The sequence below is a fragment of the Buteo buteo genome, chromosome 3 (genome assembly GCF_964188355.1).
Source record: "Buteo buteo chromosome 3, bButBut1.hap1.1, whole genome shotgun sequence".
Lineage (NCBI taxonomy): Eukaryota > Metazoa > Chordata > Aves > Accipitriformes > Accipitridae > Buteo > Buteo buteo.
Window position 1 is genome coordinate 675,936 of NC_134173.1, and position 63,801 is coordinate 739,736.

The window sequence follows — 63,801 nt, forward strand, 5'->3', positions numbered from 1 at the left end:
TTCGCGGCTGGGCCCCGCGGGGCCGTGCGCCCGTGCCCGCCCGGCACCCCCGCTCCTCCCCACGGGAGACAGCCCCGGCGGCGGGAACGCGTCTTACGCGGCGGGGAGACCGCCGCACCGGGCCGCGGGCTTTCCGCGGGCGGAGCACGACGCCGGCGTCCCGGGCGCGGGCGCCCTTCAAGTTTCTCGCCGGCGGTGTGCGCGGAGCCGACCCCCAACGCGCCCGCGCCGCCCCGCTTCTCGCCCTGCCGCGCCGTGCGGCTCCCCCGCCGGGCCAGCGGGGGACCAGCGGCTTTGCCCACGCCGCTCCGCCGGCGGGGAGGGGGCGGGCAGGCGGCCGGCAGGCAGGGGCTGCTGCGCGGCCGCACCGGGGGCTGCCGCCCCCCCGGCGAGCGAGCGGCGAGTCCCCTCCCCGCGCGGCGGCCGGCACCGGCGGCGGAGGGACGGACGGAGCGGGCGGGGGGACGCCCCGCCGCCGCCGCCGCCCCCGGGGACGGGGGCGTACGGCCGCCATGTGAGAGAAACGGGGGCCGCGGCGGAGCCCGCCCCCGGGGCGGCGGGGCCGGATCGGCTGGCCGCCGCGCTGCGCTGCAGGCTTTGCAGGTCCGCGGCGGCGGCGGGCGGGCAGCAACAAGCCACGCCGCCCGGCCGCCCGGCCGCCCGCGGCCCCGCCATGGGAGCCGGGCGGGGGGCGAGGCTCGCCACCCCGAGCCGCCGGCGGGGCTGAGCCCGGCTCCAGCGCAGGTAGGGAGACGCCGGGCCACGCCACGGGGGAGGCTGCCAGGCTGGGGAAGGGGCTGGCCCCGGCTTCCCCCCACCCCCACCCCCCCCCACCGGGAGGGGGTCGGGCGGCACTGCCCGGCCCGCTGGAAAGTTTGGGCGGGCGGCGCGGCACCCGGGCTCCCCCCGCGGCGGGGGGAGCGCGCTGTCCCCCGGGGCTGGGGCTGAGGCCGGCGGGCGGGCGGGCGGGCAGAGGGGGAGGCTTTGAAATGGCTTTGAGGAGCGGTACCCCGGAGGTGGGGCCGCGCCGGGAAGCTGGAGCGCCTTTGCCTGTCGTGGCAGGAGTAGTGTACGTGTTTTGGTTTGGGTTTTGTTTTTTTTTTAATCCGGTGTGGTGTGCAGCGTTTTAAGGACAGGAGCCGGGAGGGTTGCTGAACTCCTGGAGGATGTGGGTTAAATGAGCCTCTGCTGCGGAAACTCTAAACGGCTCTGCTTTGCCTTTAAAACACGGGGAGAAAGAGGTGGCGTGTGCTTGTCTAGGTAGTTCGGAGGAGAGGTAGCTTGGCTCTGCTCGCTTTAATGTGCTTGGGTTTAGTTGTCTTTAACAGAAATGTCCTCGCTGGTAGACATTTAAAAAAAACCAACCAAAACAACAGCGCACATCAGAATGAATAAGAGGTTAATGAAAATCACCGTGCTTGCAGTCAGCGAATAGGACTCAATTGGGTGATTTCTGTTCCGGACTGTACTGTGTTTTGGGGAGCTCCGTTTAATTCAGCGTGCGTGCATGCATCCTCTTCACGTTGTTGTCGTTTGAAAGGAAAAATAACCCCCAAATGTTCTGGGTTTTGCATGCACCTGCCTTTGCAAATCCTAACTCCTTGGAGTTCTGCGTGGTGCTCTCATGGAGCCGAAGACGCCTGGTCCGTGTCCAGAGCCCTGCTATTTATAAGACTTGGCAGAACGGGGGAGGAGGAAGAGGAGGGATGCAGCACAAGGCTGTTGTTTGGCTTTTGCATAAGCTACTGAGACAGGTTGCATGTTGTTTGAGATGTTGCATCGGTGGAGGCGGGGGGGGGAGGGGGGGCTGGGGGGGAGAGGTGCAGAAGCTGAAGTGTTCCCAATCCTTCTCTTCCTAGGGACTGTGGATCTGTGAAGCGCTTCCCTCCGATGTGAATGCAGTGTCCCCTGTGGGATGCAGTAGGTGATGCCCAGCTCTACTGCAATGGCAATTGGAGCTCTCTCTAGTTCTCTTCTCGTAACCTGCTGCCTCATGGTTGCCCTCTGTAGCTCCACCATACCTGTACAAAAACTGGCCAAGGCTCAGGACAAACAGGAGATAAAGGCAAGCCAGGAAAAGAGGGATCACACATCCACAAGGGACAGCCAGACAGGCCCAGGGAGAATGAATGAGATCGGCAGGAGTGGGAGGGAGGAGGGTAGCAGGGACTGGAAGAGCAAAGGAAGCAGGAACTACTCGAACAAGGAGTCCTGGACTAAGCAAAAGCAGGCTTGGAACAGCCAGGGGACGAGCAGTAAGTCCGGGAGCATGCAAGAGCAAAGGGACGCCGCTCCGGAGGAGCCTCGGGTGGCTGAAGATGCATCTCTTCCAGAAGCTGTGGCGAGTGTCACTCCCGAGCCTCCAGAGGAGTACGCCTATCCGGACTACCGTGGGAAAGGCTGCGTGGATGAGAGCGGCTTCGTCTATGCTATCGGGGAGAAGTTTGCGCCAGGCCCCTCTGCCTGCCCCTGCCTTTGCACTGAAGAGGGCCCGCTGTGCATACAGCCCGAGTGCCCCAGGCTCCACCCGCGGTGCGTCCATGTGGACACCACGCAGTGCTGCCCACAGTGCAAGGAGAGGAAGAACTACTGCGAGTTCCGAGGGAAAACCTACCAGACCCTAGAGGAGTTCATGGTAAGGGCTGAAGACAAAAATCATTTTGTGTGTCCTCTTGTTGAAAGTGGCGTTATGTTCTTCAAGTGCTTTCTCGGAGGGCGTTCTGGGTCTCCCCCCTCCCCTTTTCATTTCTGTGTTAATACTACTTCTGCAGTGCTGTAAAATATTCCCCTTAAACATGACCTTTCTTGCTCTGTGATACTGTAACATTTTTAAATGAGGGGGCTGATCTTTATTAATTCCTTTGGTATTTACAGTAAAAAATGCTACTTGAAAGGGTGATGCTCGGTGGTGATGTGGATTTTATGAAAATTTTCAGCAATACATTTGTTTCCTTATTTAACTGTTAACTGTGAAACTTCTACCTTGCAGGGATCAAGCAAGATTTTGTGGGCTCACTTCTGTTGCCAGCAATCAGTCTGTGATAACAGTCATTTCTCTTTTCCTTTTTAACCATTTAAACTGTGCAGCCAAGGTTGCGTCACATTTGCTTTCTGAGAATGACTGTGGGCCTTCTTTTTAGTAAGAGCATGGTTCACAATCTGGATTACAGTGATACCTAAACAAAGGGCTTGAAAACCTTTATGTTTAGGGAAGTCCTTTTAGACTAGGGCCTTTTTAGCATTATTGTACAATGTCATTATCATTGAAAATGCAACTAACTACAGTGTGCTGAAAAGTTTTGGAGTTGAGGCTGATTTCCTGGTTGCTTACCTTGCCTTTTTTCCTTTAGTATTTTATCGTGGCTGAGATCTGTGAGCAGGCTCTAAGGATTTGATTGTGAATGACTGTTAAGATACAGGGCTGGTCCAAAACCCATTTCTGAACGCAACAGAGATTTTTGAGCTGAATGTGTTGAGGGAAGTACAGAATCCAGTGCAGGGTTCTGGAAGCTTGAGCCCCTCTCAGGATGGAGAAAAAATGTATTTGCGAAGGCCGTAAATGAGTTGCCACCTCTCCTCTCTGTGGTATTTGCATGTTCTTGGAAACTTAACTTTGATTCATAATGTCTTTCCATGTTCTTCAACTTACTGAAAAATAAATAAATAAAGGAGCAGAATTACCCTTTCCAGAATAAATCACAGTGTTTCCCCTTGCTCTCTTCAGGCAGTAACGCGTGGAGCACTGGCGGATTTCAAAGCATGGCAGAAAGCATCGTACCATCCTCCCTTTTTCCATGTCACCCCCAAGGATTGCATTCAGCTTCGGGGTGGCAGGTGGATTGTGAGATCCTTCCTTTTCCAGCAAAATTAATTCTGAGGGGTGGCCAAAACAGTGATGCTTCTGCACACGTTCTCTGTAGGTCAGAGTTTTAAAGGCTTCTCCACACTCTTCATTCATTATCTTCTAACGAGTTGCATTTCTTTGTTTTTTATATAGTGGTGTCATATTAATGGCTGTAATGCAAGCCTGGAACACCTTATTGTGTTAAGTGTGTGGCGAGAGAATAAAACCTTAGGGCTCCCTGTTATATTTGAGCATGGCTGGCAGCCTTGGTAAAAAGGAAGTGCTGAACGGTGACATTTGCAAAAACGTTCTGAAAAGACTTTGGCTTTCAGCTTTCTGTTTTAACCCCATTCAGCCTTCAGCCCTTATGTTGATACCTTCCTGTAATGAAAACATCGGTTCCCTTACCACTTTGTGTTAGCCAGCTTTGGAAACACGAGTGAGAAGGGATGTTTACTTGGGATGTGCAAGGAAAGTTACCGATGCAGTTTGGCAGTGGAAGTGCAGCCTTTTTATTTTGATGTGTGAGGACCTTGGTTTTCAGTTTTATTTCAACGTTGGTTCCAATACTGTGAGCACAAAACTGTAAATGCAGCTGTTTGCCCATGCCACTGCAATCAGTGGACATGCCTGGCGACATAAGGTGCAGATGTAGTCTGATTGCTGCTGCTCAGTGGAAACAATTGCAAATGCAAGTAATTGCACATGGTTTCAAAGGTCATTTTACAAGTTTAAAGTTGGTGGTCTTAGAGAGGTTACTAATATCCTATCTCTTGATTAAGGTCAGGGAAGGAGTTATAAATGGATAGCAATCTGACTTTTCTCTGTATTTGCACCTACCATTTGTGGCAGAGTACCAGGCATCACTGAAGGAGGAAAAAGGTGACCTCCTAACTTTTAAGTGACTTTATCTGCACAAACACTTATGTATAGATGTGTAAATATGCATGCAAGTTTAGGAGTTCGCTTATATAAAGTTCACATATAGCTTGGCATGGCAAAAGATTGCCCTGACCAGCTAACTTGGAAGCTGAGTGTGCCAGGGAATGGGAGATTTGATGCATTTCTTCTTTGATTCACAGTCATTTCTGCAGGCTTTGCTTGTGTGTGTATGCACATGTTTTTGTTTTTTTTTCAAAAAGGACATGGATGTCGACACAAAACACAACACAGGTGTTGGGGAAGGATAAGGTCTCATAAAGCTATTTCCATCAGCACCAGTGTACTCCCCTGTGAATATTCCGAGGCAGGATGGCAGAGGGATCACAGCATGCATATGAGTGAAACTGGGAGCAAAAGCCTTAGTTGGTGAAGTGCAATGAGGATAAAATTCTGCACTGGAGCTGGAGATTGCTGAGCACGTGCTCCACTAGATGTTTTTCAGTCTCACAGTAAGATTTGAAAATGCAGGCTGACTTACAAAGTCATAGCCTTATGAGGACCATAAATTATCTTCAGAAGTGTAATGTTTGGGAAAGACTTCAATTTTTGGAAGTTGCTGCTTTGCATGTCATCTTTAGAATTTCTCTGCTACCAAAAATTGTATTTATTTGTGAATAAGTTACTTGGAAATCTGGAAGTCAACAAACCCAAATGGATTTTGAAACATCTGTGGTATTTTGAAGGCACAGAGAAGTAAAAACAAGGCTGGTATGTTTATTCTTGTCAGCCTAACCCCATTCGTGTTCTCCTGAGTTGTGTGAGTGGCAAGGAAATACTAATAAAAATTCCAGCACAATAGCAAATAAGTTTGGGATTATGATTGTTTTGTGTGTTGTTTTTTTTTTTAACTTAGATGTTTTCAAGGCTCAAGGAACCAAATGTAGATTGTATATATTTTTTTAATTCAGACTTTTTGTTGGTTTGTTTTTGGTTTCGTTTGGTTTTTTTAATTAAAGTTTGGCACGTGGAAAGGGGGAAGAGAAAGCTCAAATTACTTTGGACCAGAATTTCAATGAGTGCCAATGATTTGTCACTTCCTAATTATGACAATTTACACTAAGTTGCTGGATAAACCTACTACCCTTACTAAGCTACAGTGTTCTTTGTGCCCCACTAGTGGGAAATCTACCTGTTTACACAATGACATGTTTGCTTTTTTACAACATCTGCAACTCCATTTATACATCTGCTCATAAACTTCCCTTTAAACAATTCTAAAGAAGTTATTTCTTTTGCCATCTGTACTCTATTTTCTACAGGTTTTACAGCTGCCTGGTGAATACATAAGACTTCTGTGCCTCTCATCTTCCCACAGTTTTTGCATAGGCAGAACTACAAACTACTGCTGCTACAGAGTTAATAGCTTCATCTGTAGACCACAGAGACGTGGTATCATTAGTCTTCAGAGAGAGGTTGATAGGTGGTATTATTTCCAGTCCAGCCTGGTTATGTCAGATGTGCTAAGCTTGAGTGCTGCTGGGCTGCTTGTTTCCCAGACGAACAAGTGGGATGCTCGTTGCATTGGCTGCCACTAGGAACTGCGCCGCAGGGAATGCACCTATGTTATGAGAGTAGAAGAGAGGAAATGTAGGACCAGTTTTGTCTTTTTGTTCTGATTTATTTAGCTGTTGTTACATATACACACTATCTTATTGCCTCTTTCTCTAGTGATGATTATGTCTCCAGGTATTAACCTGCCATTAAGATGTGGAAAGAAGTGGCGATTTTCTACAGTTCCTACAGTAAAAAGCAATGCTTTACCATTTAGTCCAAAGATGGAGAGATAAAGGTTGACATTAATACCATTTTAGGAGCCACTGTGGTTCACTTACATGCCTGAAAAGAGCGTTGTAGAAATAAGCACATGGACACCTTCCTTAACTCTGCTACCGTTACTCATATTGGTGGGTTGTACAGATGACAGTACTTATTAAAGGTGTATCACATGTATTCCCCTGAAATCCCATGATTACACAGGAAGGGTGTTCATGGCTGCAGTATCACATTAACAGTATACTCGTTCATGAAAGATGTAGTCTTGCTGTGTATGTGCTGTGTAGGACGCAAATGCGTTATTCTGAATCATCATTATTAGATAAAGATTAGATCAATTCTGTTTTTCATTCAATAGTATTTTCAGTGCTTCATTAAATGGCTTCTTGTTCTAAGAATTTTAGGCTTCTGTCAAATTTGGAATTCTAGTAAACAACCTACTTAATTAGAATATGTTTAGATTTTACATATGAGAGATTTTAGGAGTAACATCTGTGTGCTGTCTTGTTTCCTGATTATCATCAGATACTCTAGTTATTACATCACTTCTAATAATTGAATGGCACAGCTACTAAACGGTGTCCTGGAAGAGGCAATATGTGTTGTTGTAGTTACTGGTCTTGTTGAACTGTGATGACTGGCAAATTTGCATTGTTTTCAAGTCATGGCAAAAAATGTTAAACCTGATCGAAAGCCTTGTTGAGCCTGATCCTTGGAATTGAGTTCTGGTAGCTTTGATCAAGTAGGATTCCTTAAAAATAATAAAATCAGGAGCTCAGGTTTGCTGATGCTCCAGATTTCACGTGCAGTTCAGGTGATTACCTGGAATACCTGAGCCTCTCGACTGGATCAGAAACCTCCTCATCCACTGATGCTCCAGCTCTGCAAGTGAACGTGGCAGTTTATAAACAATTACAGGACAAAGTTCTTGTCCCAAAGCCTGCAATAAAAATCTGCAGTACTGGGCTGTCAGCCTCCTTGTAGCATTTTATAAACATATGGTGTGGTGTTATCCTTGGTAGAGTGTAAAGCAAAGAGCAAACTGGAAGTGAGTAGCTAGCAAAGGAAGCCTGGAATAAATAATAGTAATAAAAGCAGAAAGCAACAGAGCAAGAGACCCTATTTAGGCTTTCTAAGCAGAGGGGATGGCATGAAAGATATGTGAGTGCATAAGCCAATAACAGCCCTGGCAGGTGGGAAGAGAAGTAGCAAAGCATGGATGAGCATTTAGCTGGAGATGATGCTGTGCAAGCATCAGCATGTTTGAACTTTGAAAGTGAGAAGGATGTGAAAGAGGCAAGCAAGCAGAGAATGGATTTGATGAAAAGATGTGGTGGGCTGCCTAAGGAATAGGGAGAAGAAACAGATGATCTGCAAGTTAGACACCTGGATGATTCTTCACAGAGAATATTTTTTTGTTTGTTTGTTTTTTTATGATTTGAGGTTACTCTGCTTTTATTGGAGAAATGCAACGGGTGGTTGTTTGCATCAACTGGAATCTGGAATGAAAAAGGGTCCTAAAAAAAATGACCTCATCCTTAAGGAAACCAAGAATCTGCACAGATTATTGATTTAGAGGATCACTAATAATAACATTCAGCTGCATTTTCATCCTGCGCTCTGAGCATGGATACTAGTGTGGGTTTTTTTGGAGTACAGCAATGAGATTTACAGTATACCATTTATTGCTCTTTAGCATCCTTGCTTCCCTCTGCCTCCAGCTCCTTGTGTATGAGGATGTTGGCAATGTAATGTGCAGTGCCTGCTCAGGAGTGCTGAAGAGGACAGCTGGAATTGTACATGTGGCAAATGCAGGCATTTGAAAGTCCATTTTTAACTAATTAGGGCCTTGATGCTGTTTTGTTTGGAATTAATTTCATTGAATTAGGTCATTCAAGTAATTATCTCATAGTACTCCTATTCTGTAGAGTTCTTCAAAACCAGTAACATTTCAGAAGGTAAAAAAGATGACCTGTATGTTCCTTCACCCCATTCTTTGCATTGCAGTTTCTTTTCAGGATGTTACAAGTATTACAGGGATGGTCCAAATACAATTAACCTGTGGGAGACGCCTCAATTCAAAGGATGTTTTTTTCCTGACTTCTCTCTGAAAATTATAATTTTCAATAAAATACAACTTCCTGCTACTAAAAAGCTTTCAAACTGTAAAAATTGCAATAAGGATTTCCATTAAAAGAAGGTTCATATTTCACTTAGCAAAATTTTTCTTCTTTAAATACAGTATTTTTTGCTAAATTACTTTTTGAACCTCTAGTAGAATTAAACTAGACTTCATCTAAATTATGAACTTAATTTGCTGGAAGTTCATTAGAAATGTGGTAGGGAAATTTTGCTTTATTTGTGTTAAAAGTCTAAAGTGTTCTTGTTCCCAGGATCCCTTTGACTTTACCATTTGGTGCACAGGTTCAGAGCAGAACCTGTGGGTTTTTTCTGCTGTGGTTCTGTAATTTTGCAGGAGTCCAGCCTTGCTCTCTGCATTATTCAGGCCACAAAAAGCATTTGTTTTAAAGTGGGGAGGAAAAAGAGGTGAAGGAAAGAACAATGTCAATGGGAAGGTAGTTATTGCACACTTCAGGAGGGCATTAAGTGAAAGAGTTAAGAGGTGACTGGATTTGTGTTTCAGGTTTCTCCGTGTGAGAAGTGTCGCTGTGAAGCCAGTGGTGAAGTGCTGTGCACTGTCTCAGCTTGTCCCCAGACCGAGTGCGTGGATCCGGTGTATGAGCCCGATCAGTGCTGTCCTATCTGCAAAAATGGTAAGCGACAGCTGCAAAACTAGAAGGGGGCTTCTGTCGGGGAGATCCATGTTGCTATGTTCTGGTTTTGAAAAATAATTCCATTACTTTCCTTTTTCCCCCCAAAATGGAGATGGAGAGGAGTTGTGTGTGGATGGTGTCTTCCTGGTGTGAGGAGTCACATCTTTCGTTGACTGGGATGGACTCGATTATGACCTACAGGGATTTTTGTTGCCCAGGAGACAATTAGGGTGTTAACCCCAGATATTCGTGTGGCTTCTGGATATAAATTTTGCATGAACTCATTGTGGATATGTTTTATATAGGCACACAAAACAAAACTCAGGCTCTTCATGTTATCCACCTTTCAACGTGAGCAGGAAAAGTTACTTTTGTTCTCCCTTCTTATTTGTTCCCGTTTCAGAGATTATTCTTTTTTTTTTTTCCCGAGGCAAATCAAATGTACCTTATTGAGCTCATTTAATTTTCATAACTAAATGAATTAAACTCCCAAGTTTAATTGAATATTTTTCATAACTAAATTAGACAGAAAGTCTCTCTACTCCCAACAAGGGCTTGTATTAGATGAAAGTCTTGGTCTATTTAGAGGAAAAAATTACATGACACACTAGCTCATCACTTATAAAGAAGAAATGATAATTTATTAATAGAAATGAAAGCTGCAAAATCTCAAATTAAATTATATTTAAAATGAAAAAAGACATTTAAAAATATTCAGATAATTTGCAGCCATGTATTATTTCTCTAGAATAGGTAGGTTCTATTACATTGGCTAAAACAAACTGATTAAAATTGTGGAAAAGCTAGGGGTGGAGAGAGTGTACAGCATATGCTTTCCACAAATTCAACAGTAGATGATAAGGGATAGTTAATTGCATTGGAGGAGTTTCATTTGTATGGGTATAAAAGTAATTGCTTCACATCCCTTAATTGGTTGTTACAACCCTGAAGGAATTTGTTCTCAGCTGTACAGCTTAAGGGCGCTCTGCTTTTGGAGGTGAGGACAGGCTTTTTTTGAGGCATTTAGGGACAGTTCCTGAGAGAGGCTGAATTTGAGAGCTGGTGGTGTGATAGCTAGCCAGTCCAGAGGATCTTTTAGCACTTGTTTGATGGCAAGAGCCTTCCTGACGCACTCACAGGCTTTTTGTGTGCACCACGCTCTGCTGCAGTTCCCCAGGTCGGAGTGACTCTTGGCAGGCAAAAGCTCTGTTTTCAGTATTGGGGATGGAGTTACAAGCATAATGCGTTAAGTCTATGTAGTCTTTCCTACTGAATTTCTCCAGCGGTGCTAATGCTGTTTGGAGCTGGATTGACTTTCCATAGGTGTATGTTCTCCCACAAGCATCAACGTAATGCACTGCAGTGGCCATCTCCCAGTGGTGGCTTGCCTTTGGATTAAGGTGGTGCAGCAGTGTGGGGCTTGGCTTGGCTGTTCGCATAGATCCCCTGACACGTTTCCCAGAAATGGGGCCTTTTTAAAAAATTGTACACAAAACATGCCTTAGTTGTGAGGAGGCTGCCCTCTCTCCGAGTGCTAAGGCTGAATTACCATAGTTCTGCCTGCCAGAAAAGGGTGGTCTCGTCCTCAGCATCTGAATCCTCAGTATTACTTGCGTATTCCTTGGGTATAACTACAAGCTGGCATCCCTGACCCAGTTTCAGACCAAGGTGACCAGAGCTGCCTGTTTCCTGTGTCACTTCTCTGCATGTCAGAGAACCAACAGTGGCTTTCCTTGCTAGCTTTTAGATGAGGAAAAAAGACATTAACAATAACAACATAACCAAGATAGTTCAGAAGCAGCTCAACTTTTCTGGTTCAGTAGCTTCAGTATAGTATCACAAAGAAATTTCTGAGGAATGCTCTCCATCTGGGGAGTGCATTTAAAAAAAAACACCAGGCTGTTTGCTTCCAGAGCTTATTTTAAAGCATGGGACACGTGCAGTTTGCAAGTAACTTCACCAAATTGCTGAATGTTTTTAATTGGATTGGAGCAAAAACCTACTGAGCAGGAAAACCTAGCCTGCCTCATCCACTCATTTTCAAGCCTACTGGAACAAATGCGCTGTGAATGTGAGTCGGGGAAACAATCATCGCGTTGTGCTTCAGGGTTGATGGTTGCAGCGATGACATCAATGACATCGTGTTAGTGACCCAAAAGAGCGTGCGTGATGTACACGGAGCTCAGCTGCATAACCTGAGTGGTGGGAAGGGTGGAGCTGTCAAAAGCGTACAAGTGAGGTGACTGCTGTCAGGATCGGCATCCCAACCTTGGTAGAGCAAGAAGGGGTGTGAGGTGAAGTTTGAGTTCTCTACATCTACTAACAATTGTGTGTTAAAAATGCACACGATCCAACTTGTGATTTCCCTCCCTTTGCTGGCACTTCATAACATATAACACTTTCCCAACTGGCCTGGCCTGCAGATTGCTGGCAGTGAACCAACAGAGCGAGAACTAAGCAACTACATCTGTCACTGGTAAGACCGCATACAAATGCCTGATTAAGAATTATGGAGGAGATCTAGTGAAAGCCTGCCATTATTAGAAATGAATGAATTCAGTCTCTTGGCAGGTGTGACACACTGTGCGGTATCCCTTGTGGGAAGGAGGGGGTGTAGTTGACTTCCCCAACCTGATTCCACAAAAGTGCTGGCAACCCTTCAAATGAGGGATGGATAGGTAACCGGACGTCAGACCTCCACAACTGCACGCGTGTGTAGGTACAGACTTACTTTGAACATAAGAAGTAGCGAATGGAAAACTTGCAGAGCAAAGAACAGTCTTACGTGTAGGAGTTAATAATCTTCTGTATCACATCCCAACTTTGAAGAAGGAGCCTAGATACTTCCATAGCTGAATATGTTATTTTCTTCTTTGTGGGAAGAGACAGGGACTACTTTAAAGAAGTATCTGCTCTGAGAAGTAGTCTATAGAAGGGGTAAAAGGTGACACCTCACTGAGAAAATCTTGGTGTGAGGGGCAATTTCCTGCTTTTTATGTCTTAAGTCACTACAGCTAAGGAGCTGCTTTGTGTTTGTCTTATATACATGCCCTGCAAGGAAGCAGGGTGAGGACAGAGGGGAATGGAAGAGAGGCTTTCTTGTTGTATGGGCTGACACGTTGAGCTTCATGCCTTTGGTAACCAACAGCAGCAGCAACAAGAAAAAACATCCAGAAAGTTAAATATGACTTCAGAGAATTGCATTCAGTAACAGGTGCCCAGTTCAGATCTCCATCCTGCTTTATAGTACTAGCAATGTAGTTACTTCTGCAGAAGCCGTCCCTGTTCACAGCGATGTCAGTAAGGTCAGAATCGGGTACAGGTGTTTCTACGGTTTGTATGGAGTGAAGGGTAAAGGTAATAGGCATACAATTCCCTTTCCATTAGGAAAAGGCTGGGCACTTGTCACTGATTCATTTGGGGCATGGGAGGGGGTGGGGGGTAATACTGAAAGTGAATTATCTTGCTAGATGAAATTACCTCGGTTGTCTGTTCAACTTCTATTTCCAGTATTGGAGCTCTAATAGGCGTACACAGCTGAATGTTGCTTTACCTGAAGCGTGCAGCCGTGGAGCAGTCGATGGAGTTAAGGGTGGCCCTGCTCCTGCTGGTGTCTTTGCAGAAGGGTGAGATTAAACCTGCAGCCCACATGGAGCCTGGAGGGGGAGGTGTGGTTGCTAGACCAGAATGCATTTTGTTCTAAGGTCCCCAAGAGATTTTTATTTCAGTATAAGGCTGAAAGATTGTCCCAGATAAGATGAAGCTGATCCTGGTGCCTTCCTAGCATTGATCTATATGTGCGTCAGTGTTGTTTCTCTGTCTGCAGCAGGGAGAGCCAAGCTTCTCCTGTTGGCGAAGACTTGTAGCTGGCACAGTTGAAAACACAAGTGCTGATGCCCAGGGGGTCACGTGTGTTCTCAGGGCTGTAATGTCCACAGGAGATGTCTTGTCTGTTCTCACTGGCAGTGCAACAGGGAGACTTTACTATGGATTCAGTCATCTCAGGTGCCTTAGGTGGGATGAGTCAGGACCTCATTTCATATACGGGTTCACAGTTATGGTTGAAATGGTTGCCGCTAGTAAGGTGCATGTCTAACGTGATGGGGCCAGAGAGGGTAAATGGTGATGGTTTTGTATACCCGTACTGTGAGGTTGACTCACTGAAACTTGCTTTAGCACCTTTATGTACAATTACAATGTTTAGGCATGAGGTGACTTGAGAGTGCCTCTGAATGGCAAGCGGGGACCTCCATCTGTGCAAAGGAGCTCTCAAGGGGAGCAAAAACCTGATAAAGGCTGGCAGAGCTGCCATCCCCTTTTGTGACTGTTCGTACAATGGGACTTTGTCTCACCGCAGGACTCAAATCTATTAAAAAAATGGTGCTGGTCGAGGCAGTAGTGTAGCCCCTGTGAGCTGTCATCCCTCTAAAATCCAGGTGGAGAGGGGGACCTGTCCAGCCAGAACAAGGCTGAGGATGTTTATTCTGGGCAGATAAAGGGAAGCTGCACCTTGGCAGCTCTCACATGAGCTGGCTGTTTGCTCTTCCCTGCAGCTCCAGCTTTGCTCAAGCACCATGGAGAATCTGACCTGTAAAATTTAATGTCCTTCTGCAGTGTGTTTAAATAAAATATGACATCCCCTCAACCGTATATGCCTCAATCTCAGCAATGAAAAAAGTATAATAATGCTGTCCAGGTAGAGGTCAAGGTGGGACTATTGCAAACATCAGGAATTTAATTGCTGTGAAATTTAAATAAACAGTGCCTTTGATTGTCCTTTCTTCCTCTTTCTGTTTTCATTTTAAATACCTCTTTCAGTCATGCTTTGGAAGCTAATTTATATATAGCAAAGAAGATCCAGAAGTTTTAAAGCCTGAGAGTGGTTTTTCAGTCTACATTAAGGAAGGGACCAAATCAGGTGGTCATGGTGGTCTCTTCTAGATGTAAAATATAGGAATCAAAAAATGATTGTCAAGTCTATTTTTTAAGATTGAAACAGTATTTCAGTTACAAAATAAAAAAAGCATTTACATTAAAAACCAATAACCTAATGAACAAGAAATCATTTCAAACTAATCCAGTTCCACCCATACTGTATGCCCCAATGTGACTTGTTCCCTTCTGATGTGTTTAGTTCACGTATTTGAATGCCTGTGCATGCAGGGTAATATTTGTTCCATGTTTCTGTGTGCATGAGTTGCTTAGCAAAAACTTCTGTATAGACTTCCTGCTTTAATAGGCTGTATTTCACAAAGTGATTTATAATACAGGACTGTTAACCAGGAAATATTAATGTTTCAGGGGGAAAAATACCATTAAAGTTGCATGAACAGCTGTATGTGATTAAAATTGCCTACTGAATATGCAGGTAGGTTGAAAATAGCAGATATTTTGGCAGCTATTTATTGAAAACAAAGAAATATCAGACTTGCTTCTTTTTGGCTGTGTTAAGCATTTAAAGTGGCTTCCAAATCTGGTAGGTGAAGTTGGTAAACTAGTAGCAGTAGTTTTTGCTGTTGGTTTCTGCTGTTGATAAAGTTGAGAGGAAGTTCAGTCTGTGTTGTCTTAATTCAGGGAGTTCCTTTATCCCCAGTTTCATCTCTCTGCTCACCTCTCATTTTCTCTCCCTACTCTGGGAAAGTTGGTGGATACACAAGCTACGTGTGCGGCATGGTTTAAGCCCAGCCAGCAACAAAGCATCATGCAGCCGTTCGCTCAGTCCTTCCCCCTGGCCACAGTGGGATGAGGAGAAAATATAAAGAAATGCTTGTGGGTCGAGACAAGGGCAGGGAAGGATCACTCACCACTCATGGTCACGGGCAAAAGACAGGGTCAACTTGGGGAAGGAACACAATCAATTTAATTTACTACAAATCAAATAAAAACAAGGATGATGAGAAGTAAAACCACATCTTAAAACACCCACACACCTCCCTTCTTCCTGGGCACAGCTTCACTCCCAGATTCTCCATCTACACCCCCCCCTGCCCCAGCAGCACAGGGCGACTGGGAATGGGGTTGCGTTCAGTTCCTCACACCTTGTCTCTGCTGCTCCTTCCTCCTCCGGGGGACACACACACACTCCTCACTAGTCCCCTGCTCCACCGTGGGGTCCCTCCCACGGGAGACAGTCCTTCACTAACTTCTCCAAGGCGAGTCCTTTCCGCAGGCTGGGTCCTTTCCACGGGCCGGTCTTCAGTCACAGACTGCCTCAGCGCGGGCTTTACCACAGAGTCATGGCCATCCTGGGGGGCCCCCACTCCCCTCCGTGGGCTGGGGGACACAGCCTGCCACCTCCCCACGGGCTGCAGGGGCATCCCCTCCTCCTTCCCTGCCCTCAGCACCTGCAGAGGGGTTCCTCTCACACCCCACTCCCCTCACTCCCTGCAGGTTCCCCTTCTCAAACCTGTTCCCCACAGGTCTTGCCGCTCTCACTGACGGGCTCGGCCTTGGCCAGCAGCGGGTTCCACCTGGAGCCGGGGACCCTGCGGCCCCTACCGCGCTACCAAAACCCTGTCACAGAAACCCAAAACAGAGTGCTTCCTGTGCAGAAATCACAGAATTTTCTTCTTGTGCCAATTTTTCCACTTAGATCAGAACCTGTTTAAATGTGCACAGATTACCACTGCAAACTGGGCTGAGCAAAAACTTGTGCCAAAACCACATAGGCCTTGTTGTTTCCAGTGCACATACATGTGCATGCATGCACACACGTATGGGACCCAATGTTGACCTGGTATTTTCAAATTGAGCTGGCCAAGTAGTGGTAGGTGTTGTTATTTCCTCTAAGGGTATTTATTTAATGTACAAGTTATGTTGACTTCCAGGGTATATGATTTTTTTTTCCGAGTGATAGAAAGCTGTCGGAGGATGAGAAGGATCTGTCTGAAGACATGGCAAAAGTATCCAGTTATGCTGACCCTAAATTGGTTATCAGGACAAATCTATTTTTATAGTGTATATGTATTTATTGCATATATATATTGTTTGTATATTATTTTTTTTTTTCACCAAGAAGCCAAAATGTTTTCAGTTGGGAGTTCTGCTGTCAAAAGGCGGCGGTGTCAGTGAGTGTATAGCATCGTGTCATTTTGTGCAGACGCATGAGGCCAACAGAATTTGTACTAGTGTTTGGTATTTAAAGTGGCACTGTGTACTTAAGTAAGAGGATGTGGAAGAGCCTATTAAAATATAAAAGCAGTGTATCCTGTAAGCTTTCCAGAACTCACTTGGCAATATTTTCTTATTACAGGCTGCTACAGTGGCCTCAGAAGCATTTCTTCAGCAGTCAGTTTTTCTCCTCTTACCTGATGCTGCAGACTTAACTCATATATCACAGCTAAATTCTGCTGTATCAGTCACTTTCATGGCAACTGCTTGCAGGGCGTGTCACTTTACTGTGAGTTGAAGCAAAAGTTGATTATGATGTGCCCCAAACAGTTGTTTATCAGTGATGGTCCCACGTGAGTGTGGGAAACAAGCTGCTAGCTCCCCATGGTGGAGTCAGAACTTCAGTGAGTTGTGGCTCCTGGGTTCTTAAAAAGATATTTTGCTTCAGCTCCAGGAGCAGAAAGATAAAAATGCTCTCTGTGCTGATAGAAAAAAAGAAACACTGCAATCCTTGGATGGGGAGGGGAAGAATAACTTTTCTGGCAACTTTCATGTATTTAAAAAAAAAAAAAAAAAGAGAGGTCTGATGTACCTTGTGCTGCTCGCCATGGCAGTTTTATATATTTGCCATCCTGTGTAGTCCTGGATGCTGGTTCTGGTTCAGACAAGAAAGTGCCTTTGTGCTAATATCCACCAGTATTGGAGTAAACAGCGTGCTATTCCTTTATTTGTCATCCCTGACAGCTTCTCTTTTACATAGAGATGCATTTGCTTGTTTTCTAGTGAAACAGCTAATCCATGCTCCTCAAAATGAAGTAATTAGTTGCTTTGAGTTTTTGTTTGTTTGTTTGTTTTGGTTTTTAAGTTCTTCATAAAAGAATTTTCTGAGTTTGTATTGCAGTTTTATTTACACACATATATGGAGGTAGGTAAGGTGTTCAAAAAAAAGCAGCCAGTCCAGGAGCTCACATTGTGCCCCCTTCCTCCTCCACACGCTGCCCCCAGCGTTCGTTCTTTGCTGTTCAAAGCAAGTTCAGAAAACTGACATTAAGGGGGGTGAAGTTTTTCCTACATCCAGTCTTGTTCTTTATGCTGTTTATTAGATAAAGTATTCCCAGTGTTAATTTTGCTCCCCTGTTCTGTTATTGGATGTCTATTTTAATTTTGTATGTGTCACTAATTGAAATTGTGGCAAAGATTTGGGGGGGGCATGTGCAATTCCAGGGTCTGAAATACTTGTGTACTTCTTGCTGTATGCTATATCCTTGGAATAATATTCCCTATCAGTAGAACACTATACTATTTGATTAAATTATGAGCTCTTAGATTCTGAAATCCTGTCTTGCTCCAGGTGGAGTTACCATAGGTTAATGCATTACCCAATGTTAGCTAAGCCACTGTCACTGTCCACGTGAGCTCTCAATTGTATTCTTTGCAGATAATCCTGTTTGTAACAAACTGTTTACTAGCTAGGTGCTACAGCATTACAGTAATAGGACTACAGGGCTGATTAGTATTTTGCAGTGTGATTAAAAGGAGCAGTGAAGAAAGATATGTATCTTGTGTGTTTTGCTCTATATTCTCTTGGCTTTTTTCATTGCTCTTTCATTATGTTAAATGAGGCATCCAAGAGTTTGCTTGGCTTTGAGGGGAGGTGGAGGCTTACATTCAGTTGTTGTGGTATGTTACTATATTGGCAGTGCATCCCTCTGATAAATGATATATTCAAACTCTCCTTTCATGTCTAAGTGCAGTGTAATTTTCTCTGCTTGTTTTTCACAGGAAGTTAAGGTTTAGGCATTAAGGAAGATGTGAGTTGATCCAGATGACTTACTGATTGATGGAAGCAGGGAACTGGCTGATTTCATTAAACTTAATTTCTTAACACTTTGCTCTTTTGTGGCTTGTGCTTTGCAACCACGATGCCCTTTCCACACAGTGCCGGATTGCTAATGCAAGGTCTGCCTTAACTTGTCGTAACTCCTCAGTCTCTGGGATATGTCTTAGGTCTTACATAAGCATGACAGCAATCTCAGAAGTTTTCTTCCAGTCCTGTTTAAACTGTATTTGTAAATGAAGTACAGATCTGATGGAAGAACAGGAAAATCTGTTTCCTTTCCTGGCATCAGTTTGACTAGGGGCTAACTTGTACACCTCTGCCTGTGTTTGGAAAAAGGTTCTGACGGAAGAGGAGCGACAGGTTCTTACGGGAGAGGCTAAAAGCCTCTGATATTTTTTATTAATATTTGTAAAACTGCAGTGCTTGTTTTTCTTGTCACTCGAAGTAGCGCCTTACTGTTTCAAACTACTGCACTGGGGAACTCCCCTACGCTGTGTGCTGTGAGAGTCCTGAATTAAGTCCCTGACGATTATCTTTGCCCAGCAGGTCAGACATCTTTATCAGCAGGATGCTCAAGTGCTTTCCTAATTTAAAACCTTGATCTTTAAGTTGGAAGCAGCTTTTACGTTGTGAACGTTTGGATTGCTTCCATGGGTGTAATTATCCATGCGGTTTTGCTTCCTTGAGCATGTCCAGCTGTATAGCTGTGATTAAAAAAAAAAAAAAAAAAAAGAAAATAACAGTTTTTAAGTAATCCCTTACCTTCACCAGCACACCAGCACCATTACCATAATGATTAGCATTCCAAAGCTGACTGGCAACCAAAAACTTTGATTGCTGTTTTCATTTAGGAAAACCCTCTAATGTTTTGTTTGGTTTTGGTTTGGTTTTTTTTTTTTCTGCCTACACTGGTGCTAGTTAAATTTTCATTAGAGGAGTGAATTCCTACTGGAAGACATCACTTTCTTCTAAATGCCCCATTCTTTTGCTGAGTCTTCAGCTCTGTTTGCTTGTTTCTGTGCCTGTAGCTCTTGGATGGGGGGCCTATTAAAAAGTTGCATGCATAAATCCAACTTACCTTACAGTCTTGTAGATCATGAGTGTTTTTCTCCTGCATCATTTCTTCTCACGTTGCAACACATTGCTATTGCACGCTGGTTACTGATCATCTTTCTCTGAAGTACTTGCAAGCAGCAAGTCACACACTGTTTATCACCGGTGGAAAAGATGAGTGTATCTTCACTGCATGCTCACCCAATATGTGATTTAATTTTTTTTCTTTTCCAATGGAATTGATCAGCTGGAGCAGTAGCAAGAAGAAGTGAACAAACAATGCATTGTAATGGGACTCAGAATATTACTTGGTGCATAGCACTGAATAAAGAAGATCTATATCCAAGCAGTTGCTTTGGCACTTCTTGTGTTTGAAATACTTGCTGGCAATGTTATCTCCTTTCTCGGAGGTAGTTTCACAAGAGTGTGGTGTTAATTGCTTTTCCCAGAAAAAGTAAAGGTATTACTTCTTATGCTCCAAAATAGTTCTTATTCCTTTCTGATAGTATGATCTCAAACCCTCTGGAACATTTTGAATTCAAAAGAAAATCACTGGTTAAGCTGGACAATTTTGAGGGAGATATGCAGTTAGTGAGTCCTATTAAAGATAGAAGAGAAAGGAGTAGTTACTGTTAATGATACCTTATGAAGCCAAGTAACAAGACTGCACAATGGTAAATGAAATTCAGCAAAACCATATGTCAGGTTGTGAAAGAAATTGCTTGGATGTTTTGATGACCATTTGTTAAGATTTCTGCCAAGTGGTTTTACTTAAATATCAATGTGAAATGCTGTGTGTAAACATCTGTCAGGCTTCATTAAGAAGGGTTTGCATTTATTAGAAGTATGCTATTATATAAAGACTGGTTCCTCCCACCTGATTTGTGTAATCTTCCATGTTTGCTGAACACTCAGCAAGAAGAGGTTGCAGAAGTACAGAGAAGAGCAGCAAGAAAGCTGAATATTCCCCTGTGAGAATAGATGAGGCCTCTAGTAGTGATAGCACGTGAATTAAAAATCGTTTGATAAAGTGTGGTACTGGGGGAGAGGGATAGTACCAGTGAAAATCTTCCCTGTGCTGACAATAGTCAAGGGAGAAGCAAGAAAATCAAAAGGCATTGTACATAATAAGGTCTTCAATCCACTGTGTAATTAACCCTTGAACACACTGCAGAAGATACTGCTGATAGACAGTTTCCTAGGATTAAAATAAAGATCTTATCTTTGATAGGAGAAATAAAATACCTTAACCTAGCTATGGTAAAACTGTTTGGGGTGACATGCTGTAGAGCCTAGTAGAAACCTGCTTATAGGAGTTTATTTTCACATGAGCAGAAATGTAATATTATGGTTTTCTACTGTCCACATATTAAAATTTCCTTTTTGAACTGCCTTTTTTTAATGCACTTTGCAGAAAAATGGTTAGGCTACCTTGACTTTAGCCCAGCCAAACCCATGCTGGAAGTACATATACCTTCTTGTTAAGGCAAGAAGACAGACCCAATTAAGAAATCTTTAAAACAGTAGCAATCCTTTTCCCACACAGCCATTGCACAGTCATTGTGGTTTATGCTGGGACACAATAGCACATTACTCGGTACATGCAGATGATGGAGAAGAAACGTAATGAGGATGCCTTTTGGCATGGTCTGCTTTCAGCTACTCTATCAAGCTTTATTTAAATGACCTAAACGTAGGTCACCCATAAATTGCTTATGTAATAGCTATCCATACTGTCTAAGACTTCTGAGATTGGTCAAAGGACTCTCTGTAGTTAATAGTTCATGTGTGTTTAATACAATCTACTGAAGGGCTAATTGAAAAAAAAAAAACAAGCCCAGAAGCAAATAAATTACAGCAGTTTATGGAGTTATTTGTTATGTCAATGCGATAGAGAATGTGCCACCCCACAATGGAAAGCTAATTATTTTCCTGCCATGGCAGCTTGCTAACCTGATATATTGCTAATGAACGGATTAGATGGAGGTTTGGCAGCCACTAATATGAAAGAATGATTGTTTTTAAGACCAGTTCATGCTGATGCTGAGGTCCAAGCCACGTAATGATTATGACAACTTAGAGGCAATTCTGCATCTATTATTTAGTGTATCCCTCTCTCTTTTTCCATAGACATTTAAATCTAATTACACATGTACATCCCTAAGCACTCATATATACAGCTGGAATACGTGGGGAAGTCTCATTAGCTAGTTTGTAGCCCAAAAATTAAATCTGCAGGTTGGGTTTTGATTTCAGTGTGTTTAAATATGGTATGTTTTCCTTCTTCTGTGGCTGTTGTGTTTTGTTGTGATTAGGTAAGCTGCTAAAACATGGAAGAATTGTCAGGTCCAAGTACTGGGGGAAGTGAGGTCCAGGTGTGTTGCCAAAGGCTGCCTGGCTTGCTGGCAAGCAGGCTTTCGTCGAGTGTACTGTTATATGCCTGTGGTGCTGAAAAATAACCACTTCCTTGATTTTTCTTGCTGGCAGCTCATTTAGCAGAGAAGTTTTATCCATTACACAGTTTTCGTTATGAGCAGGTGATGTATTTGTCAGTATGAGAGGACTTCTTAATTTCACATCAGTCCAGGTTTAATCATCAGTCTTCTTAGTTTAGTTTGTTCTGACAGCTGTTTCTTTCCAGTCAAAATGACTGGAGAGTCAAGTCAATTATCTTGAAATACATGGGTTTGTATTTGTGCCTAGGTATGACCGATCAGGCTTCGGCTCTGAGGTCTGTTGTGGTGCACGCTCCCTCAGGGCCCTGGTGCTCTCTGCCTGGCTGTGCTGCTGTCTGTGCAGTCACTTGGCTGTGGCTGTGCACCAGAAGATGCTTCCATGAAAATCCCTGTGGTATCAGCTTGGTGGAGGAGCAGTCTGGAAACCTTTACAGTGCTTGAAGCAAGTTTTGGGGAGGGCAGGAGAAGTTTTCTGGACTCTGGTTTTGAGGACTGCTACCAGAGACAAATACTCGGGATGGAGAATTGACAGAAAGGGAAAATCTTTCCTGACACAAGTCATGTTAGCATAAATGAAATACACAGATTACAACACTGGGACAATGCAGAAGGGAACTTTGTCGATTCAGATGACATAAAACCCACTCATATTTACCCCAGTCTGGGATCAGCTCCAAAGGTGGTTCTCACCCTTTGACGTCCAGCTGGCAGATTTCTAGCCTCCTGCCTAAGCATGTTCTTTATACATGTGTATATACACGTATGTATATATACATATGCTATAGGGATCATCAGACACCATGCTTAGTGAAGGCACTTCCCACTTTTGAAGCTGCCTTTTGAAACGCTTCCCTGCAGTGGGTCGTGGCTATCACCTTCTTACTTCACCTCCCAGACATTGGGGACAAACTTTTTAATAGGGCCTGTTGCAGTAGGACAAAGGGTAATGGTTTTAAACTAAAAGAGAGTAGATTTAGACTAGCTATAGGGAAGAAATTTTTTACAGTGAGGGTGGTGAAACGCTGGAACAGGTTGCCTGAGAGAAGTTGTCGATGCGCCATCATTGGTAGTGTTCAAGGTCAGGTTGGACAGGGCTCTGAGCAAGCAGATCTAGTTGAAGATGGCCCTGCTTATTGCAGGGGGGTTGGACTAGATGAACTTTAAAGGACCATCCCTTCCAACCCAAACTACTCTTATGATTCTACATGCAAAGACAGTAAGGTAGGCTGTGTACTGGAGTGGCAGCTGTAGCTTTCTTGCCGCTTTCTTGAGACAAGGTGGTTGGCAACTTGCTGTAACATGCTCATCCTTCCATCTGGACTATATTGCAATGGATGCACGGGTGAAATGCCTGCTCCCGTGGGTGCACAGACCATTACACCCAAGTTTTGCAGAGAAAGTTGCAGGAGTACTGTACTGAGAGCTGCAAGGCTACTTTTGCTACAGAGCATTAGAGAAGAGATGAAAGATGACATTTTGGCTGGCTGCCTGAAGGTGCGGGCAGTTGTCATGTCATTAGTTGTGGCTACCTTATTCTGTAATATGTTTGTTACAGTTACGGGGCTCAAAATCTAGTGTTTGTATTTCATTTTTGTTGCCTTTTCCTCTTTTTAGTAAAGTGAACACAGAGGTTTGGATTTGATCATAAAATTTCTACGGTCCGTGGTGCATCACCCATAATTCACCCATGACTGTAACTAATACACACGAGCTGGAGGTCCCTCCTTGGCTGCATGCTCCTTGCAGTGGGGGCAGCTATGGATTGGAGATGCAAGAGCAAGCTCTGTACATAATTAGAGTGGCCTGAAGATGCGTTCCCAACGGGGCAGTCCCATAAAAAGGTAAATTCCCACGTATTGTCACTAGAGGTCAATGTTAAAGTAATTTTAAGGTCAAATCTTGCCATATAGCGGATTGTCTGTAAACTCAGGCTGTGGGTGGTTGTGGCACAGACGGGACTTGCACGAAATGAGTAAACTACTGAGCTTAAATAGTTGTGTTGAGTCATTTCATACATTCTTGTAACCCCTCTTGATGGAGTGATTGCTGATTTACCTCCAGATAAATGACAAGATGATTTGATCTGTTGTCTTTTGTGTTCCCTCCTTGCTTACTTGCCTGCTTTATAATTAAAAATCTGTGTTCCTTTTCTGGGTTGGTTCATTAGCAGAGTTCCAACTGAATAGCTGTTAAAATAATTTTCAGCAGGGGGATGGAAGCATAAGTTAGATACGCAGATACTGTTATGATTCTGTTGTGATTCGCTCATTTTTGCATATCAGCAGCTGGATATATAGGAGGTGGTGTCCATGCATATGAGCGCATCTTGTGTGGAGTTGGAGACATTAAACTTCCTCACCAAAGCCCTGCCTCTAACTTTGGCGTGGATCACTTCATTCATGTTTGAATATCCCAGCCAAAGAAGAACTGTATGTGAAAGGCAGATCTTCCTGCGAGTTTTGGAATATGTGTGTTTTGTTAAAATAAGGACTAGCTTTTGATGCCAAATTTTTTCTTGGGGAAATAATGTATATAGATGTAAGTCTCAAAAAGCAAGACAGATCCGTTCATGCAAGAATGTCTGGTGCATGGCCAAGTGGACCTGCATGTCTGTGTTGGGGTATGTAATGTGTTTGTAGGCTGTGCTCATAGAAAGCTTCTGGATAAACTAAATTTTTGCCTGCCTGAGAATGCTGGGACACGGGGGTACAGGAAAAGACACTGCCAGTCTCTGTGGCTCACTGAGCCAGCCCTAACCTCCATGGGAGTGATGGGACTCTTGAGGAGTTGCTGTTATCTTCTGCCTGTGAACTTCCAGAGTTGCTTGTCTTTGGGGTTGCGGTGTGTGCCTTGTTCATAGCAGATTGCACTTAGCAATAATTGGCACTGTGTCTAATCCTTTCTGGTTTAGGGCATATTGGCATGGAAATAATTATATGACATGGCAATGCCTGGAAAATAACAGAGTAGCCTCGTGTGAATGTGATTATTCATCAATACGGGTTTGAACATTGTGGTACACATTGAGGAAGGAAAAATAGACTTTATGGGGAAAGGAACGAAATCTGCCTGATTTCAGGGAGAGCATGGTGTCTCATGTGGCCTTTGTAACTCTAAAATAATGAACTTATTTTCAAACATAAGATTATTTGATTATATTTACCTTTATATTCCCGGACAAAATAGTGTTACTTAAATGGTTGTCATGCCTTCCATTTATGGAAGGTGAAATGACATTTGCATTTTGTGCTGTCTCAAAGCCTTAACTTACCCAAAATTGTTTTAGTGTGACAAACCAGCTTGAGTGATAATTAAAGAAAGAATAGCTTAGCATAAATGCATATATATATGCTTTCATCATTTTCATAGAAAGACAGCTGAGTAGTTCCCAGCAGTGAACTCTCAGTGCCTGTTTTCCATAAAGAAAATTCAAGAAATACTTAAGAATACCGAAAACCCAATGATTTCAGCCCTCATGAGATGCACCCACAGGAATACCAAGCTGCTGGATGAGTCAGTATAGATGGGTTTCCATGGATTGTTTGGGAGTTTGATAACATGACACGGATTTATTCAGTCAACCTCCATTTCTGGAGTATTTTTATTAGGAAGGTCAGTGATCTGTCTGAGCCTAATTATCCCATCTGGCAAGTGCACTTGAGGCACACAAGTTTCCTGCAGTTCATGTGCACAAAGAAATGATGTGCTTAGCATGTTATTTGTTCAGCTCGGACTCCTCAGCTGAACCAAAAGGTGTCTGCTGGCAGCTGCATTGCTTATAGTAGCCTTAGGTGTGGCTCTGGGAAAAGACTCGGGTTTGCATCTCCAGCTTTATGGGGAGAGCTTCCTCTGCTGCTCTGCTATGGGGAGTCTCGTTTTCATCCTGGTTTTTTTAACTCACTCTTTTAATGGTCTCAGAGGACAGTTAAAAGTTGTGTGTTGGTTCAGAGCTTCTTTTAAATTCTTCAGAAGTTTCTTTCATTCTTCTGGTACCACTGAAATGTTAGGTGGACTTTTCAGAAAGACCTCCAGGTCTTCAAGGTGCAGCATCATAATGCTAGCATTCTCTATTTTAAGTCTTTATACAGACCTCCATGAGCACAGGATGTAGCCAGCCCAACCATCTCCAACGCAGTTCAGCCACATGGTACCTCTGTAACGCACAGAAGTAGTGTTGGAGAAGAACACTTGTGGAGCAACTACCATGTCCATGGTCATGCACACACAAGACATGGACAAAAAAGGAAACGAACATGTTAACTCTTGGGTTATATATTAGCATACAAACTGCTAAAACCCTCCATTCTTTCCTAGGACATGCATTCAAAATGCCAGCCAAAATTAATATCGATTACAGACAGTCAGTATATTTAAACTTTCACCAAGTCTATGTGCAAAACTGAAATCTTCAGAGACATCATTATTAATGAAGCTGCTCAGTCATATGCAATAATATAGGTATATATTTTAAGACACCAATTTCCATGCTTTGTAATCCCATTTCAGCTCTGAAAAGAATGAAATATAATGCTTGCTGGAAAATCTTTTAGATAAATCTATGAATTCAGTCAGAGCTGTATGTCCTCTATCTGCTGCTAAGCTCTTTCATTAGTGGCTCTTGACAAAACAGTGCTATGTAAAAGGTGACAGTCAAACTGATAAAAATCCAATTTTCTTTGTTTAACCAGAAACAGGTGTGCAGTCTATGTATTTTCTCTATGAGCTTTGAGACTGCTGACGGGATTGAGATAGGTCTGTAGCTATCAGGTTTGCAGCTTGAATTCTGTCACTGGCCGTTTTCCCACTGGTATGAACTATACTTATTAGCAGAGGCACAGAGCAAAGCCGTGCCAAGCTGTGATAAAGATTATATGCACTAGAGCGATAAAAGAAAACAAAATATTATTGTATCCCAGGAACGCGCTGATATATAGAGGTTTTGAAAAACTGTAATAAGGGAGGGAAAACTCAAAGGAAATCTTGCTTCCCCCCCCGAATAATTTCATAAATGAGTAAAACAGAGTGTGCTAGCCCTTGTTATGTCTGTGTTTGTAAACATGCAGACTTGTAGAGAGAGTAAACCCATCTCTTCTGGTGCTGCAGTGAATACGTGGGTGCTTTTTCTAGTATAATCATTGAAATGTTGAATGTTTCAACAAAAAGCTTATCATTCCTATGTTTGGAAGATAACTCAGGAAAAGTCTGGGATACCTTGGCTATATGGAACAAGGTAACATTGTTTACTTTCCTGATAAATGTGTTTTGGTACACTGGTCCAGTAAGCAATTATAATTGCTTGAAGATATTTCTTGATCATCTAACCTGATCTTTAATTCTGCCAACTGTTCAAATAGTGCTTAAGTGATTTAAAGAAAGGAGATGGAAGGTGTGGGAATGAGTTAAAAATGAGAGAGAAGAATGAAGAGGAAGAAAGGGTGGACAAGGAGTCAAGGAAGATGGGAGAGGGAGAACTAGACTATGGCACGCTGAAGGAAAAAGGTTGCGTACCCATAGTGAGGTAGGCAAGAGGTGCTCCTACTTGCAGTCTGATGTATGTTCTTGTTATCTGTGTTTGGGGGAGAATACACCCGGCCGCAGGGTCAAGTCCAAATGTTTGCAAGTGAAGAATTAGGGAGTGTGAGGCATGGAGAGCAGAGCCGTGGTGGCCATATATTCTGCACAGACTCTGCATCTGCTTGGCTGGCTATAGCCCTGCAAGGCAGACAGGAGCAAACTGCATGGTGCATGTGTCTCTGTCTTCCCTGAATCTCTCCTGCAGTACTGCAAGCACCAGATTTATTTCATTGTTTTAATCATCCTCAACAAAGTCATCCATCAGTGTCTTAAAACTTTCCTCCTAGGATAGGAGCTAAGCAGCCATTTTATTGATGAGCTTATTGAGATTTTATATGCGTCTGACAGTGGCTTTCATCACGGCACAGTTCTGTTGCTTTGGCAGGAGAATTTTATCTAAAATGTATGAAACAAAGCGGGGTGAGGGCTTGGCACAGTTAAGTATTTTAAAAAAAAGGGAAGTTGGTGGTAGAGATCTGTAGTCTGTAGAGGCACTGGGGTATTCAATAAATAGAACTATTAGCTGAAAATTCACAGGGTTTTTTTGGTTGTGTGTTTTTGGTTTTTTTTGAAGTAGTTATTGCCTTTAGTCGTAATAGATTTTTCATGACCTTGGAACTAATTGTAAGCAGCAGAGGAACTTAAGGAAAGATTGAATGATTTCACTTCTAAGTTGTTTTTCCTGGGTAAACAGACATGATGTTTTTCATTGGTGGCAAAAGGTTTCAGTGCTGCAGGTTGTAAAGATACCATTTTGTCTTTTGCAAGCACAAAAATCACAGGGAAATTGGTTCAGCTTTTATTTTAAGGCGAGTGGAGGAGAGAGGAGAAGCTGTAAGATGCAGCCCTATATGTAAAGTATCCTCTGAGTTCAACATCACACAGACGTTCTGTGTGATGTACTTTATGGACTCACAGATTTTCAGTGTCTAGGGCAAGCATCCTGAGTGTGAGAAACTCAGGGAACGGGGACCCAAGGGCATCTCATCCAGATGTAGATTTGGGTTATTGCCTATTTCTAGTGTTTTCAAAATAGCCAGTGTATGTGTTGAGTTGTGTGTATGCTTATAAATATTTCCTGTGGGCTTCTGCTATGTGCAGTTGTGCAGAACGGGAGAATTCAGATTGCCATTTTAACAATTTTAGATTTTACTTAGCACAACTGCAAGAAAGGAATTCCTTGTCCTGTATATAGACATGTAGATACAATGATAGAGCTGTTAGTTACCAAGTCTGATTTGGCTGTGTTGCATGGCTGGTGGTCATACAGTCCTAACAGACTGAAATTAGGATAGACTGTTTTCTAAACTTATCTCTGAAGAAAAAGGAAAAAAACCAAACAAGCAAAACACCAAAACCAAAGAAGAAAACATCAAGACAGGACGACAGCACTGCAGCAGGATCCTGATCTAGGACAAGGTCTTCTGTTGCTACGTGTAATAAATGTCAGCAGTTGCATTTCACCACAGAAAAAAAAAAATAATGAAGTGACCCACATCCCTATATTATATCTGCTTTACAGGAAAGACAGTTGTGTTATTTTATTTTGTGTTTATTGATAGCAGAAAGGCAACTGTGACTTGAGAAAGCAGGCAGTCCCTGCTCTGAACAACTCACATCTTAAATAAATAATTGTGTAAGCATAAGGAGAATGGGAGGAAGAGGGTGACACTGGGTTTGCGTACACACCGTCTTGGTGTGTGAAGGTGCTCTGTAACTCAGTACTTCTTAGTGCTGAAGGTGTTCAAGATATTGAACTATTCAGAAGTTCTCTTTTTCACCTCTGCAGACTGAGTTTAACTCTCTACCGAGCTGTTGTCCTGTGTGTCAACAGCTGACTTGGAGTGTGTCCCACCATAGGAGACAGCAGCATCTTTCTGTGCCTTCCCAGCTGAGGTGTTGGTAGCTTGGAAAGGTTTAACTGGGGAGAGGTCCCGCACCCTTCCTTCAAGTAAGGCTTCAGGTTCCCTGCGGTGCTGCCCAGTTTTCTCCAAGACGTTCGGGCCTCTCCGTTTCCTATCTTTGGCCTGCGGTTTTCCGCACTTTTTAAGCTCCTGCTCACCCATGAAGATGTGGTGGGTTTTGGGGCAGGAACCCCTTTCCCTTAAGTTCTTCACACATGGATTGCTGCTACCTCCTCTTCTGGCTTCCGGGAGTCCTGGCTAGCAAAACGGGGTGAACCTTACACCCAGCAGCTCGTGTAGCATGAAACAACTGGCAATGTAGAAGGCAACACCTGAGAGGAATCTAATGCGGCTGCAGAGGGTGTTAGCATGTGTGGCTGGAGCTGAGGGCATGAGCCGCTGCGGTGCCGGAGGGAGCGGAGCCAGCCGGCAGCGCTCACCAAGGAGCGGCTGCGGCACCGGGAAGCCACCGTCACGCGGTGTGGGGTAGAACTGAATCATCTATAAACCGCCTTGTGGTTTAAAGGATATATATTAGTATGTGGCAGTGTGGTAGTCAGATGTGCCATCAGAACGGCTGGTGACAACTTTGTTAAGCTCTGGTGGAAATCAGGACAAAACCGGCAGTGGAGCATTGGCATTTCAGAGTTGTCATTTGTTTTCTCTGGCAGTCATCTTTGGATTACTGATAATTAGAGGATATGTTGACTCATTTGCCTGTGCTTTGAAGCTAATGATTATTTGAAAAGGAAATAAAGTGACCTCTGAGTGAGGCGATGCTGGCTGCCCTGAACAGGGGTTTGCCACTGCAGGAATTGTGCACCCAGCCGTAGGTTTAGGATTGCATGTCTGTCTTTGCTGCAGGTTTAATGTAATTTAAAATAAATGGGAAGATTGAAAGGTGTGGGACAAAGAAGATAGTGCAGTGGTAAACTGTATGTCACTAAACTGAAAAACCCTCTGTTAGAAAATGTGCAGTCTTTGATGTCTTGGTTGTTTAGATCACATAGCATTAAAAATGGGATTAAAACCATGTTCATTTTACACATCACATCTCCACCACTGCAAGCACTTTCAAGTTGCAATCAGTTAAGGAGCTTTTAATGATAATGACCCAATTATTTTTAAGACTTGGTAGTAAACACTTCATGTTGATATTTTAAGGGTTTAAATTAATGATTTCAGTTTTACAACTTGGTAAAAGCTACTGTAAGAAATAAGCATGCCGTATGAAATTCCATTGGCCAGGCACCCTTTAATCATACCCTATTCTTGTTATAACAGGAAGCATTAATTAAAATTGGAAGCCCAGGAGTAATTATTTCTTTCCTTGCAGTTTTCTTTGAATGGCATTGTTACGTTTAAATCCTGCATGAAGGTCGTGGTTAAGGTGGTTTAAACATCAGTGAATAGTTTTCAGTGTTTCAGAGGCAAGGAGCTACAAACTGGTGTTTTCCTGTACAGGATGCTGTCAGAGTTGCACTGTTCTTTATTTTCTTTAATTTGATTATTAGAGTTTCTGATTACTTCCTTAAAAGGGGAGGAAGGAATTAAAATGGGTATTTCATAATTAGTGTAAGATGACCACAGACTCTGCTAATAGTCTTTCGCAAATTATAGTGATTCTGGACAAGTGATTACAGATATCATGTCCTCTGCAATAACTGCCCATAAGCACGTGCCCAATAGTATACCTTTTTTTTAGTTTTGAGGAGCAAGCAGCTCGATTTGTTGCAGGGATCAGACTCCACCACTGCTCCTGGCTGCCCGGCATGACATCCCAAGAAGGTCCTGAGCCTCAGTCAGACCTGTAAGATGAACCAGGTGGACTTGCTGCTCCTTAAAAGAGCTGCAGTTTCTCTTTTAGGCAAAGGTTCAAGACAAGTGGCTAAAGAACTAAGATTGAGTTCATCTCAGTTGTCTTCTTGTTCTCTTGTGTGCAGTTGTCTTTGCTCCAGCACAACGCTGTCAAAATAGAGGTACCCGACGCAGTGTGAGTGAGAGAGGGCTGTGCTAGCTACATGGAAAAAGAAGTCCGTGCTTGTGTGCTCATTTATTTTATTTTGTAAGGGAGGCTGAGCTCATTTGGTGTTTTCTGGATAGCATAGTGTTTTCTAAAAAACAAAACAAACAAAAAACCCCAACGAGTCATGGTTAAGCCTATAACTTTAAATTTCATCTTGCAGAACAAAGACTTTGTCAGTCTTTTTCTGCTTTCCTTTGCTCTGAGTGTTCATGCCGGATGTTTACTCTTGGGATCAAGTATTCAGCTTGTACCATGGACAGGGGAACGCTGACAGAGCTGAGCTCTCTTGCAATAACGGCTTTAAAGTGAACCATGCAGAGCTGGTGGCCTGACCCTTCCCACAGAGTTTGGTGTTCCTCTTCTAGGCTGGTTAATGGACAGCTAGAGCACGTGTATATCCCTGCAAATTGTACACTGTTTTAGTGTTAGAAAAAAACTGAGTTGTTTGTAAAGAAGCATAGTACAGCAACCCCAAATCTTGGCAAGTATGTAAAATAAGAAGTTGTCATTGGCAGTCTTCTGTTTGCTACTATATTTTAATATTTTAACCATATACATATTATTTTTCTCTGGTTTAGAATATTAACTAGAATACTATCTTTCTCTTTATACTTTCTGCAATGTAGACATACAGTGTAATATATAATAATTATATGTACAATACATTCTATGATAATGTACTATATAATACACACAGCATACAGTTATGTATGTGTGTATGTATATATGTATACACACATGTATATCTGTGCATACACATATTCTGAATTTTGAAAACCCTGCTGCTGCTGTGAGTTTTGATGTCATGTCAATACCTCATTGACAAGGAGAAGGTATAAGTTGTGTGTAAAATCATCTACTTGTAACAAGCTAATGCCAGGATCACAGCTTAGTCCCCATAGTAATGTCCCCTGGTATGTATTCTATAATTGCTTTAATTGCTCTATCTCCTAGCTTTCCTGAGCAGAAAATGCCACTGAAAGGCTGCCATAATACATGGTAAATATATTTCTGTCCGTGCTTCTAAACAGGTAGGTGTCCTCCACCAGTCTGTTTTAGTCAGTGGGCTGGCTGTAATTAGAAATTTCAACATGTTACAGCCTGAAGTGACAGATTTGGGGGTTGTTTTTTGGATTGTGCCTGTTTGTAAGTTCTGGTTTGGCCTTGATGACCACCTCTCAGTGGTAGCCTGATGTAATTCTTAATGATGGCACTGACCTATATATACATATATATGCTAGAGACATTTTTATTTAAATTTTAAAAAAATATTTAAATTAAAAAAAAAATTAATATAAGTATCTATGGATAACAACTTTGAAATACCAGAGGGGAACTAAATAATTCTATGACTGATTTGGCAAGAAAGGATGCAAACTCATTTTAAAAGCTCCCAGCTACTTTGGGATCCACTGAATTTCCAGTCTTCCTGTTGGTATTGGCTATCCATCCATAACTTGGTCCTGGCAGGAGACGTTTGCATTGCAGGAGCTGTCTCCAACTGATACTTTCCTTCTCCTATATGCTGGATGAGTAGATTGTGAATCAGGTTTTGTTTTGGCAAGGGAGAGTTTATAGCACTGTTAATTGGTAACAGTCATTGTGCTTTTAGGGATGTGGAGGTGGCATATGAATTCCTGAAGTTTCTGCAAGAGAACAGTGAAAGCACTGTGTGCATTCACAAACACAAAAAGGAGTATATTCCCCAACAAACATTTGTCCAAATATGTAGATATTCCAGGGTTTTTTGCCTGCAAGTGTGCTAATCTATTATCACACCAGGCGGGACACAGTTAGCTTTCCTTCTTTTCCATTTGCAAAGGTGCTTGTTATATACTGAAAGTTTAAGCTTGCCTTCAAAAAGAAAATACTTAAATCTTGCCCCCATTCATAATCATATAGTTAACAGCTATGCAGCAAAATAGGATTGGTCTGCATTCTCAGCAGGGCTTTATTAATGCGAGTCATTCAAGCTCATACTTGAAAGTCAGTGGAGATAATCTGGTGTATAACAGCCATGGATCTGGCTTGTTTTTCACATGCTATGAACACTGCTAAACATGCTCATACAAACCTCTGCTTTGCCAGAGTTTCCTTGCGACCTTGAAAAAAAAGAGATTTTAGAACTACCTTATGTTTAAAATGATGGGAATGGAAATCTCTTTCTCTTCCCTCATCTTTTTTTTTTTCTTGCTTGACAGTGAATTATGGCAGAAAAAGTTTTATTATACAGTAGTACATTGTATCATGATTAGGGTCTCTGACAGAGCATTAAATATTACTATTCTATATAATTTCCAGTTAAGCAACCATTCTTGCTTTTCAGTTGCTTTCAGTGCTGGTCCTCTGTCTGTATATATGTGTGCATAGGTGCTTCATTTCGTATTGCACAGATAGGTTATTTTAAATTTCCTAATAATTTGAGCATGTTTGTATGTGTGCATGCCACCTTAACACAGAAACAATGATGTAAGTTATTTGTATTATCTAAGACTGATACATTTATTGAACAGAAGTTGGGGTGGGTGATCTCTCTTCTGAGTGGCATGGTTGAATGTGACTCCAGTGTCTTCTCACCAATGCAAAGCCTCTGTAGAATGTTATTGACTTGATACGTTCATTGGAAATGCAGGCTTCAAATACATATAGAAATTATTATATCAAGCAGCAGTATATGTTCCTATTTGTACTTGATCAGTTTTTGAATTATCATAGCCATATATAACATATTAGTGAAGTAAAAAAGCTTTGATGGTGTGAGTTTGGGAAGCCAGCCTATTCTGTTCTCCCCTGCTTCCCACCCTCGTTAAAAAAAACCTTCCCTCCGTTTGTCCTGTGTCCTATTTGACTGAATGTGTAGATGCACCCTAAGTCTGACATCTTGTTTGGTCTTCAGAATCATCAGCACTGCCCACACTGCACCATGGTCAGCAGAGGCTTGCACCACGTGGTCTTGTCAAGAGAAGCCCACTCTCCGGGGTTCATGGGGAGAGAGAGATGCTGCTGTGCGTGGTGATGGGGTCCGCGGCGCACCCCACCTGTAAGGCTGTGCTGGGTGAGTGGGGAATGGGGTCCTTGGGACACAGCGTGCTGCACAGCAGTGCCATAAGGTACAGCTACCGAGATGGCTCAGAGAGCAAAAGGTTTCATCCTTCATACTGTTAAAGCAGCTAAGCAAAAGCCTACATAGAAAATAACATGTCCTTTGAGGGATCTCTGGAAGTTTAAAGCACCAGAGAATTCATACTTGACATGACATGATGATTTTCCAACCTGTCAGTCCCTTGTGGTCAAATGTACATGAAATTACTATAACTCCTGTCAAAGTGACCTCTGTCATGGCCCTTTGTCATTTTACAGTATATGAAGCCATTCTGTGGAAGAACATCAGAAGGTCTTGTGTGGCAGCAAAAGTTGGAGTGCTGATGCATGCAGGATAAGCGGCAGTAATGCAGAAAGATACTGGTTCTGCAGTGGGATTGCTGTCATGGAACAAGCTCACAAGAGGGGGATTTAGGAAGCATTTGGATGGCCATAGGCCCTTTCTTTGGGAAGGCATGCATGCATGGTGTAACACCTGGTGTGTTCATCCCCGTTTGTTGGCCAGATTTCATCTTGAGCAGTTTTTGTTCCTAAAGTATTGATATAGTCTTGCTGATGGCACTGTATCAGCTTTGCTCTACCCTAGAGGCACCTGTTTTTCAGTATCGGATGTAATAATCTCAATAGGCTTATACTTATAGGTTCATATAGAAGTGACTGGACTCTTAGGCCCATGGAAGATGCTTTGTAAATTTATCAATTTTAAGTAGGAAAGAAGCATGTGTCCACAGGATTTTTTTTTTTACTGATCTTTCTGATATAATACCTGTTTTATTGGAAATGTGTTTTTTTTTTATTTTTTGAAATTTAAAAGTTTTCCTACTAAAACTACTTCCTACTTTTTTCCCTTTCCCACAGCTAACCTCCCATGTTCAATAAAATCAAAGAGGAAGAAGTGGAAAAGAAGTATGGGGAGGCAGAAAGACCTTAATTTTCAAAACCATAAAAGCTTAAATTCTCTTTAAGTTTTTAAAAAAATCTTTTTTGAAAGGAGGGCTGCTTAGAAGGAAACAAATATGAAATATTTTTTCTCTCGTATTCTACATAGAAAAAGAATAATTTTCTAGTATATTTTCAACTTTTTTTTTTGCCCTTTTTGGGTCAGTGGATCTGTTTCCCCTCTCAGATATAAACTCATGGTGGAGTATTTAATAGACTTAATAAAACCCCCTAGAAAGCTCAGATTTTGTGAGAAAAAATGGTGAGATGAGTGCTCCTTTGGGCTGCAGCGTTGCAGCAATAGTTGATATTCACTTTTTACTCCAAGAAGGAACTGATAGTGAAGTCTCATCTCAGGCCCATGTCAAAAAAAAAAAAAAAAAAAAAAAAAAAAATCAGTTCTGTTGCCACTGCCTCATTTTCAGGAACCAAAGCAGACTTCACCACAATCATCTGGTTCCTGTTAAAAGTTACGGACCCACACAGAAAAGACATCTGCAGTCTTCTTAGCTGCTTGCTGCAGGAAGCTGCAGAGAGCCCTGTTCCTGTGTGCACCTACTTAGGTGGTAAGAAAAAATAATGTGCTGAGGGCTACGCTGAGGACTGCAACACACATAGACTTGGCAATGAGTTAGATTTGAGAAAACTCATTTAGATGTGAGGTACTCATGCCCTCATAGCTGGAGGAAGAAAGGGTGCTCTTAAATTTGATTTATACTGCATGAGCTCTTTTGAAATCTTTCTAATGCCTTGGGCCTGGTTTCCTGAACGTGCAGACATGCACATTTCTGCATGGGAGCCTTGCTTGCTTGTTTATTTAATTTCCTCACTCTTTTATTTTTCCACAGTTTCTTTTACCATCCCCATTCCTCCTCTATTGCCGTGTGGCCAAGATGCTCTATTCTCCTAAGCCTATATGGTTGAATGCCTTGCACAATCTTCCTGCAATCTTTTCATGGAACTCACATTTGAAAACTGAACACAGGGCAGAGGATCATCTTAAGGGGAAAAAATAAATGTGGCAGGGGTGGAAGCTTTTCTTAAAATCTTTCTTTTGATAGAAAGCAAACAAATAAGAAACCAAGCCATGGGAAGTCTGTCTGTAATGGGAGTCGAATATGGTCAAATATGGCTAGGCAGGCTAGCCCTCTCCTTTAGATATTTTTTTGTCACTTTTTAACAGCCTGGAAGTGGAATCTGGCTTTTAACCAGAAACCTGTGTTAGAAATGGTGTTTTAAAGGCAATGTTGTGTGCAGGAAGAACTTGCGAGAGATTAGTTATTGGGAAAAATAAGTGACTGTGTGCAGCTTTTAAAAGCTCCACTTGGAAAAGAAGTGAAGGCTAAGGAGAAGAAGTGCCAAAGAGATAAAAAGCAATGTTTTTCTTGTTGCCTTCCATTGTATCTGACATTTTATCCTATTTTAAGAGTTTACCCCTTTCTGACTTGTCAGTATCTGCATTCAATCATTACTTGTCAACACAGTTTTATTTAATATGAATAAATGTGCCATAATTAGCTAAAATATGAGTCTCATAATTACAGGTGTAGAGTTGTTTTATTTGCTAAGACTTTGTGCTCAGGGAAGATGACACAACATGCCAGGAAGGCTTAAAATCTGAAATCTAAATTTATCAATCTGATTATTTAATCATGATTAGGGTATTTTGACTTAGTCCCAGTATGCTTTTACAGTTCTGGCATTTGCAGCACTAGCCAAAGATGAAGATGTGTTTAACTGTATTTTTTATTGCTGGCATTTTGAAGAGCCGTTGCTTCTGTTTGCATGTGATTCCCTCAGAGAATCTTATCTTTGCAACTGGATTATTTTGCCCTGCTGCTGGGATGTTTTTACCTGGAGCAGTGTTCCTAATACAGTAGGAATCAACAGACACTCATGCTTGAGGGAAGAGACTTTTTGATGTATTGTATTCCTTGATGTAATTCGTCCGGAATGATACAAATTCTGTATAAAAGTTTCCATTCCAAAGTGCTTTAGTCTATTTTAAAGCATTTAAATGGTCTTATTCACAGCATTATGGTCAAGACTTCCCTTAAAAATTTGTTTTTTATTGTAATTGCAATCCCTTGTTAGCCTGTAAATAATAATAATACTGGAAACATTATTTCCACATGCTCTTTAGATAGCAAGAGTATATTTAATGGTTGTTAGAAATTGGTTAGTGTCTCTGTACTGCAATTTTAAGCAAAATTGTCACTTTCATCTAAGGAATTTAGGTGATTTTTCCTTTTCCAAAATGTAAGGGGAAAAATGTATTAAAAATCATGGCTCTTCTTGTGCTTAAGAAAGTGAACAGATCCTCAAAATACAAATTTATAGACCTCTGGCTAATCTTGCAGCATGTAAGTCCCAAGATATGTTTTGAAATCCTTGGCTGGAAGGCATTGTAAAGCAGAAAATCTTTATTACCAAGAACTTCAGCTGTTCATCCTCTGAGTAACACCTCTGCTGTCTCTCACATTAAAAGAACTAGTCTAGCTCAATGAAATTATTAGGTGAAGGCTCAAAGCAAGTAAAGGGATGTAGGTGCTTTCTCGTACATGGCAGAGTGCAACTCTGGAGGTCATTGCCATGGTTTCCCCTGGCTGTCCAGAGTTTGCATGGTTTTGAAAAATGGTTAGATACATTAATGGAAAGAAGGTCCAATAAAGCAAAATTCAAGGAGCATGGGGGCCAAGGTGTTTTTGTGTCAATTCCTGGGGGAATCAATGTCTTCATCAGTGGACTGGTAGCAGGGAGTGTGCAGTTGATTTCCACGGCTTTGGATGGTATGATGCTCTTTTGGACAGTCAGATGCTGTGCCAGTGGCAAACATCTCTAAAAGTAGCTCACAAAATGGAATGGGTAAAAAGGCGACAGACAAGGTTCAGTGTACGGTGATGCCCATAGGGTAAATAATCTAGATGGTGCCTCTGTGCTAGACTGGGAAGCAGTGGTTGCGGCTCAGGAGTGGTCACTGAGAGGTCTCTGAAATCACCAGCTCGATGTGCGGTGGCAGGCAACAAAGCCAACAAAATATTGCCCATAATCAGAAATACTGTCCGTAATCAAGAAGGATCATGAAAATAAGATAGAGGGTGCCATTTTTTCCCCACCGATGCATCCACATGTGAGCACTGTGTGCAGTCCTGGTCTCTGCACCTGAGGAAGTCTGTAGTGGACGTAGAGGAGGCGTGGAGATGAGCAGCTAACACGGTGGAGGGGATGGGGCTGGCTGAGGAGAAGAGACAGAAAAGGCTGTCCCTCTTCCTTTTGGAAAGAAGACAGAGGAGGGGATGCATGAGCAAGGTTTATAGAGTCACGGAGCCTGTGGGGAAGCTGAAATATTTGCCAGCTCCCACAGCACTACAAGTGGCTTTTTAGTGTTTGGTGGATACAGATGCGTATGTAACTCCATCACTGCAGAACCACCTTGTTAATTTTTGAGTGTTACCATGTGTGGGTATGTTTGTGATACAAATGTTAGAGCCCTGAAAGCTCTTCTGCTGTGGTCATTCTTTGTTTCCTTCATCTCTAACACACCTGTGAGAGAATTCATTTATGTTTTGACTTTCCGTCACTGTTCAATGAGATTTGTTACTTCATAGTTTAGTAGCGATGTCAAATAACTAACACTTGGTATTTGGACTGTCAGGCAAAGCCTTAAATGGTCCTATAGAAAGAAAATGTTGATCATAATTATTGTGATTAATTTCCAAATTAGGATTGGGCCTCTAACTTGCAAGGTCCTATGCAAAAAAAATTTGCAAGAAACAGCCTCAGCCCTAAAGAGTTTACAATGCAATAAGCACAAAAAGGTACAAATAAAAAGGGAAGGAAATCAGTGTAGATATCGTATGATTCTTAAGCTGTTTGCTGTTTGTGGACTGGATCTTCTGTCCTCCAGTCTTCATGCATTCTCTAGTGGAAATGAGACCCCTTAAAACTCCTCCTCTCCTGACCACTTCTCCATCTGCTCTTGAAAACCCATCCAAACCTTTCGTTTCACAAAGATTCCTTACAGAACTCTTTTTTTTAAATGCACATCAATACACGGATTTCAATGGCACATGCATAGATTACACACATACTTGACATAAAGAATGAGAAAAGAAATTACTAATCCATTAATGGTTGTAATTACAAGTATGTATTGTGCTACTAAAGCTTCTGATATCAAGTGCAAAGGGAGTATTTGTAAATTAAGCCCCTGAGCAAGACAGGAATAAACCACACCTTGCAAAAGGGAACAAGTCAGAGCAGCTGGTGGTTTCTTCCTCTTGGGCTGATATTCCTCCTTTGCTAGGACATCGATTCTTCTCCAGGAAACATCCCCTTTCCATGTCTCCAAATCCCACGTATTTTACAACACTTTGATCCACTCTGTAATTAAGAGCTCCTCCTTTTAATTTAGTTTCGTCTTCTAGGGGGGTTCTGTAAACTGGTAACGTATTCCACACCAGCTTCCCAGGTCTTCCTTATGCTTATGCTGTGCATGCAGCAGGTGAGCAGTGATCATTTTTATCATCACAGAGAAGAATACCCCAAAGACAGATGAAGTAGATAACATTGTAATCATAAATCAAGTGCTTAACTGTTGGTTGTAGGGCATTTTGGAGTTATAACTTCATTAGAAAAGTAAAAAGTAATTTTCAGTTTTGCCACTTTTATTTACTACTCTTTTTCTAGTGCACTAGTCTGAGTTTTATGAAAATCAGTTCAAAGTGTCTTGGGAATCATTTACAATTTCGTAAGGCTCTGGTTTTGCCAAGGAGAAAACAAACATAGCTTTCAGATAAGTATAAAAGCACCAGCTGTTTTTCCCCCCGAACTACTTTTTTTCCCATAATACTTGCCTTTGGAGATAATTTTACAAGAAGAAACATATACTATGTGGAAATATTAAAGTATAGGTTCACAATAATTCTGTTACTGTAAATACAAAGACTAGCTTTCATGCCTCAGTAACTGCTCCAGAGGTCTGATGGGGAAAAAAAAAAGAAAAGAGAGATCTAGGAAGCAGCCCAGCCTCCCAGTGCCAGCTTGGCCATCTTGTGGGCCATTGCCTGGAAGCCAGCGTAGTTTTTGTTGGGACAGAGTTTTCCAGACTGTTAATTTAATGAAAGGCCTGATCTGACTTCTTACTTTTCCCAGAGCTTGATGGCTGCTCCTGTGAACAGGAGCTTCAGTAATGCTGGTAGTGCCTGCATCCTCTCCTGCTTTTGGCTTAGTGGTAGGACATTTAAATAGTTCAGCCACTGACTGGGAATCTCGTGTCTCTTCCTTCTTAGAGGAGCAGACATCTTTGCAACCTCCATTATATGAATTTTGGCTGCTTAGATTGCGAGCTTGTGTTGGCTAAAAATGGCAGGGTCCAGATGAGCCCTGATTTCTTTTGAAGGTGTGTGTCTGTATCCTGCTGTCTGACTGGGATGAACTGTTGCATCTTCCTTGACAGAACATCCCGCCGTCTCACATTAGGGTTGATGGCTAAATATGCAAACTAGATCCATTGATACCTCTTAAAAAGTTGCAGTGGGAGTGTTGAAGGAAACATACAGCTTATCATCCTCACCTTACGTTTCTTTAACTAGACCCTGACCCAGCTGACATCCATCCACGTATGTACAAATCTGGCTGCTCTATGGGGATTGACTCCTTTGCTGTGCTCTTGCCGATTTCACATGCCTGTGTAATGGAAAGAAAGAATGTGCACTAATAACATCATAGGAGAAGAGCACTGCAGTATCAAATGGTGGTCTTAACTTAGCAGCACATGGGAAAATAAGTGCTGGGTTCAGACATCAGAAGTGAAGAAGTTGAGCAATATTGTGTGGAAGATTTCTTTTGTGTAGTGCATATCCTTTTATGTCTGCCCCTGCAATTTCTGTGCTGCTGCACTTCTCTGAGATGAAAGGATTTGTGTAACTTGCAGAGGCAATCTTTGCATTTAACAAAACTGGTTCCTGTATCTTTAGTAATTCGTGTCTCTCACTTCAAATCATCTCCTTCCATCTCAACAAAGAGATGATTCCTTAAAATCATTTTGCCAGTTGCCCTGCCTGCTTTCCTGCCTTTTTCCTTCCTGCTTGCAATCCCACTAATCTGGTTTCTTCCAACATGTGGCTTCCTACTCTTTTGCCTTTGCAATGAATCACCCTTCTGTCTGCTGTTTTCCCACTCTTCCTACCCCAAAGCATCTCTGTTAGCCAGTTGTTGATTCATGAGTTGTGTAAGGGCGATGCAAACGGAAACGAGAGGGAATTAACTTCTGATAGTCAGTGATGGGATTTCCATGTTGCAGCTTAATATATTTAGATTTACTTAGTACCTGGCTGCATTTCTAAACAGCTGTCTTTAGACGTGGTCCTAAGTTGGGTTTGTGAGGTCTCCTCAGGAACGGTGTCTTACATTTGCAGCTCTGACTTGTTGACAGTTCCTGATCAGCAGAATAATAACTATTATTTGGTGCACCCTTTCCTATCCTGAGTATTTCTATGGTCCAAATTGCTATGCTATTTTAGCATCTCAGCCTTTATTCTGTGCAAGACCTCTGTAAGGTAAGAAAGCGATACAAGCCCATGTCAGAAATTGGGCTGAAATGCAAGGAGGGTATCTCCGTGCTGGTGAAGGGGACAACCTGTAGACCAGGCTGTGGCAGCACCTGTCTGAAGGAGGTGCGATGACTTGCCCCCCGGAGGTGCCCCTTCTTTCCTCTTCATACATGGGGGCCGCAGATGGCTGACTTCAACCAGATCCCTTGGGTTTAGGTTTCAAAGTTGGGTGCCGAGTGACTTACCTCCAAGGCTGTGGCTGTCCAGGAGGAGTGAGCTGGAGTAGGGACCAACGCCAGACTTTCCCTGGGTCGCATCCTGGCCGGCTGTGGGAGCAGGGTTGCTCAGGGTACCAGGGGCGGGAAGGGTGTGCTCTCATAGCAACGTTTTTCTGATATTTTCTCTTAGGCTTCCTGAACGGGTACAAAATACAGTCTTTCCAAAGCAAGCTCTCTCAGTGCTGTGTTTCATAACCACCAGGGGACAATCATTAAAGGGAAAGAAAAGGTAGAATTATTGATTCAGCAGCATGGAGGACAAAGCATAAACTCTCTTTTGCTCATAAAAATACTGTGATTTTTCTCAGTTGCGGCATAACTTAGGTGCATCTTAAAGTTGATAAATAACTTTTCCTAGGAAAACTTAACATCTCTGTTATTTACAGATATATTCACATAATATTAGCATCATGTTAAAGCAACCAGCAATTACAACTGTGTATTTTGTAAATTTTCACACCTAAAGATAGTAGTGATTCATTAGGACTGGTGAGTAAAGAAGTTCTTTGGTTTCCATTCTGATTTCCATGCACTACACCTGTTTTTTAGAAGTACAGCTTTTTATTTCAGTCAATGAAGCTAACAATGCATGGCAAAGGATGTTGTTAGAATTCATTATATTTTAAAGGGATGTATGACATGTCAACAATTACAATTCATTTTTCAGCATGGATCCCTATCACTTCTATCCCTGTAATAAAGGGTACTATTTATCTATTTTTAGGAGGCAGATTTTTGGAAACATTTTATATAAGAAAGGTAGAAGGGGGAGAGAAGGTGGTCAGTCTTCAGTATATATTAAAGAAAGTCCTTTGTGGAACTGTTTGTTTATGTTTTAAGTAACAGTTGCACTGGGATTGGTCTCTGCTGGGTTCTTACCTTTTGTCATGTAACTCAAAGGAAATGGATAAAATGAGCACAACATTGCAGATACAGTCCAGAAACTGCCACAGGACCTAACTCTCTGAGTACGAAGCTGAGCAGTTCAGATGTGACAGACCACTTACTTGTTATTGCACAAACTTTATTCCCTTTAAGAGTCTCAACTTCTGTTCCCTTTTCCTGCAGCTGACAATGTTGCTCACAGCTTGTCTGTATGAGTAAGGTTAGTGTGTATCACTTCAGCAGATTACCTAGAGAGAGACATGTTAGGTACATCTGTACAACTGCAACCAGAGCAAACCAACTCTACTGAACTTGGATGAGGGGCTAGAAATCTGCCTGTGTAGGCAAGCCCCTAAGGTCATAACTAAAACAAAAAACCCCAAAGCATCTGTTATGATGACAAACGCCAAAATGACAACAAAAAGCCAAACCAAGCCCTTATAAAACACCTAATTTTGCAAGGGGACTATATAATTGAAAGAGTTGTCACTGTCTGATGTAACAGTCTTGCTGGAATTGAATGACTCTACATTCAGTATTTTGATATAAGTTGTTCTCAGTAAGAAAGATAACCCTTGATTTAACAGTATTCAGTGTATTTATTCTAGAATGGGGTGAAAAAAATGGCTGATGCTTGACTGATAATGTTTTGTTGGTTTGATTGAATAATTCCTTGTAGCAGTAAGTAGCTACTGGCCATGCTTGTGTACCGTATTCTTGCTAACCAGTGTTTTATAGTGACTGGAAAAATATACTGATTTAGATTGCACTTCATTGCCAAAGCAGCATTATACTGTGCTTTGGTACTACTTTAGCTTTCAATTTAGTTGAAGTCTTTAGGGCTTTTTGCATAATAATTCTCAAAATCTCTTCCTTCATTAGCATCCTGCATTTAGGATGTGTTTCAGGACACATACAACCCTGTGCATTACTGACTGAGTTACTGTACACTTCTCAGTGACCTAACTAACCTGCCTGATAGAGGCTAGAGCCCACCAGTGCTGCAGTGTTTTGGCTAATTAAAATGTGCTTTTAGTTCCAGTGTTTGCAGCACGTCTCTGATGCATTAAATTACTGGCCTGTAGCGCGTGCTTTTGGAAGTGCAGAGTCTATTTAAATTTGCATAATAGTTTTTAGGATAACTTGTTGAGGATCTTTCAACAAAGGCATTTCACACGGCTTGCTTAGTCTGAAGAGTAAGCTGACGTTTCCCAATGCGAAGAAGATGCCTTAGTGCTGAGCAGGTCTTTCACCAGGCCCCAGCAACCCCATTGAGCCCAGCAGGGTCACTGGGATGAATAAACGGCTTAAGAAAGGGAAGGATTGGCCCCGTTAACCTCAGCAGCAGAGCTTTTAAGCCCCCATACTAAAAGTGCTGGGGCAAGCAGCAGCTCACCCCACTGCAGCCCACATAACGTCGTACCACCGTTGTCGGTCCGTCTGTCCCCACGGTGCCTGGCAATGCTTCTGCAGTTTCTGGGAGAGAGGGAAATCTAGCGATGCATCGGTTTGTTTTCTTAGACATGACCGCTCTCTCTGGGCTTCAGAAACAGTTTCCAAGCAAGTAGCCGATGCTTTTGCTGCGTACCCCTGCTCCCATGCAGCTGCCGGCTCCCGCTCTGCCACGAGCATCTCTGCAGGATGCTGCTCTGCAGGGCATGTCCTGAACCGAAGCCACCCTCCTCTCTTCCAGGCTGGCTTCAGCCCAGGCTGGTTCACCGTCAGACCCGGCCGGTGCAGGGGGGAGCTGAGAGCTGTGGGACCATAGGCAGGCAGCTTTCTGCAAGCATAACATGGGTGAAAACCTGGTCCCAGCAGGCAGGGCCAGTGGTGAGCTGGGCTGCAGGTGAGCAGCACCAGGCGCCCGAGTGTTTCTGCTGTCCGAGACATCTGACGTGAGTTTTCCCGACACATTCAAGTCCAGCGTCTCTCATTTCCTAATCATCTGGGTGGTGACTGAGCTGCAAGAAAGCTGAGCATAAAATTGATGCACAGCTTGCTGGCTTCTAAGTGTTGATATAATTTTCTGTAAGATACACACAATGTTCAGCTCACGTCTAATTGGTGCCGTTTCTGGGTGGAACACAATATCCCTTTACAAGTTGTAGGACTTTTGAAAATCATTTTAAGTAGACTATTCAAGTCTTTCTATATTTTCTCTGATAAAGGAAGTTGTTTGATGTAGTGTATTTTTATGGCACTCGAGCCTCCTATTTAATTGGGCCCTTTTATGCTCTGAGGCTTTCTGTTTGGCTCATGTGGTATTGGATTGTGTAGTGTTCGATGTTCCTGTGCTTCTTTTTGTTCACTACACAAAAAGCAGATATCTGAAATTCAGCTCTCTGAATACACATGACAATCCAATGCTGACAGACAGCAGCAGCGGCAGGATTATGAACTGTTCCCTTGCTGCAAGCAGTTTCTATCTGCGCAAAAGTAACTGTGCAGCCCTGGTTTAGGTAGCATTTGGCATTGTCATTCCAGGGATGCTAATGTCACTGCAAAGTGCAAGGCGATGGAGAATCAGATTTGGGAAGAAGCAGTGGTGGAAAGGATCAGTCCAGTGGCTGTGATGGCTTTGTTTTGTGTTCTGTGGGATTTTTGGACACCTCTCCAATTTCTAAGACTGGGCCTGGAAGAAAACGTTAATCAATAGTGCTGCCACACATGATAAATGAAAAAGTGATACAACAGAACTTAATCATAAACAGGGCTTGTGAGTCTCATAAGCAGAATATTAAAACCCAAATCTAAGTGAAATTATAGCTTGTTTTATCTTCCGGATTAAAGCACGTGCACACACACATGCACACACGCGCAGGCACACTTAAGACTGCAGCAAGTGCCGGAGCTATGATACCCACTTTGTCACAGCAGTGCCACTGGGGACATGATCACCCCATTTAGTTACAGGAGAACTCCACTGAGCTTTCTTCTGTCTGTCCACTCACAGCAGATGCTGCTGTACCCATCCTTCTAAATTAGGTGGCAAAGTGTTATTTTTAATTGTTTTGCCCTTGGCAGATTTTCTTCCAATCTGTCAGTTCCTTGTGCATCTAACAAAACATGACCCTAACAGAGCGAGGGGTTTTATTATTCTTAAAAGCACCAAGGCTCTATCTAGCATGACCAAAACACTGCTTTCATGAAAGGTAGCACATTGCACACACTGCCTTTTTGTTGCTTCCCGTAGCAGCTAGGTAAAATCACAAAATGGATGAATACCTTTATTTTTCTTCTCCCTGTCATATATATACACATTTACTGGAATTCTGTTAGGATATTTGCCATTGTTCTCTAGCTGTCAGTATCTTAAGGCATTGATAAACCACAGAAATAGTACATGGTTCTTCAGGGTCCCAAATTGCTCTTAAAATTGGGTCTACCTGAATCTTTCTTCTGTAATTGAAAACTCTCTTTTGGACTCGGTTCAGTAGCGTCCAAAGGTAGTGAGGCGAGTAGAAGGTTGCACTGGATTGGGAGCAGTCAGAATCGTGACAGCAGCAGGGGTGATGAACTTATTTTTCTGAGAGAATGAGAGTCTGCTGTAATCCTAGTCACAGACTACTTTTGCCAGCTGCTTTTTGTGCTTTATCTTCCGAGCTGACGTTTCGCAGGAGATAGACGTATTTTATATATATCCGCATGAGAGGGAAACAAAATCAAATCAGGGAGATACAGACCCTTTAGAAGAGATTAGAGATTGGAAGGGCACAAAGTAGGCACCGATAGCATCTCTGAAGGAAGTGATTAGATTTGAGAGGGATGAGGGAGGTAACACCTGCATCTCAAAAATCTTGCTGTTGCGGTGCTATGTGGCAGAACAGCCTTATTTTGTCTTTACATGCTGCGTTATCACGTTTCGAAACCTGTCTCAAATATCTCAGCCGGTGCGTAAGAGACTTTGTGTCCCAGTGTGCTGGGAGGCAGGTGCAGCCACCCTTTATCCATCTCTTCTATCTTTCGACATCTCTTCTTCCAGCCCAGTGTTTCATTAGTCTCTCTAGCATCTGCAATAGATCCTGGAGGAAGTTTGAAACGTCAGAAAGAAGAAAGATCTGAAAGGTGGGAGAGAAGGCTTCGCTTTTCCTGGCATGTTCCTAAAATCACTGAACAACAGGAACACTCTTGCTGTACATGGAAGACTGTCAAGTAGCATTGCTGGAAAGTGAAACTTTTCTGTAACGCAGAAGGGCAGCAGCAGATTTGACTTGAGTGTAGTGAAACGTTTGTTTCTGTAAGATTTCTATCTGGTATGGAATTCATAGTGTCATGAAAACGTCAGCTTCAACTTTTTCATCAGTGGTCACAACAGAAAGGCAAATGTCAGGAAGTAGGAGGGAAATGGGAAACAAAACAGGGAATAACATTGTGCTACTGTACAAGTCCATGGTGTTTCTACAACTTGCATGTGGTGCACAGGTCCAGTCCTCACAGCCCAAAAAGGTGGTAGCAGAACTGGGAGAGGTCTGGGGAGGTCAGCAGGGATGGTGGAGATGCAGAACCTGCCTCCTCAGGCAGCAGGTGAGGTGGTGGGAGGGAAGGGAAGCATAATACAGGTCTGTAAGCTCATGAATGGCATGGCAAAGGGTGCGTGGTTGTTACTGCCTCTTCCACTATGAGGATTTGGGGATACCAAGTTTAGGTAATGGGTGGAAAGTGTCAGACAATAACAGAAAACCGTTCTACCCTGTGTGCAAGAGCTGTGGACTTCCTTGCCATGAAGTGCTGTTTACATGGGTTCAGCAGGGTGTTGGAGAGGTTAATCATAAATCTATTAACTCCATCCATTAACTCAGCACACAGGAGCCATTTACAAAGTCTCTGGTTCAGAAAGTGCTGGAAGCTGGGTACATGTGTTTGCTCTGCCCCCATACATCTCCTTTTGCCTGCTGCAGGTGCAGGGGGACCTCTGATCTCACCCAGCACAGCTATTTCTTGTATAATGTCATGGTTCTCAAGACTTCAGGATGAAGGGTAGGATCTGTCTTTTCATGTTGTAACTGTTGGAAATATCTCCATGAAGTCTGGGGGGGGCGGGGAATCAGGGCTAAGCTAAATGTTGAGATTATGTCATTTACAAAGTGTTCTAATACCACAATGATGAATGCCATAAAACTGTCAGGGTAGATGGGACTGCTGTCAGGTACCTTGGAAGTGACCTGTTTGACTGCTGCAAGGAGCTATTAAAAGGGTAGCTATTAGGGAGTTTAGTACAAACCAGAGCCCAAAGCAGTCTTACATCAAAGTGTTACATTACAGAGGTTGTCACTGTAGTTCTAATTGGCGAAAATTTGCCGTGACTTATTCTCCAGGCAAACACATTAACTTGCAGTTGAACAGATTTCTTTGTCCATAATTTGTTTCAACACATGATGAAAACATTTGATTAAAACACAGTTTACCAAATTGCTGTATCTTGTATTTTTTTAACTGATCGAAACACGTGCCCATGCAAAAGCAGGGGCAGCCTGCAGAGGAAATAGGCATAGCTCTGTAGCGTACAGCTGTGGTTTTGTGGAAGGAGAGGAGGAGAAGCTTCAGAGAGCCTCTTGCGAGGCTGTCAAGGTTACAGGTGCTATTGCTTCTGTAGGTGAGTGGCTTGGGCATTCTCTGCTGATAATTGGTATTGGCTGTTTTCTTCCAAGATAACAAAATTTGCATTTTAATTAGATTGTTGCATTTGTCAACACTGAAGCATAACATGTCATTGGAAGCTTTTCACAGGACCAGCATAAGGACTTTGAAAAAAATCTCAGTAGCAGTCTTTACCCCAATAATATTTTTAAACTTTTTTAGTTTTTAAGCATTGAAGAGGTGAGGATCCCATTATAAACTCTCAATGAATTAACCACCATGGGCTGCAGTCCTTCACAAACTTCTCCAACATGGGTCCTTCCCACAGGCTGCAGTTCTTCAGGCACTGCTCCAGCATGGGTCCCTTCCCTGGGCTGCAGTCCTTCAGGCACAGACCGCTCCAGCGTGGGTCCCCTGCGGGGTCACAAGTCCTGCCACAAAACCTGCTCCAGCGTGGGCTCCTCTCTCCACGGGGCCACAAGTCCTGCCGGGAGCCTGCTCCAGCGTGGCTTCTCACGGGGTCACAGCCTCCTTCGGGCATCCCCCTGCTCCAGTGCGGGGTCCTCTCTCCCCGGGCTGCAGGTGGAGATCTGGTTCCCCGTGGACCTCCCTGGGCTGCAGGGGGACAGCCTGCCTCACCGTGGTCCTCCCCACGGGCTGCAGGGGGAATCTCTGCTCCGGTGCCTGGAGCATCTTCTCCCCTCCTTCTGCACTGACCTGGGGGTCTGCAGGGCTGGTTCTCCCACATGTTCTCACTCCTCTGTCTGACTGCAGGTTTGGGGTTTTTTGCACAGCAACTTTTCCCCCTTCTTAAATCTGTTATCCCGGAGGCGCTACCACCATCATCAATGGACTCACTGTTTTGTTAAAGGGTAAAGGAATTTGGCAGAAAATAAAACCCCTTGCATTCCAGCTTATCCTCAGATGTCAGAGGATCTGGGGCGGCTAGGTTTAATTTCTGAGTGATGTCCAATTCAACGCTCTAAGTCCGGTTGTGTAACTATCACAATGATGGATGCACTTAATAGTGTACCGCACTCTTGGCTTAGCCATGTTCAACGCACGAGAATTACCAGACTTAAGGAGTTTGGTTGCGTTAATGAACTATCATGACTAGATTAATGAGCAGCGCAGTTTATTAAAGCAACAGTACATGTTCCTTTGGATTGCCGGTGATAAATACACTATCTGCAAAGCACGTGCAAATGGTAATACAGTTGACTACAAGCACATTAAATTATGAAAGAAAAGAGCTCTAAAGAATTCTAAGTTTCCCAGGGAAGCGCTTGGTATAACCGAGGGTTTGAATCTCACCCATAGGTGTCCTATAGGGGGGAAGAGAGGTTCAGCCCATTGACTGATCCCAGAAGTCAGTGATGTCCTCCTGACTTGTCTATGATGGTATCTTCCCTAACAGTCCTCCTCTCTTAAGCACTTTTATACTATTTTCTTATTTTTAGGTGGAGCTTGAGCAGCTCTAGTCATACATACCTTTCCTTTGTTTGGTATAAAGTTCTCTCGCTTTGCTTTTAAAGGTATATGCTAGAGAAAATTCAGAGCGCGTGCACCATGGGGGGGTGGTTGCACCTTGGAGGTGGGTAACTTTTGGAATGGAGGTGTGTTTTGGTATTATAATGAGCAAAGTTCACCCAAAGGACCTGCTGTTGCGTGTCAGTACCCCAGAAGTGGGCACATGTGATATAAACCAGAAGTGTAGGGCATTAGCTTGACAGAACCCCCGTTATTTTACCTCCTTGCTTCAGTGGATTCAACGCAGGGACGAACTGTTCTCAGTCCTGTCATTCCGGTTCCCTATCCTTGCGATCACAGAGGCTGGCTGCGGCATCTCAGCTCCGCTCCACCCTCCGCATTGCTTTTCAGAGTCAGCATACCAAGCTCCCCTGGTGTTGCTGACATCTAAAGTTGCAGGTTCTGTTGCTTAGGGAACTACCATGGAACTGATTCTTTACGTGTCCACTGCGTTCCACCCTGGAGGTTCACCTTGCCTTGGGGAAGGGGTGTCATACCGGTAAGTCACCTCCAGCTATCATTCCACACTCGGCCTTGGCCAGCAGCAGGTCCATCTTGGAGCCGGCTGGCATTGGCTCCATCGGACACAGGGGAAGCTTCTAGCAGCTTCTCACAGAAGCCACCCCTGTAGCCCCCCCGCTACCAAAACCTTGCCATGCAAACCCAATACATATGCCTTCCTAGTTCCTTAGATCCCAGTATAAATGTTGCTTTTGGAAGCTGGGATTCACTGTTTCGGATGTGGGGAAGCTGGGAGCTGCATGACAATCTGGTGCTCAGTGTGAGAACTGAGGATTTGCACTGAACTCACTGCTTCAAGACATCGCTGAGACGGCAGGAACTGTGCCTTAGCCCTAGGAAAGAAATCTCTGCTGATACCAGCATGATACGGCTCAAGTGGAGTCTGACAGTGCCAGCATATACTTTAGGAAAACAAATGATGTCATGGTAGATTTCAAGCTGCACTCGGAATTGGTACAGTATGTCATATTGAATTTTCTGCCAGATTTAAGAGTGATATGGCCAGATTTTCATCCACTGTGAAGATGTGCAGCACCGCTGACTTCCTTAGAGCTATGTAAGTGTATACAGTTGGGGATGGGGCCCAGGAGGTTTATACTGCGGATCAAACAAGCTCAAACAAGCCACTGCTGCACTGAACGAGTGCCGGCTGCTAAAGTCGGGCAGAGTAGTGGTGTCACCAAGCAGGAGCTCAGAAAGCAGGCAGCCTGCTTTGTAGACCAAGGAGAAGAGATTTACTGCTCCTGCAACAGCAACATCTAGTCAGAAAGCCCACTGCTGCTTTGGAGTTGGAACAGCCCCAATTTACTTGGAAATGCTTCTCATGTGCTAAGTGAGGTAATTTTGAAGACTTCTTAAAAACTCAAAAATGTCTCGCCCTTTGTGATGGGAAGCTGAAAATCTTGCTAAATCAATATAAACTGCCCAATTTTAAGTAAAGCAGTAGTTTCAGCAAATGCCATGCCTTCAGGGCAGCATAGCCACTCTGAATGTGGAGGAGACGTGCTTCTGCCTCCCTCTGCTAAGGGAGAGTGAGGAAATGGCTTGAGTCTTGAGTCTGACACCAGCCTCTGTGTGCCCACGCTGCTTCCTCGCCCCACTGTCTGCTTAAAATCTTCAATTTCTTCGTTTCCCCACTGTCCTTTTAGGCAGACGGAGAATCGGATCATTAGCTGCTTCATCAGCACCGTCCACCTGACTGGCAGGGGCTGGGGAAGCTGGAGGTGCAGCTGCAGCCAGGGCAGCCCCGCAGCGAGGGTCCCACCGCTGCCGCCCCACGTATCCCCCATCACTGCAAGCTGGTCGCCTCTGACCAGCCCAGCCGTCTAAGTCTGGTTTCTGTGACTGCTCCTCAGAGGAATAGGAAAGGGATGAGCGTCGCCTGCTTGGTGGTAAGGGAGCCACAACACACCAAGAGCCAGGACTAGCTCATACAGCTTCAAAATGGAATGAGGTTTGGGGTAAAGCTTTGGGGTTTTTTCCCTAGAAGGAGTCTGAGGGTTTAGAAAAATGATAAAAGGAGAGCTGTGGAATTATTTTCCCATGTTTGGACACATTGTACTGACATTTATGTGCATGGGGTTGCAGTAATACAGTCAGTTCAGCCTTTTCATTTATGACCTTTTCTGTAACATTAAGCACAATATTGTGCGCACATGATATTGCAAAGAAAAAGATGAGGCAAGGATGCCAGTTGACTATTGCCAGTCTAAGTACTATGTAGGATTTGCAGTTACAGTAATGATGGGTGCAAATGCATAACAAGAAAATAGCCGATTTTCTATAGAAAAGTTGCATGATACTAAAAAATATTTGTTGCTGTCATTTATTTTTGTAGGGTCCCTTTCTCAAGTAGATGGTTATTGCTCTTCTGTAGATTTACCAAAGCAATGACTTTCCCCCATACTAAATAGTTTAACGATTTAGGGCTAACTTGTTGTATCTTCACATTTAATAACTTTCTGATGTAAGAAGGACTCATCACCCATGGCATTAAGGTGCTGCTAATTGTGAATGGACGCATTTACATTCTGAATCCTAGTGAATTATATTATGTGTGTTGCACTGTTTTTACTTCATTCCCTGGTTGGTTTTTATAACCAAGTATAGCCTGTAACATTTACTTTACCAGAATGAAATAAATCCTGCACAGGGGATTGACATCACTTTTGTTCCTCTTGTGCCTTTGACACAGTGTTTAAATTTCAAGTGGTCTTGGAGGTTTCATACAGATTCTCCATGGAAATGCTTTTAATATTTCAACTCTCTATATCATATAGCTTTGTAAATTATGGGGCTATTACAGGCCAGCATGCAGAACATTCAGGTATCTTTACCTAATGTGCAGGTGAAGCCCTCTTGGGATGAAAGTTTATTAGGTGCAAGAAGAATACTGTATTTAACTGAAACAGAATTATATATATGAGAGTTCAATTCTTTTAAAGTCCCACCGAGGACAGCATAGTTAATAATGCTTCTTCATCATCACTTTAAAGCTAGGGTACCTCCCAGTGTGCGGTGGGACGCAGGAGCATGTCTTCCACCTTGAAGTCCTTCCTGTGTTGTGCAGCCCAGTGATCCTTTGCATGGACAGACTGAGGGGGCTGCAAACACAAAAGTATCACAGTAACATTAGGTTAGTAAGGCAGGTAATTTTACATGAGATACGCTGTATTTTGCTATCCGTTCTGCATCCAAAGCCTTGAATGGGCAAGAAGCCACCCAAAACTATGGAAGAAGCCACATGTTAGAGATACTTGTCAACAGTCAGTCCTAAAACAAAATACTGGCTTAAATATTCAGAGGATTAATGGGTATGACTTGCTGAAGCAAATTTCTGCAAGTCTTGCAGGTCTCTTCTAGAGGGTAATTCTTCAGTGAGGAAAGGCCTTCCTTATTGTCAATTTGGCATCTTATTCTCAAGCTGCTCTGTCAGTACACAAACACATAACCTGATCCAAAGAGATAACTATCAAAACTGGCTTGTGAACTATTTGGTTTGTGCTTTAAAATGTGCAGCGTGCCCTACCTTTGGTTTTCAGAGGAAGCACTTAAAAAAATAAATACATTTCTTTAGAAGAAGAAGCCGTACTGTTTGGCTTAGGTCTTAGAGTAGACCCCTGGCAATGGAAGACTGAGCCTCATCTGTGATTTATTTACTTGTGTGGCAAACAGGTTGGCAGTCAGTAAGTGCTCTGCACATCCGTATTCTTTCAAGATTTTGAGCTGTATCAGATAAATGTATGCTGGCCTCTACTGCACATTGGACAGTGGTACCAAAGTGCTGTTGAGTGGCCAGGCTCTGCCTGAGCAGCTGGTTTGTGTGCTTAGTAAATGGAAGGGCCGAGTTCCCCTGAGGACATGACAGTTTATAGGTAGGAGATGACTGGTAGGGTTTAGTGCTGCTTTACAAGTGTGTGTGGATTTTCAATGCAGAAAGAGACTTCTTTTTTAACAGAACTGTAGATAATACAGCATTCGTAGCCTTCTGCAGCAGAGAGATGTGAGGATGTCACCTTTTGAAAGAACCACATTTGTCTTGTGAATATTGTGCTGGTGGGTTGTTCTCCTGCCTCATCCTTAAAAATGAAGTTATTCTGGTGTACTGTGAATAGGGGTGTTTGTAGACTTGCTGACTTACATAAAATGGAATATTTCATTTTATACACGAAAAGTGTCTTCATTCAGAAGAGGCTGGAGCTATTCCATTCTACCAGAAAAGGACTATTTTCTCATGAAACAGAAAATAAACTGATACTTTGATTACTATACAAAATACAATGCTTGTTTCCAATGGAAAAAAAAGTAATAACATTTCTAGTATCAGCTCTCTAGTAGTCTACAGTAGCACTGTTGCATTATCAGTAACTGGCTTTTTCTCTAGCTTGAATCTGTATTCATCTGCGTCGTCAGTTTGTGCCCAGGTCTCTGTCACAGTTGCATGTTTCACAGAAAAGCTTTATGGCACGTTCCCCTGTGGAGGGCAGGACAGTCTGTACTGAAAATGTCCAGCCACATTGGAGGGCAGGGTCCTTGCTGTCTCTGCTGCTTTTATGCCTTGTGCGCCTGCTCACGTTTGTTTAATGTGCCCAGCATTACTCACTCCGTGTTAGGTTTTCCGTGCTCAAGACTAAAACTGAACTATGCTGGATTACATTGTGCTATGGGTATCGCATAATAAACTCTTTCCTTTTTTTAGGCCCGAACTGCTTTGCAGAAACCATTGTCATTCCAGCAGGCCGGGAGGTGAAAACTGATGAATGCACTATATGTCATTGTACTTACGAAGAAGGCACTTGGAGAATTGAACGGCAAGCTATGTGCACTAGACATGAATGCAAACAAATATAGGAAATCTACAAATCTAAGTACTTTTTGTGGTTTTTATAAAATATCTCACAGTAGTGAGTACCCTAGATGACCCAGGGAAATCTGAATGAGAAGATTCTGGTGAGGAGCAAAGAATAAAATATTGATATTTTGTTTTTCAAAGTAACATAATACTGCAAGGCAAAGAAATGCATATATTTAAAACGTTTGGACATAAGAATACCTGTCTTAATAAATGTGTTATTTTCACAGTGAGTACACTAAAATACACTCTACAAAATATTCTATGTATTTCTATAATACCATTATAGAGCTTAAAAATAAATGTTTTATATAGACAATACAGATTAAAGTACTGTATCATTGCCTGTCCTGTTGTATACATGCACCATGGCTAAAACATTACATTTCTGTTCTAGTTTCACCATACGAGGGTTTTCTTGGCGTTTTTTTGGTTTGAGGTTTTTTTGCTTATTTTTTGTTTAGTGGGTCAGGAAAGATCCAGCATATGACAAAACTTTGTTGTTCTCGCTTGTGAAAAAAAGGAGTAGAATATGCTTTCAGAGAACATGCGCTCATTTATGAGTACTGTAGTGTAGAGGTTGGTCAGCTCCTTTTAGTTCTACTGGTGCTTATCTACTGGTCCACAGCTGACATAACTTGTAGCAGTAGGTAATACAAAACTGGTCCCTCATAGCTGTTGTTATAAAAATTTAATCAGACAAAATTAAGTCCTAATATTCAGTTCAGACATAACACATTTGTCCTGGGTTCAGGTTCAACATTTCAGCAGGACAAATTTCTCTGTGAAGTAAACAACATAGCATCACCCAGCTGGTGGAAATGATGGTAACTAACCACATGGCATCGTTAATGTAACACATAATGAATGTGGAGAAGTGTAGCTTAAAATGGCTAGAGCAGCCAAACAAGCCTCTGCTGATGTGGCTCCATGTTGCTAATCCACAGGTAGGACAGTTGGTTAGTAGCTGTACCATTCCCTAGACCCTGCTCTTGCCATCTTGCTGGTGCTGGTTCAACTTTTTGGTTCCTTCTGGTGGTCCGTATGGGGTCTGTCACACTCTGTGTCAAGGAGAAAGGTTTTGAACTAGCTCTTTGAATCCACGAAAGGATTTCTAGCACAGAAGCTGACCCTGACTACATGTGAGGTGAATCACATCTCTGTGCTTCAGCCATGAGCAGCCTTTGCTTAGATTCATTTTAAGTTTAGTTTATCACCAACTACTACACTACATCTGCTTTGAATACCTGTTAAGGCAGCGGTTCAAGAAAACACTTAAATATGGGCTTACCTTTAAGCTGTTGCTAGAGGGAAGACTTAATGAATCAGTATCTAAAATCAGAAAACTGTTGCTTAAATTCCCACCTACCCTTTGCTACTTACTCTGGTGGTGTAACTTGGTTACCAGGTTTGCATCCATACGAAGTATGATTTTCTGGTTCTTCTGAAGACCGTAGGACTTCTGCCAGTGACTTCAGTGGATTCCAGGTATCACCTGATGTCTGTATTTTGAGCACGGGTCTGTCTTACCACTGGGTTTTATTTGCCCCAGTGATGGTACGGAAGAGGAGTGACAGAATCAGAAATCAAGGAGCTGTCTCTTGCACAGACAGTCCTGTGGCAAAGTCATGCATGGTATTAGTCTAGTCACAAGAAGAACAGGAGACAGAAAGACAGATTATTGGATTTAAATAGTTTTAAATCATACAAAAATCAAGTTAATAACTTTCCCTGAAGTGGATGTGCACATATGTAAACATTGTACTGGAAATGCTGTTTTGCAGTAACTGGAATTCCTAGCAGGGATACAGGAAATACTATATGTGGGTTGTTGCTCAGTTTGCTGGTGGTAGTGGGGGGGTGACACAGAGTACAGATTATTTTTTTTCTTGGAAGAGGGGAAGAAGTGTTTCATGTCTCATTTGTACCTAGACCGTAAGTACGCTTCCGGATACAAACATAAATACTTGATTTTGCCATTTTATAAAGAGAGTATCTCATTTGTTGTATACCTCTCCTTAACACAGTGAGACGCTGCTTATTTGGGAGTAAAGGAAGTATGATTTGGCTAAAAATTGTATTGTTTTTAGTATACCTATCCATTTCATAAGATTCAGTAGTCATATGACAGAAAGCTAGCTCCTAAATCAGTAGGACCCATGCCTCATGGCTATATAGGCTTCTGCTTGCTGAAATCAAGTTACTGCACAGCTCTGAGAAAGTGCCGTGAGTGCCAGTGGTCTTCCATGCGTGTCTCCTCAAGATGAGTGGAAGCACCACGTAGGAAGGGGCTGTGCGACATGAGTAAGAACAGAGAAGGTGCACTTGCAACTCACTGTAGGGTTGCCTTTCCAGATAGGCTGCTTAGTGTCTCTTTAAGAGACATAAGTGTTTTCAGTGAAATTTTGAGAGGCTTAGAATTTGTGTCTTTCAATGTATGGCCATAATGTTTTAAGTTTTTGGAAGTCTCACCTCAGACTAGTTGCCCTTTGCTTCTCCTTCACTGGAGGTTCTTGTGAAGCCTTATACTGTTTCCCAGGGCTTGAATTTCTGTTCTTTTGGGAACTTCTGTCTTTATTGAAGTAGTCAGTGCAAAGTTAAAGGATATTTTAGTGTATATTTCTAGTGTAGCTTTTGTATGTATTTTCTATTGCACGTTTTTTTCCAAAATATTTTTCCATCTTTCAGTCCTGTTATCAACATATTAATGTCATCTTTACTGTAGTAATAGGTTGGTCCTTTCCCATTTCGTACGGAATTTCCTAGGCAAATTCATCTTGATACCCAGCTCTGTGGGTGGTTTCTTAAAGGAGATTGTTTTGAGATATAGCTAGCTATCTTTTTGAGAAATAAACTTCAATTCTTTTGACATCCTTTTTTTCTTTTTTTTTTTTTTTTTTTTTTTTAAAATGTAGTGAGGTAGGAGTCATAATGAGCTTTGGGCCTTCTTTATGCTGAGATCACTGGCCACATCCAGCTTTGGCCTGCAGTATTACCACAAGAGCTCTTTGGTTATTCTTGAGATGGGGAAATGGGCTGAGTGACTCTTCTTGGGCAGATGGCGCCAGCCTCGCCCAATTGTGGAACCACCGTTGGCAGGCAGCGTGTGGTGGGTTAACCTCGGTAGGTAGCTAACCACCACACAGCCTCTCACTTACTCCCCCACCGCCCACCCCCAGTGGGACAGGGGAAAAGGAAGGAAGAGTAAAAGCAAGAAAACTCATGGGTCAAGATGAAAATAATTTATGAAGCAGAGAAGTGGAAGAAAAACGAAAAAAAAAAAAACAAGAAGTGATGCAATGGCAATCACTCACTACCTCCCATGGGCAGACCGGTGGACAGCCCGTTCCCAAGCAAAAGATAGCTAGCCTGACCTAAACCTTACTCCTTTCCGTTTTACGGCTGAGCATGATGCTATATGGCACGGAATATCTCTTTGGTTAGTTCGGGTCACCTGCCTGGTGGTGTCTTCTCCCAAGCTCTTGCGCACCCCCACTCCGCTAACTGGGGGCAACTGAGAAACAGAAGACCTTGACACTGTGCACACACTGTTCAGCAACAGCCAAAACACCGGTGTGTTACCAGCACCGTTTGGTCACAGATCTAAAGCAGAGCGCCATGCCACCTGCTATGAAGAGTAACTCCACCCCAGCCAGGCCTAGCACATGGTGGTACTGTCAGCAACCCCAGCACAGAGCCAAGCACTCCGAAATACCCCGAGAGCCGAACTCCCAACAGGTGACCGCACCAAGCAGCATGTGGGCCTTTGGCAGTGGAGTTGGGGAGCTGAGATTTGCAGCCTGCTGCATAATGTCACTTCGCATAGACAGAGGCTTAAAACGGAAACCTTCCTTTCTCTTTAGAGGAGTGGAAAATGAAAACGTGGAAATTAAAAGATTCAAAGTTAAAAATTAGCCATTATGGAGTGCAGTTGGAAACCACTCACCTTTAAACCAATTTAAGCAAAAAACCAGAACTGCTGTAGTGGCTGCATGTACTTATCTAAATGTTATGATTTGGTCATGTCATACACCTGTTGATATTTAACCTTAAATAATAAGAGAAAAGCCATCTGCATCATTCCCAGTCAACCAAACTCCAGAGAATATTGGCTTCTCTACTGAAGCCTAGGTACTCAGCTGTTTTTTGCTTCAGTGCAAACAGTATTATGCATTCTGCATATGAGGAGTCCTTTAGCTTTGCAGGTGGGTTGTATCTATAAAAGCTGTATTTCCAGACACACTGATAGCTCATTAATAATTTTGTGTTTGAAGGTCTGTTGCTTGGATAATGAATATTCTTCTCAGATGTTCTTATGTAGCTGCATTGGCATGAATATGAGATTTCTGCTTCTACTTCACTTGCTTCTGCTTATTTCCCAGCTGAAATCAAGACAAATTAATTAGTGGTTTGGCCTCACCCATTTTGGTAGGAGTGCACTATACATTAATTTGGCTTCAAACCTGTGTAGGCAGGTGCCTGAAGAGATGATATCCTAGATGGTTTCAGGTAATTATCAAATTGCACAGTTAGTGTGCAGTAGGATTCTTTATACTACTCATTTAAACCACAAAAATGGAAGTGCTGGTACTCACTTAAATACTTATGCAAGATTTAAAGGGGAAAAAGAGGAAAGATATGAGACAGAGGAACTGAATGTTATGATAGAATTGTTCAACAAAAGAAAAACATAGCTACAATATCATACAGGTATTTCACAGGGAGATTTTCAAAGAGTATCATAAGAAAAGTGAGAAGTGTACTTGGGCACAAATTGAAATACAGGAAATTCTAGTTGGAGATGAAAAAAAAAATCATACAGTAAATGTGGTTGAATACTGGAGGATGCTGCCCAGAGATGTTGTGGAGTGTCTGTCCTTGAGGATGGCCAAAACCCGACTGGACACGGCCCTGAGCAGCCTGCTGTAGCTGAACCTGCATTTAGCAAGGTATTGGACTAGATCATCGCCAGAGGTGTAAAACTGAAAGCCAGGGTTAAATGACATTGAATTAAAGTCTTTAATACAAATAAGAAAGAAAAAGGTATGATGAAATGTTCCCTCACTTTGGAAGACAATCTCTTCTGTTCTCATATGGTGTAATATAAACTATATTGTCACAATGGTAAAGTATTTGATATTACTTTTGATGGTAACTTTAATATCTAAACTATGATGCCTCCATAATAGGTAGGAGGCTTTGAAAGGCACATATTATTTAACAATCTAATGCAATCCAACTAAACGCTCCATTTATTCCCCCTTACCAGGCAATGAATTTTCTTCACAGCCCGTGCTACCACGGGTTTTCTGTCTGCAGAAATACACCTTCTGCCCTGTATTCCTGCTGCATTAAAAACAAAAAGCAAACTACGAAGACAGCACTGAACTGAATATCACAGACTATTTTTCTGGCTATCCAAGAATTCAAATTTTTCGTCACTTTCTGGTAAAAGTAAGTACTACTTCAGAAAGTTTGTAAACTTGTTCAGTTTTGACAAGACAGCCGCTCCTTCCCAGAATCCTCTTTCTTCTTAGAAAATACTTATGCTCAACCATGCTGAAAATGTAAATTTTCAGTCATTTGAAATGTCACATTAAACAGCTCCCATAGCAGAGAAAAAATAAACACAACCTAGTATGTATTTCCAATTGCTTATATATAATATGTGCCTTATTCATTTTATACACTTTTAAAACAAATACAGGGAAACTCCAAACTTGTATGTCAATTATCAGTTACAGAGAAGTCAAAAGATTTTACTGTTTACCTGTTGAGGCTATGTGGAAATACTGATATGGAATATTAATTAATCAGTAATAGGAAGACACTGACGTAATTAGCAGCACAAAAGCTGATGTTTAAAAACAATCAACTCTCAACTTACTAGAAATATTTGTTACATTGTTCACGTTAGGTTCATTTGGGGCTATTAGCTAATAGTAATGCTATTTCTGTAACAACAGTTTCCTGCTTTTAAAAAGATCATTGCTTTTAAAAAATACACAGCATAATTAAAGCTATTGTTGAAAAGAATAGGCAGAATATAGTAATGGAATAGCAAGTTAGTCTTGTTGAGTATGTATAATCTATTGATCGTAAATGTTGAGTTTGCCACTTATATTTGCCAGTAATCTTGTCAATTTAGTAGAACTCAAGAAGTTAGCCTACTTCATGTTTCTTTGGCAAAAAGGGAAAAATATCACATAAAACAGTAAGCATGCCAGTTCCAGCGGGATATAGAGCACTGCTGCAGATTCTGAACAAACTGCAGGACTCCACTGCGAAAGTGAAGTGTGCTGAGTGTTTCTGTGTGCACAGATTCTACCTCACGGCGAAGAGGTGAGTTTATGAAAAATGGTGAAAATAAGAGTGCAAATATCAGTTCACACACAATGCGGAAAAACAGAAAACGCACAGCAGATGTAACATGAGGAAATGAAAGCAAGTTTAACATGTAATTATTTTGGGCTGTGTTGAGCTCTGGAGCCCCCAACATAAGAAGGACATGGACCTGTTGCGAGTCCAGAGAAGGGCCATGAAGATGATCAGAGGGCTGGAGCACCTCTCCTATGAACACAGGCTGAGATATTTGGGGTTCTTCAGCCTGGAGGAGAGAAGGCTCCGGGGAGACCTTACAGCAGCCTTCCAGTACCTAAAGGGGCCTACAGGAAAGATGGAGAGGGACTTTTTACAAGGGCATGTCGCGATAGGACAAGGGGTAATGGCTTTAAACTGAAAGAGGGTAGATTTAGATTGGATGTCAGGAAGAAGTTCTTCACTGTGAGGATGGTGAGGCGCTGGCACAGGTTTCCCAGAGAGGTTGCGGATGCCCCATCCCTGGCTGTGTTGCAGGCCAGGTTGGATGGGGCTTTGAGCAACCAGGTCTAGTGGAAGGTGTCGGTTGGAACTAGATGATCTTTAAGGTCCCTTCCAACCCAAAGCATTCTATGATTCTGTGATAAACAAAACTTTTTTTCCCATGGTTTTACATGCAAAGAAATTCTTCTGGTTCCAACCATACAGGAGAGAAGACCTGAAGTATTTTAGCAATGGGAGATGTTTATTTCTATATACACAGCATGTATGCATTGACAAATGAGAATTCTTTTCTTGGTTAAGCCAGCATAAACCTGCTAACTGAGATCAGGATTTCTTCCACAGACTGCACCTATAATAAAGCATCTGTACTTGACTGCAATCAGCGAATGAGAGAACCTTCACAAATTCTCATGTAAAGTGCTTTTGTTCATAGTAGGCAGAATTAAAGACAAACCTTTATAATCACTTACTTTACTTTTTCCAGTAAGCCTTAAAGGATTTGCAAACTTTGTGAATTAAAGTTAATTTCACCTATCAGGAGGACCAAAAAACATCGTTTCTATACTCTGCTAAAATCCATAAATGTATGCTTGGAGAAGTCAATATTCTAGTGTGTATAATAGCCCAGTGAAAACTACATCAGCTTTATTTTTCTCCCTCAAAGTATAGATACAATTCTGTAAATGCTTTTAATTGATGAAATAATCTGCCAGCCACAGCTTTCTGTTTTCTGATGTGCAACAGGAAGGTAAATACATAAAAATGTTGAAATGCTGCTTAATCTATATTGCTATTGCCTTAAAAAAGCTGCATTCATTTCAGAGGGTAATTCTCAAATTAATTTGCTATCCATACTGTAGGAAGTTCCATGTGCTGATCTTACTTGGTATGGTGGTTTTTTTAACAAAAACAAAGTATTTTCTCAAAGACAATACTACATACTATGCACTCTTTTTAGCCATTAATAATTCAGTCTAATGCTAACTAATTTAGTGTTGTTGTGAGTGGGATATTATGGAGATAACATATGAATGTGCAGTGCTTCAGCCTAATATAACAACACAGTGGTCTGTTCATTTCTAATTAATTACCACACAAAAATAAGGAATAGGTAGCCTTTAGTCATTCTATGGATTACAGTTAAACAGAGTTTAATTTCTTAACTGTTAAACTTCTTTTAACATGCTCTTTCCCAGCTATTTATTTTCAAATGGCATTTGATAAAAAGAGCTATTTTATATATTCTGCTAGTTATGCTGTTTATACTAGTGTTTGAGCAATAAACAGTGTCACTCTGTAGAATGCTAATAATGCTTGTTTTCCATTTTTTCAAATGTCTTAATTGCATATGTTTTATATAAAAGTTACTTCAGTTCATTCAAACCGGAAAGGCAAATCATACAGTCTTACTAGTTACTTTCAAATGTACTGTTTTCATTTTTTTGTGTGCTTTACATCAAAATATAATATATTTGGAGCTTCAGGCTCTGTCATGTAAACAGTATATTGGTGGGATGCTTATAGTATAGTATCTTGAGATAATCATATTGAAAAATTACTTCTTAGATGTAGCACAGTATTTCTTTTTATTCCTTTTTTCAGAGTACAGTTCCTGAAGACATACATATTTAAACCTGTAGTCTGTATGTGTGCTTGAAAAAACAAACACCTACAACCCCCATTTTCCAGATATGACAAAGAGCTAAAAATGGCCTTTCAATCTAGCTCATTTTTATACATGAACTAGATAGGAGAAAGAGTTAAGGGGAAAAAGAGTATAAACTCTAATATTTATTAAAAAATTTGCAATTTGCATGGGTATGATCTACAAATACAAAACAACCCGGGGTTTAAACAGGATTCTGTTACTGAATACCAACTTAAATAAGTCTTTCTTAATGAATGACAAGGACTGCACTGAGCCAACCATTTAGTAATTCTCAAC

The 63,801-nt window shown here is 42.4% G+C and overlaps 1 protein-coding gene across 3 annotated transcripts; it reads left to right on the forward strand.

The window, feature by feature from the left end:
• Positions 1-274: 274 nt before the first annotated feature.
• On the forward strand, positions 275-55,448 carry VWC2 (von Willebrand factor C domain containing 2). 3 transcript variants are annotated; one of them, XM_075024271.1, is made up of 5 exons: positions 275-744; positions 1,860-2,635; positions 9,204-9,333; positions 34,193-34,351; positions 54,882-55,448. In XM_075024271.1, the coding sequence occupies exons 2-5, from the start codon at positions 1,928-1,930 to the stop codon at positions 55,031-55,033; spliced, it is 1,149 nt and encodes a 382-aa protein (XP_074880372.1). In that variant the 5' UTR covers positions 275-744; positions 1,860-1,927; the 3' UTR covers positions 55,034-55,448. The 3 variants fall into 3 exon arrangements, with proteins under 3 accessions (XP_074880372.1, XP_074880374.1, XP_074880373.1); XM_075024272.1 differs by lacking the exon at positions 275-744 and adding an exon at positions 993-1,069; XM_075024273.1 differs by lacking the exon at positions 34,193-34,351 and having other exon boundaries at positions 313-744; positions 54,882-55,443.
• Positions 55,449-63,801: the final 8,353 nt, after the last annotated feature.

Bases quoted from the DNA above. Each gene is read 5' to 3' on its own strand.
- VWC2 (XM_075024271.1), top strand. From the start codon at position 1,928: ATGCCCAGCTCTACTGCAATGGCAATTGGAGCTCTCTCTAGTTCTCTT. The intron at 9,334-34,192 runs GTAAGCGACAGC...TTTGGTCTTCAG, and splicing joins CTGTCCTATCTGCAAAAATG to AATCATCAGCACTGCCCACA. The intron at 34,352-54,881 runs GTGAGTGGGGAA...TCCTTTTTTTAG, and splicing joins CACCTGTAAGGCTGTGCTGG to GCCCGAACTGCTTTGCAGAA.